A 69,850-nucleotide genomic window follows, 5' to 3' on the forward strand; every position below is an offset into this window, starting at 1 on the left:
ACCCACGCGGACGCGCACGCGAAACCCTAGCCGTGGGACTCGGGCTCGAGGCACGGCTCACGCGCATGCGCCTCAGGCTGGTCCTCCGGGCTCCGAATGTCCCTCCTCGGCGACGAACACGGCGTCTGCCCTTCATCTGCGATCTCCCACTAGGCGCACGGGTTCACCGCACCATCGTGCTGCCGCAGCAAGAGAAACATGCACGCGCTCGGGAGATGGCCTCCTCCACGCTGCGATTCCTCCTCCTGCCGCCGCCGATGATCAACGCCGCATCCGTCTTCCTTCCAGATCAGGCTAGGACATCAGCGTCTTCTTCCTATGATGAAGGTATGAATAAGTTCGCCCCCTTCAAATTGTCTGTTCGAAGCGTTTCCTGCTGAAACTCAGCGGATGAGGCCGGTGATTATCGGAATTTGCTTTACCAAATCATCAAAATACAGAGGGCAGTTGTTGTTGTGTGTGGTGTGGCTAGCCATCGCTATCCAAATCAATCAGATGTGAAGGAGAAGGAGTATTTGGCTAGATCAATTTCTATTTGGTTGATGACCTCGGAGTGGCATCAATGTCGATTTTGATTTGACATAGATGTGTTCCTCGGAGTGGCATCAATGTCAATGTTGTTGGAGCATTCATATTATTGTTATTATGGGTGGCATGTGGACTATAGTTTCAATTTTATGGGTGTATTTTTTGGTAGATGCGATAGAAGTTCATGTCTTAACTGTCAGTATCTGCAACCTAGAAGTTGTTGTGTATTTAGTTTCCACCAGTGCAGTTTGCTGGAAAAACTGTTTATTGGAGCACCATGCTTGTTTCTGTTTAAACATTCCATCTCATATTTCTTATAGCAAATGTACATATATCTTTCTAGATTTATGATCATTGCTATCTTGGATAGTTCAAACAGCTTCTTAGGTTGAAGCCTAACAAGTACAGTTGTGCTATAGAGATACTCTGAATTTATCTATGAAGTAGCATTATCTGTTCATATTATTGGTAGCTATACGATCGCCATTCATTATGTCATATTCTGACTGCGGCTATACTTGCTGTAAATGCTTTCTAGATTTATGATCATTGCTATCATGGATAGTTCACACAGCTTCTCAGGTTGAAGGTCGACAAGTATAGTTATGTTTTTAGAGATATTATGATTTTATGAACGAAGTAAAATCATGAGTTGGGATTATTTGTAGCTATGGTATGATCACCATTCAAGATATGTACTTTGATTGATAATAAATTTGTAGCAGAGTGCGAGAGAATAAATGATGATATTCTATACTTTTGCCACATTGCCTGATTGGGTTGAGAAAATTAGATGGTTCTTCACTGTTTTTCATCTGGGAAATGTTATCTAGCCTACACACTTATACACGCTCTTCTCACTGCCTCTCGATAGTGCTGTGCAGTTCACCATTTATATCATTTCGAAATGGTTTGTGGTGTTGTTCATCTATACCCCAGTAAAGATTGTTGTTCCAAAAAAGCTTAGTTTGTAGGCTTCCAGGCAACTCACCGTGGCAATTTATGGTGGTTTCCTCGGAGGCATAAAGTTATCGTTTCCAGGGACAGGTCTAGCTTTATTACTTCGTTTCTCGGTTTCTCTCTTTCGTGATTTTGTAGGGATTTGGATGGTGTTAATATGAGTTGTCTAGAGGAATTTTGTGTAATTCTTTAAATTTATATATCTTTCCTTCATGTATTAGACTGGATTTATTGCCTTCATAGTACAGTTTAAATTACTAGACATTAAATCATGCTGCTCCTCTCTGAGAGTAGCACATTTTGATCTGATATATGTAAATAATTAGTGGTAAGTTTAAATGAGATTACAAAAAGCATTGTGACCCCCTCTGAGATTAGCCCATTTTGATTATGTATCACCAAATCTTGATGAGAACCAGACTGATGTTGATTCAAACACTGCAGGGGAAGTTGCTTCAAGATTGTTAAACAGAGGAGAGTAAGCGGCCAGATGGGACGAGGATGATCTCCATCAGTAGTAGTCGTCAACAGCAGCAGGCCCAGATGCATGCATGTGTTGTGATCTTGCCTTTATATCGTTTTACTGCTGGACAATAGAATTCTCACATTATGCGTAGGTACATAAATATATCTCATTTCCACCAACTACTGTACACTGCCCTTTTATACACTTCAATGAATTTTACATGCAAATTCAGCCTGAGCTTCATCTTCGTCATCTGTCGGATCGTGTAATGATGAACTTTTTTGTTGTTGTTAAGAGCATGATCTCGGAAGGATCCCCATCTGGAGGTGGGAATGAAGCACAAGCTCCTCAAGGTACTCTGCTCACACTGTTTTAAATTACGCGTTCATACTAGATTAGAACTTAGTTTCATGCCAACATTTGGGGGTAATGTGTTTTGGATTTTCTGAATTTCATGCCAACATTTGGGGGTGATTCTTCCCGGTGATTTCCTAAAAAAAAGTACTTAATTAGAGAGTTCGGTCATGCCTGCTTGTTGACGGCTTCGGGGGGGGGGGATAGGCCGGTCGGTTGCTGCATGTTTTCTGTCTCCTCCACGGATTACCGAACATGTGGTATTCACATTTCCGGGTTGAAAATTCGGTGTGGAGTGCTAATGCGATCACTGGTGTTGTGATCTACAGCTATTCGGTGTGGAGTGATAATGCGATCACTGGTGTTGTGATCGACAACTTATCAATGAGCTATCTATTTGGACTTTCCGACGAGAATTGGTGCAGTTATATTAACCCAGGCTATACATTTGACTACTCTCCCTTTTCTTGTGTACAACAGGATGTTTCCAAACCTTATGGAAAGTTATATTAATAGGATGTTTCCAAACCTTATGAGATGGAGTTAAATAAATCTCCAGGACCTGATGGTTTTCCAGCTGAGTTCTACCAAACCTTTTGGGAAGTTATCAAGGGTGATTTAATGTCAATGTTCAATCAACTACATTCAGGGGAACTACAGTTGTTCAAATTGAACTTTGGTGTTATTACCCTATTGCCTAAGAAGGAGAATGCGGTTCAGATCCAGCAGTATAGACCAATCTGTCTGCTCAATGTTAGTTTTAAAATATTCACGAAAGTTGCTACTATTAGAGTTAATACTGTTGCTGAAACAGTTATTAGTCCTACACAGTCGGCATTCATGCCAGGACGACATATTCTTGAAGGAGTAGTTGTCTTACATGAAACCATTCATGAACTTCATCGGAAGAAATTGGATGTAGTGATATTTAAAATTGATTTTGAGAAAGCCTATGACAAAGTAAAATGGCCTTTCCTTCAACAAGTTATGCGAATGAAAGGTTTTGATCCCAAATGGTGTCAACTCATCGATAAATTTGTTAAGGGAGGAAGTGTAGGGATCAAGGTTAATGATGATATTGGTCATTATTTTCAAACTAGGAAAGGTCTTCGACAAGGTAACCCACTGTCACCTATGTTGTTTAACATTATTGCAGATATGTTGGCTATCCTAATAGCAAGAGCGAAGGAGGATGGTCAGATAGGAAGCCTTATCCCTCATTTAGTTGACGGAGGAATTTCTATATTGCAATATGCCGATGACACGATACTTTTCATGGAGCATGACTTTGAGAAGGCTGTAAACATGAAACTAATTTTGCGTTTCTTTGAAGAATTGTCAGGACTGAAAATTAACTTTCACAAGAGTGAGATTTTCTGTTTTGGTAAGGCCAAAGAGGAAGAGGAGCAGTATAAACAACTATTTGGTTGTGAATCTGGCTCTTTACCTTTCAGATATTTGGGTATCCCAATCCACTATAGAAAGTTAAAAAACTCTGAATGGAATCCTGTGGAAGGTAGATTTGAGAGAAAACTAGGGTGTTGGGCTGGAAAATTGTTATCATATGGGGATCGCCTTGTATTGATTAATTCTGTTCTTACTAGTTTACCGATGTTTATGCTATCTTTCTTTGATTTACCTAAAGAGGTAAGGAACAGATTAGATTTTTTCCGATCACGTTTCTTTTGGCAATGTGAGGAAAATAAAAAGAAATATAGGTTAACTAAGTGGAACCTGATTTGCAGACCTAAGGACTAAGGTGGTCTTGGAATTGAAGTCCTTGAGATTAAATTTTTTTGCCTACTAAGTAAATGGTTATTTAAACTTCTTTCTGAAGAAGGATTATGGCAACAACTATTAAAAAACAAATACCTTTCGCAGAAAACCTTGGCTGAATTCGAAAGCAAGCCTATTGATTCACCCTTCTGGAAGGGACTTATGAAGGTTAAAGGGGGTTTTATTAGTAGAGGAAAATTTAAAGTAGGCTCTGGGGAAGGAGTGCGTTTTTGGGAAGATAGATGGTTAGGTGATCAGACCCTTGCATCCCAGTATCCCCAGTTATATAACATAGTCAATCGCAAGCATGATACGGTGGCAAATGTTATGAGTTCAACTCCGCTAAATATTGGTTTTCGGAGAAGATTGATTGGTGATAAATGGGATCAATGGGTACATCTATGCCAAAGATTAATGGAGATAAATCTAAATGAAGATCAAGATAAGTTTGTTTAGGACTTAACATCTTCAGGGAAATTCTCTGTTAAATCTATGTATGGTGATATGTTAAATGGGCATACTAGATATCTTCGTAAATATCTTTGGAAAATAAAAATCCCACTGAAAATTAAAATCTTTATGTGGTTCCTTAGCAAGAGAGTCCTCTTAACCCGCGATAATCTAGCAAAAAGGAATTGGAATGGAAATACGAAATGCTCGTTCTGTGACGCTGAGGAATCAGTTGAATATTTGTTTATTTCTTGTCCTTTTGCTAGGCTTATTTGGTGAGTGATTTTTGCTGCATATAATATTACACCTCCATCCAATCTCACAAACATGTTTGGGAATTGGCTTAATGGAACTGACAAACCTGATAAAGCTAGGATTCGCATTGGTGTTTCGGCTTTATGTTGGTCAATTTGGAATTGCAGGAATGATATTGTTTTTAATAGAAAGGACTCTACTAATTTTTTGCAGGTTATCCACACTATGGTTCACTGGATCCAGCTTTAGCGTTTCTTGCTCCCGGAGGACCAGCGAGAGTGCATGGTTTCTGGATGCAACCGCCTTCGAATGGTTGCCCAGGATATTTTCTACCAGGCTATTTGGCGGCCTATTAAGAGATTACATGATGCCTAGTTTTCTTAGCAATATCCTCTTTTTTCGGTGATTGATTTTTGTATCGACCCTCGTTGATCCCTGAATTGTAAACTTTGAATATTCAGTTTATTAATAAAAGGCTGTGTGCATCAACCGATGCAGAGGCCGGGGCTCACCCCATTTCGAATAAAAAACAGGATGTTTCCAAAATAATAACTTCAGGATCAAGTGGCATTTCCGACGAGAATTGGTGCAGTTATGCATTTCCTTGAGCAGATTCATTGGAGTTTTAGTAAGTATCTGTATCCACATGTTTATCAATCCCTTTTCCGTAATAGGCTATATGTATAGTGGGATCATGAAGTGGTCCTGGGGTCATTTAGGTAGATTATGCACATTTGAGTTCATGGTGTGCACCATCATGTCTCCTGAATGCCATACAGTTCTATCATTTCACAAGGACATAGCATTTTCTGCATTGAGGCCAGGGTTAACACAACAAGGTAAAAAAGAATTGGTCAGAGACTTAACTAAACGTCAAAATTTGAAAACACTATAGAAAATAGTATGCAATTAGTAGTGTTACAGTTCAACAAACAATATTGGAGCACATGAAAATAGGTCGGCTTTGTCTGCCATTCACATCATAGCAGTTACCTTTTTTCCTTTGCTTAACTGGGGAGGATCATTTATTTTTCAAAAAGAATAATCAGGGAGATGCGATGTGATGACTACCTTTTATCATTCTTGTCTATGAAAAGAGTATTTCGGTTGCATTATTTTTTCGGTCCTCATATATCTGCATTGTCTTGAATTTATCATCTTTCAGGCAAAGAAACTGATTTTTTTAGAACCAGAGAGAGAGAGAGATGGGCTGACAGAGATAGAGAAATTGATAGCGAGAGAGAGATTCAGCCAGAGGGATGCTTCGCCAATACCTCCATCGACATCAGTCTCTACCCCGCATGCCTCCCCCAAGCTACGCGCTCCACCACCCAACGGGCAATGGCCAGCGCGTCTACCAGGCCAACGAGATCATCGCTGCCTCCAACAACAGCATCAACCGCAGATCAGCAGGTGCCTGTCTGCATGCAACCCTCGGGTGCTAAGTTTCCTAACTTTTCCTGTGTGCATTTTTACTGCAAAACCTTACCATTTTGAGCATCCATAAACCTTGTTATTGGTAGATAACATGGCCTTTCCAATTAAAAGTTCCTAGAGTGTGAGAGCCTGAGGGTCTAAGACAATATATTATAGTGGATGCAATACTATTTAAGTGCGCTGGTGTGTGGGATAGATTATATATGTGAAGGCAGATATTGCTAACTTCTTCAATTTCCTTCCTTGAAATCAGTTTTCTTTATACAAAAGATACTACAAAGATGTTATAACATTGTGCGTGGGATAGATTATATATGTCCATGAGCTCCACAGTTGATTGTGGCCTTTCCATCATACATGGCATTTCATATATCCTTGCAGTTACAGAGTTGAGGAATTAATTCAAGAAGGTTTCAACGAGCAAAATAAAGATAAAAAAGTTTGATGTGATCAGTAGTACTTACAAGAGTTCACAACATCTTTTCGAAGTTGTATCTTCGTATCCTCAAGGAGGCACAACCGCATGCGGGTTCATTTACTTAAGATGGTCTGGGTTTAGGATGACGAGTAAATTTAGAAATAGAATGAACGTCTTTTCATTATTTCAAGTAACTTGAAATGTATGCATAAAATCCGTTGGTGCAGAGGATGGATGATAACAAATGGGTGGACGCCCTGTCGAATTTCATACATGCATCCATCTCCAATCATGGCAGTCCATGGGTGTCGCCGCCGACGGTGCAACTTACCGGCGACGGTACAGCTGCCATCACATGCATCTCCATCTCCTCATCGATGATAGAGGTGAAAGGCTGGGATGCACCCATGTTGGTTCATTGATATAGCAGTCTTGTTTGTGAGCCATGTCTTGCTGATATTTTCCTAGGTTTCCACGAGTCAGAGAAATTTTTGTTTCCTGTAATACGAAGGTCCGCCTTGATTGCTGATCCCGAGGTGGAAGAAGATTTACCATAGGGGTGTCTTGTTCGGTTACATTTTCCGTGTTCATATTGGCTTGAACCATATAAGAGAGATTGGCACCTGGTTAGAAATCTAGCAAAGAGAGATGCCTCACAAAATTCCTGTACAATGGATGTATGTGAAAACATGCTTTCAGAATAGATTAGGACAAATGTCATGTTTCAGCTACTTCATTGGAATAAAAAGTAGCAGCTGGCAGTTCTCAAGTACCTTATGTTTTGAGCTTGACTTCCTCACAAAATTGAGGTTCCTTTCATAGGCTAAGCTTGCATTATTTGTTTTCTTTTCTACCTCTTGCGAAATCTTTCTTTGCTGCAAATATTGGCACTGTCCTCCCCATTTGCCAGGTACAGCTCTAGGCCAATTCTCCTATATTTTATTCACATGAGTGATTTCAACAATATTAAGATCTCATATGCATGTTTGATGGATCATAGCAGCCCCTTGCTTCTTTATTTCAGGATCAAGCTGAGTTATAGTATATGTTATGTTGGCTGAGTATAATGAAGTGCTTTCCACGAGAAAACTCAAGGGGTGGGAGGGCTAGCATACTAATAGCACAGCGTGTGGACTAATCTGTCGTTTCTTTGAACACAAATTAGCTAGAAAGATAAGAGTACTAATACATTTTCTAGCCTCTAAAATTCCAAGTGTCAGACCAAGTTTTATCATATCTGAAGATTTGCCAAAGAAGTGTCAGACCAAGTTTTATCATATATGAAGGTTTGCCAAAGAAGTGTCATACCCAGCTGTATACATGCAAGTGAGTTATTTACTGACCTTGTGCATTTCTCTTGATCATTCCGATATTCTTTAAATGGTAGAAAAGGTGTTACCACCTGTAGTGCCACATTTGGCACCAACAACCAATGTCTTGGGTGTCGTTTTGAATTCTTCAAAAAAAAAAAGAGTACATAACTTGGTGATCTAGCTGTGGACTGTGGTGATCTAGACGTGCTGGTGTACATTGTATACTATACAAGATCTGTAAAGTCTAGCATACAATCCTTTTTCTCCTACTGCTGATTTGATTGTTGTATTTCTATCGCTGTACCTTACTTAAACCTGAAACGGACCGTAACTTTCCATCTGCACAAGAAAAATGGCATTGTAATCATTTCGGTTTGCCAGGGGTTGAAAGTGATTCTAGATAATGCGGAAAGTGTAATAATTTTTCTTTTACTCATTGTTCTGAAATTTGGATTGTGATATGTAAGCTAATGCTGTTATTTTGGCAACATGTTAAAGTGATAAAATGGACATGGCATTAAAAATAGATGTCCGGGTACCAAACTATGATCCACGATCATTTAGTTTCCGAGATGCGCGGCACCTGGAGTTTTAGTTTATTAATTTTTAACACCCCTGTAGTTCTTCCTGGTCTCTCCTTTTGATCCAGTCAGCAGCGCAATGTCCCCCTGATGATCTCCCCTCCACGAAGAAGGGAAGCTAGCTATTAATGTGTTCCTTTTAAAAATAAAATAAAAACACTACTTTATTGAGGAGCACTATAATATGCATGTAGTATTTACTTCACTTGAAATTTTTTCTTTATGTCACAAGTCAGGACACGGTCTGATGCGATATGAAAAATTCCTTGTATGGTTTTTTTTATCTTGTTCTTTGGATTTATATTAATTGTTCAAATAAGTACTTCATTTGTGTGTGTATGGTTTAAAAATGCAATTGAAATAATTAGGTTGATGTTCCAAGAATATTTTTAAAAATGATGTACTTATTATCCTAGATAGTTCTTATTCGTTACAATTTGAATGTGCTCATATTTTTTTCCCTAAATGTTGACCGCTCACAACAGAATTACTCTTCGCATCCATGCTTCACTCGCACGTGATGAAGCTATGCATGTCTCAAGTGCAAATTCGAAAAAAAGGCTTGTGAGACAACACAATGGCTTTGTTTTCATCTGTTTGCCTACTATGGATGTCGCTACTCTGCTTTGTTGCTATGTATAATGACATAAATCAGCCTTGCTAGAAACAATATCATAGGTCAAGGACATAATCTTTGTATTTTTTTGTGTGAAGAATACTCGTGATTTTATTACTCTACCATAGAATTACAATCAGCTAGCATTAGGTGTGATATAGTATCTGGAGTGTGACGTACCCAACAGTCAGTACTTCCTCCAATTCTATCCAAATTTGCTAAACTATGAGCAACCCTATTTTGCTTTCGAGTAACCTTGACGCAACTTGCTTCACGAAGACTGATACGTCTCAAACGTATCTATAATTTCTTATGTTCCATGCTAGTTTTATGACAATACTCACATGTTTTATATACACTTTATATCATTTTTATGTATTTTCTGGCACTAACCTATTAACAAGATGCCGAAGTGCCAGTTCCCATTTTCTGCTATTTTTGGTTTCAGAAATCCTACACAGGAAATATTCTCGGAGTTGGACGAAATAAAAGCCCACGGTCTTATTTTCCACGGAGCCTTCCAGAAGACCGAAGGAGAGACGGAGAGGGGCCACGAGGTGGCCACCCCACCTGGCGGCGCGGCCAAGAGGGGGGGCGCGCCGCCCTATGGGGTGGGCCCCTCGGGCGCCCCCCGACTCGGCCCCTTCGCCTACTTAAACTCTCCGTCGCGAAAACCCTAGTACCGAGAGCCACGATACGAGAAAAGTTATGGAGACGCCGTCGCCGCCAATCTCATCTCGGGAGATTCAGGAGATCACCTCCGGCACCCTGCCGGAGAGGGGAATCATCACCGGAGGACTCTACATCATCATGCCCGCCTCCGGATTGATGCGTGAGTAGTTCATCCTTGGACTATGGGTCCATATCAGTAGCTAGATGGTTGTCTTCTCCTCTTGTGCTATCATGTTTAGATCTTGTGAGCTGCCTATCATGATCAAGATCATCTATTTGTAATGCTAATTGTTGTGTTTGTTGGGATCCGATGAATATGGAATACTATGTCAAGTTGATTATTGATCTATCATATATGTGTTGTTTATGATCTTGCATGCTCTCCGTTGCTAGTAGAGGCTCTGGCCAAGTTGATACTTGTAACTCCAAGAGGGAGTATTTATGCTCGATAGTGGGTTCATGCCTCCATTGAATCTGGGACGGTGACAGAAAGTTCTAAGGTTATGGATGTGCTGTTGCCACTAGGGATAAAACATCAATGCTTTGTCTAAGGATATTTTTATTGTTTACATTACGCACAGTACTTAATGCAATTGTCTGTTGTTTGCAACTTAATACTGGAAGGGGTGCGGATGCTAACCCGAAGGTGGACTTTTTAGGCATAGATGCATGCTGGATAGCGGTCTATGTTCTTTGTCGTAATGCCCTAAGTAAATCTCATATTAGTCATCATGATATGTATGTGCATTGTTATGCCCTCTCTATTTGTCAATTGCCCAACTGTAATCTGTTCACCCAACATGCTATTTATCTTGTTGGAGAGACACCACTAGTGAACTGTGGACCCCGGTCCATTCTTTTACATCTGAAATACAATCTACTGCAATCATTATTCTCTGCTGTTCTTTGCAAACAAACATCATTCTCCACACCATACATTTAATCCTTTGTTTTCAGCAAGCCGGTGAGATTGACAACCTCACTGTTAAGTTGGGGCAAAGTATTTTGATTGTGTTGTGCAGGTTCCACGTTGGCGCCGGAATCCCTGGTGTTGCGCCGCACTACACTCCTTCACCAACAACCTTCACGTGGCCTTCATCTCCTACTGGTTCGATAACCTTGGTTTCTTTCTGCGGGAAAACTTGCTGCTGTACGCATCACACCTTCCTCTTGGGGTTCCCAACGGACGTGTGCTTCACGCGTCATCAAGCTCCTTTTTCTGGCGCCGTTGCTGGGGAGATCAAGACACGCTGCAAGGGGAGTCTCTCATATCCAATCTCTTTACTTTGTTTATTGTCTTGCTTTACTTTATTTTATTTTCTTTTTTATTTGCTTTCTTTATATCAAAAAACTACAAAAAAATTAGTTACTCGTTTTACTTTACTTAATTTAGTTTGCTTTACCTACTTTTATTATTGCTAAAATGAGTAATCCTGAAGTTGAAGTTCGTTCGTTTAAGCAACAAGGGGGAGAGAGTTTTAAAGATGCTTGGTATAGGATTAGCGATGCTCATCATAGGTGCACTAAGAAACACTCCACTATTATCCTCCTTAGGAACTTTTATGTTGGTATCTCTAGCTGGAATAGATATGTTCTTGATACTCTTGCGGGAGGTAATTTTCTAGGCACTCCTGCTTTAGAAGCTAGTTGCATTATTGAGAGTCTAGTTGGAATACCACCTGTTAATGAAGCTAAAATTGAAATCTCTCTTGAAGATGTCATGAAAAAGTTGGAGGCCATAGAGAAAAATCTTCCAAGTGTTGAGACTAAATTGGGAATATTACTTGATAACACTGATAAACTTGATAAATCTCTAGGAGGAATTAATGAAAGAATTGCTGTCTTAGAAACTTGTGCTATCCATGATAATCAAACCCATAGGATTGGTGAACTTGAAGAAGCTATGGGAACCTTGGGTTCAACTTTTTCTTCTCTTAATTTTAAGGAGAAAGCTTATGTGGGTAAGGAGCAAAAGTTCATGTATGTCTCTAAGGTGCCTAAGCCAAAGAACTATTATAAGCCTAAAATTGATAAAACCCTTAGTACCACTATGGAAAATTTAGATAAGGGAGCATCTAAGATACCTATTGTGACAATTTGTGTTTTTAAGGAAAATTATGATGTTGATGCTTCTTCTCTTGATGTTACTTGATTTACACTTTCTGCGCCTAGCTGAAAGGCGTTAAAGAAAAGCGCTTATGGGAGACAACCCATTATTTTATTTCTGCAATTTTTGTTTTATATTTGTGTCTTGGAAGTTGTTACTACTGTAGAAACATCTCCTTATCTTTACTTTATTGCATTGTTGTGCCAAGTAAAGTCTTTGATAGAGAGTTGATACTAGATTTGGATTTCTGCGCAGAAACAGATTTTTAGCTGTCACGAATCTGAGCTGTTCTCTCTGTAGGAGAATCTAAAAATTCTGAAAAAATTCGTGAGTAATCCTCAGATATGTACGCAACTTTCATTCAATTTGAGCTTCTTCATCTGAGCATGTTAAGTGCCTCGAAAAAATTCGTTCTTTACGGACTGTTCTGTTTTGACAGATTCTGCCTTTTATTTCACATTGCCTCTTTTACTGTGTTGAATGGATTTTTTTGCTCCATTAACTTTCAGTAGCTTTGGGTAATGTCCAGAAGTGTTAGGAATGATTGTGTCCTCTCTGAACATATGAATTTTTGATTATGCACTAACCCTCTAATGAGATTGTTTTGAGTTTGGTGTGGATGAAGTTTTCAAGGATCAAGAGAGGAGGATGATATAATACGATCAAGAAGAGTGAAAAGTCTAAGCTTGGGGATGCCCCCGTGGTTTATCCCTGCATATTTCAAGAAGACTCAAGCATCTAAGCTTGAGGATGCCTTGGGCATCCCCTTCTTCATCAACAACTTATCAGGTCACCTCTAGTGAAACTATATTTTTATTCCGTCACATCTCATGTGCTTTACTTGGAGCGTCCGTATGCTTTTATTTTTGTTTTTGTTTGAATAAATTCGGATCCTAGCATTAATTGTGTGGGAGAAAGACACGCTCCGCTGTTTCATATGAACACTGGTGTTCTTATCTTTACTCTTAATGTTCATGGCGAAGGTTGAAAACCGCTTCATTTATTGCTATTTGGTTGGAAACAGAAAATGCTTCATGTGGTAATTGGTATATTATCTTGAATAATTTGATACTTGGCAATTGTTTTGAGCTCTCAAATAGATCATGTTTAAGCTCTTGCATCATGTAGTTTGAACATATTAGTGGAGAATTACTGTAGAGCTTGTTGAAATTTGGTTTGCATGATTGGTCTCTCTAAAGTCTAGATATTTTCTGGTAAAGGTGTTTGAACAACAAGGAAGACAGTGTAGAGTTTTATAATGCTTGCAATATGTTCTTATGTAAGTTTTGCTGTACCGTTTCATACTTGTGTTTGCTTCAAACAACCTTGCTAGCCCAAGCCTTGTACTGAGAGGGAATGCTTCTCGTGCATCCAAAACCTTGAGCCAAAACTTATGTCATTTGTGTCCACCATAACTACCTACTATGTGGTATTTCTCTGCCATTCCAAAGTAAATTGCTTTCGTGCTACCTTTAAAATTTCATTCCTTGTCTTTGCAATATATAGCTCATGGGAAAGTAGCTTAAAAACTATTGTGGTAAAGAATATGTCGCTTATGTATCTTATTTCTTAATAAGTTGCTTGTTGAGTGGTAACCATGTTTCTGGGGACGCCATCAACTTTTGTTGAATATCATGTGAGTTGCTATGCATGTTCGTCTTGTCTGAAGTAAGGGTGATTTTCCATGAGTTGTATGGTTTGAGTATGCATATTGTTAGAGAAGAACATTGGGCCGCTAACCAAAGCCATGTATCATGGTGGAAGTTTCAGTTTGGACATTAATCCTCAATCTCTTATGAGAATATTATCTCGTTGTTGAATGCTTATGCATTAAAGAGGAGTCCATTATCTGTTTTCTATGTTGTCCCGGTATGGATGTCCTCAAGTTGAGATCTATCAAAAACGAGAAATCAAATGCGATCTATCTCCTTGGACCTTTGTACAGAGTGACATAGAGGTACCCCTTTGTGACACTTGGTTGAAACATATGTAATGCAATGATAATCCATGGAAATCCGAGCTAATTAGGACAAGGTGCGAGCACTATTGGTATTCGATGCATGAGGCTTGCAACTTATAGGATGTCTTATGCATAACACATATGAATTATTACTACCGTTGACAAAATTGTTTCCATGTTTTCAAAATAAAAAGCTCTAGCACATGAGTAATCCCTGCTTCCTTCTGCGAAGGGCCTTTCTTTTACTTTATGTTGAGTCAGTTTACCTACTTCTTTCCATCTTAGAAGCAAACACTTGTGTCAACTCGTGTGCATTGATTCTTACATACTTGCTTATTTGCACTCATCATATTACTTTGTGTTGACAATTATTCATGAGATATACATGTTGAAGTTGAAAGCAACTGCTGAAACTTATATCTTCCTTTGTGTTGCTTCAAAACCTTCTATTAAGAATTTATTGCTTTATGACTTAACTCTTATGCAAGACTTATTGATGCTTGTCTTGAAAGTACTATTCATGAAAAGTCTTTGCTATATGATTCAGTTGTTTAGTCATTATCTTCACCATTGCTTTGAATCACTTCATTCATCTCATATGCTTTACAATAGTATTGATCAAGATTATGATAGTAGCATGTCACTTCAGAAATTATCCTTGTTATCGTTTACCTACTCGAGGGCGAGTAGGAACTAAGCTTGGGGATGCTTGATACGTCTCAAACGTATCTATAATTTCTTATGTTCCATGCTAGTTTTATGACAATACTCACATGTTTTATATACACTTTATATCATTTTTATGCATTTTCCGGCACTAACCTATTAACAAGATGCCGAAGTGCCAGTTCCTGTTTTCTGCTGTTTTTGGTTTCAGAAATACTACACAGGAAATATTCTCGGAATTGGACGAAACAAAAGCCCACGGTCTTATTTTCCACGGAGCCTTCTAGAAGACCGAAGGAGAGACGGAGAGGGGCCACGAGGTGGCCACCCCACCTGGCGGCGCGGCCAAGAGGGGGGCGCGCCGCCCTATGGGGTGGGCCCCTCGGGCGCCCCCCGACTCTGCCCCTTCGCCTACTTAAACTCTCCGTCGTGAAAACTCTAGTACCGAGAGCCACGATACGAGAAAAGTTACGGAGACGCCGTCGCCGCCAATCCCATCTCGGGGGATTCAGAGATCACCTCCGGCACTCTGCCGGAGAGGGGAATCATCACCGGAGGACTCTACATCATCATGCCCGCCTCCGGATTGATGCGTGAGTAGTTCATCCTTGGACTATGGGTCCATAGCAGTAGCTAGATGGTTGTCTTCTCCTCTTGTGCTATCATGTTTAGATCTTGTGAGCTGCCTATCATGATCAAGATCATCTATTTGTAATGCTACATGTTGTGTTTGTTGGGATCCGATGAATATGGAATACTATGTCAAGTTGATTATTGATCTATCATATATGTGTTGTTTATGATCTTGCATGCTCTCCGTTGCTAGTAGAGGCTCGGCCAAGTTGATACTTGTAACTCCAAGAGGGAGTATTTATGCTCGATAGTGGGTTCATGCCTCCATTGAATCTGGGACGAGTGACATAAAGTTCTAAGGTTATGGATGTGCTGTTGCCACTAGGGATAAAACAACAATGCTTTGTCTAAGGATATTTGTATTGTTTACATTACGCACAGTACTTAATGCAATTGTCTGTTGTTTGCAACTTAATACTGGAAGGGGTGCGGATGCTAACCTGAAGGTGGACTTTTTAGGCATAGATGCATGTTGGATAGCGGTCTATGTTCTTTGTCGTAATGCCCTAAGTAAATCTCATATTAGTCATCATGATATGTATGTGCATTGTTATGCCCTCTCTATTTGTCAATTGCCCAACTGTAATTTGTTCACCCAACATGCTATTTATCTTATTGGAGAGACACCACTAGTGAACCGTGGACCCCGGTCCATTCTTTTACATCTGAAATACAATCTACCGCAATCATTGTTCTCTCGCTGTTCTTTGCAAACAAACATCATTCTCCACACCATACGTTTAATCCTTTGGTTTCAGCAAGCCGGTGAGATTGACAACCTCACTGTTAAGTTGGGGCAAAGTATTTTGATTGTGTTGTGCAGGTTCCACGTTGGCGCCGGAATCCCTGGTGTTGCGCCGCACTACACTCCTTCACCAACAACCTTCACGTGGCCTTCATCTCCTACTGGTTCGATAACCTTGGTTTCTTTCCGAGGGAAAACTTGCTGTTGTACGCATCACACCTTCCTCTTGGGGTTCCCAACGGACGTGTGCTTCACGCGTCATCAAAGACTAATCAACCGCTTAACTTCCTCGAAAAGATGACCATACACCGATTTGTTGCGGTTATCCTCTCTCACAGCCGGCACCACCAATGCACAATCAGTTTGAATGATGATTGGTTCCTCCGACCACTTATGAGCTAGAATTAAACCCTCCATCACCGTACTTACTTCTGCTTCCATGGCATCATTGCAATGTTGCAGGCAACGGTGAGCTGAGAAGATAATTGATCCATTTGAGTCTCTCAGTACCATACCTGTACTAGCCCTTCCTTCCTCATCAAAAGAACCATAATCTTTGTATTTTAACCACACTTTTGATTTGTTTATGTGTGATGTCGCTCGTCCGTGGCAACGCACGGGCATTTTTACTAGTAGATATATATGTTAGATAGGACCGGTATGTTGCATCAATGATTCGTAAAAAAATGTGTAAAGATCCAAGGGCATCATTACCGATTATGTCTAAACTTCTCATGTCCATCTGTTCCATTGCTCATTGTCGTCCATGTATTTTTAGACCCTGGTGGCCACCCTCACACCTTGCCTAATGGATACGCATCAGAAAATGAGGGCCCAAAGCTTCTAAATGGGGGTATGCTAGACGAATTTCAACTTCACGGGGTAATTAGTGTCACAAATACATAACTAGGGGTTAAAATGTGGAATTCACTCACTTAAAATATACTCAGTAAGTGTTTACACCCCACTCAGTATAGTCAATATAGAACACAGATGTACTATACAAAAAGAAGATGCATGTGTGCCCTTGGGATTTGCAAGAGATGTTTTGTCCTTTTTCCAACTTGGGACAAACATGGTAGCTGGATAAAACCATTACCACGATCAGGTTTTGATAAATCTTCAATTCTGGACACCATGCGGATGCGCTAATCTCTTCCCTTTTTCTCGCGAGCTGCTTCTGCATTATTATCACTAGCCACTTCTGTCTTCCTTTTCTGCCTTGATGTTGTGTGTTATTTTGCAGCCAATGCCTTTTGCGCGAGCTTATGGTGGATTTCACGTAATATTGTAGCTTTCAAATAAGAAGCGGACAGGCCTACCCGGGTGTATAAGACCTGGCCTGTTGTGTGTGTGGCTTGCCGTGAATGGTGCATACATCCTCCACGCTGTATGTACGTGATTGGTATGTTGCATAATCCCTAAACAGGCCCTGGGAAGCTAAAAATCGAACAATTGAATGCGTGGGTTTTCTTAAAATCTTGACTCGCGTGCACGTCAAAGCGGTCTGGGGCCAGACCGTCCGTTTTCACGGGTGCAGACCCGGTGAAGCGCAAAGTGAGGCTTTCTCTACAGAAAAGAAAAAGGCACAAAAGCAGAGCAGGATATATACTTTGCTTCGTGATCATGCTTTGCCAAAGAGGAAAAGAAAAAGAGAACAGCTGGAAGCAAAAGGTATAGAGGCAACAAGCAACGAATCACGCCACTTTTTTTTACTTGCTGAGAGGAGGAGCCAATTTGATGTGCTCTGCAGTTTCCGAGGGCAAGCTGCACACCTCATACTCCTGCATGCATATCTCGCATTTCTGCTGTGAGATAGAGGTTGATTGGCAGTAGTGGTAGAAGAACAGGAATATCATACTACTTCGGACATTGGTCGTAAATCTCCTCTTCTATATCTGTTAGTACGTTATAAATCACAATCAAAAGAAATGCCTTTTAGACTAACTTCTAATGAGAGCGACTAGGGTGCGAGCGCTGCCTTCCACGCCAGCGCGCAGGATGGCGCGCCAGGCCACGTCGGGTCGCTCCATGCTTGACAGGTGACCGCGCTGCAGTAGTCTGTCCCCGCGTCTACCTACCCCAGATTTAAACGGTCTGCACGTCTACCTACCATCGTGTCATTAAAAAAAGAGAAAAAACAGTGCACCGCGATAAAGCACTGTATGAACACCGCGCAACGTGATAAAAAAGGCAACGCGCGATCAATGCACTGCCAGGACACCACGCGGTGCAAAAGCAATCCAAGACAGTACAACGTGATACAAAAAAGATAAGAGCCCAGACAATCCTGTAAGGATCCCGCGCGGTGCAAAAAGAGAACAAAGGCAGTGCAAAGCTATACAAAAAAGCAATGCACGGGCGGTGCACTGTCAGGACCCCGCGCGGTGCAAAAAGAGAACAAAGGTAGTGCAAAGCCGTACAAAAAAGCAGTGCATGGGCGGTGCACTGCTAGGACCCAGCGCAGTGCAAAAAGGGAACAAAGGAAGTGCAAAGCCTTACAAAAAGGCATGGGTGGTGCACTCCGAGGACCTTGCGCGGTGCAAAGCGATCCAATGCAGTGCAACGCCGTAGAAAATGGTAGTGCACGGACGGTGCACTGCCAAGAGCCCGCGCTGTGCAAAAGGAGAACAAAGACAGTGCAGCGCCGTACAAAAATGCAGTGAACGGGCGGTGCACTCTGAGGATCCTATACGGTGTAAAGCAATCTAAGGCAGTGCAACGCCATACAAAAAGGCAGTGCACGGGTGGTGCACTGCCATGACACCGCGTCGTGTAAAGGTGACTTAATGCAGTGCAACGTGGTACAAAAAAAGCATGTGCATGAGCGGTGCACTGTCAGGACACCGCGGGATGCAAAAGGGCCCAAGGCAGTGCAACATGGTACACACTGCGCGGTGCAAAGCGATCTAAGGCAGTGCAACCGAGACATGAAAGATAGTGCAAAAAAAAGTTTATCCAAACCTATCAAGATGGGATCTAGTTTTGTAGATCTCGACGCGACTAGCACGGACATGAAAACGAAACTTTATTTGGATACTCGGTTTACAAGATATTTCATTTTCCGTATTTGAATCTACGAAAAAAGGGAAAAGCCACGCAGCTACCTACTCCACGCCTGCCACGTGTCGAGCTGCAGGTGATTCGTAGGGAGCTTCAAACGCACCAGGCCGCGCCACTTGTTAGCGCGCGAAGTGAAGCAGAACGCCTCCCTTAAAGGGCGCCCTTTTTCTAGTAAAAACAACTTTTAATTTTATTCAAAGTATGAACTTGAATATTCAAAATATGCCACTAACGCAGATGCATTTTTTTTTGGCAGTCTGCTCTTCCATTATAGAGTTCTCTTTTGTTGTTTGATTTTAATTTATTTTTTCCACGAAACACTACTATGCGGGGCTCCAACCAAGCACAGTCATGAACGTAGTTCTTACACAAAGGAGACAGGAATTGCCACACCTTGCCGTGCCATGTAGCAGCACAAACTGCCACGGAAATCTGCACAGATAAGAACCATCTTTGGTAAAAGGAAAGAAAAACTAAAGCAGCAATAATTTGCTTGATGCTTTCGCAAAGAGGAAAGGAAAAGGGGCAGCGATAAGTAAAGAGCCCTGAAAGTAGTACAAGGAGAGGGCAAGCAAAGAATCAAATGCACTTCTCGGCTATAGAGAGGGGCCAAGTAGTGAGGCGCCTGTTCAGTTTCCGAGGGCTCCTGCTTGCTTGCATATCTTGCATATCTTGCATCTCTGCTCTGATTTGGGGTCGAATTAGCAGTGGGAAGAAGCAGATCATCAGAGCACCTGCGGAATTTCACTCGATACTTATGTTTTCTCAAGATGATTTTCAAAAGAAAATAAAGAAAAAATGTCAAGCTGTTGTCAAGCTAGGTACGTACTTACTTACCAGCTAGTAACAAATGGTAGCACTTTTTTTTTCGTACCATGCAACTATTCTGGCAAATTAATCTTCGCATGTAACTTAGAAGTACTACCGGTTGATTGCTTCGGCAATAAAGATTATATTCTTTATTTGCTATCAACAATAGTTTAGCTCCGTATATTCTCGATGTCTCAATTCGCTCTTCACATTATGTTGCTGAAGAGACTTTTTTTTTTTTTTTGAAAAGAGGGCAAAAGCTTTGCCCTATTCCATTAATTAAGGAGACATGATATACCTAAGTTGATATTTATATTTTCCTTTTATATAAAAAACGAAGGATGGAGCACAAACAGACGTAACATGTTGTCATTCCTTGTGTGGTGTATGCAGGCGGTGTGGCAAGGGATCTTCAGGTGATCTGTTAGACTGTTGGAATCAATTTGCTACTGCTTTTCTAGCTAGTCATCGCCGGAGTTCATCATTACAAGTCCTCTTCTGCTGAAGATCGATTAAGTTCGCTGCTGCTTTTCTCTCCTGGTCTTGGACAGCGTGTGTATTAACCATGAGTGGTCGACCACAGAGCATTAAGGTAATCCTCTTGTGCATTTTACGTTGAGACTGTTGAACTATAAATGCAATGTCTAGTCTCTTCTATTACATCGATTTTTTGATTGCATTGGGTAGAGCATGTAGTTCTATATGGTATCAGAGTCAAAAGGTCTTAAGTTAAGACCTGACTGACGCAATATAAAATAAAAATATTGCAGCCCACTTTTGGCCCACGTTTAGGCCTGAGGCAGCCACACGTGAGGGGAAATGTTGAAGAATATAAATGCATTGCCTAGTCTTTTCCATCAGATCGGTCTTTTGGTTGCATTGGCTAGAGCATACAGTTCTACATTGATGAACGAGAGAGACGAGATAGATTAGCGTAATGTGATGTATATTATTGAGCCTCTCCGGGCGATTATAGATAGGAGTACATGGCAATTTCTTGGAATACAAGTCAAGTTTAGGATTGTATGGAAACAAATCCTAACTCTATCCTAGACTACCATAACAATTGTATATGCCATACTCTAACATCCCCTGCAGTCGTAGCGGTAGCATCGTGAACAAGAGAAACGTCGCAGTAGTAGCGGGAACGTCGTGGACGGTGTCATGGTGCGGTGGCTTGAACTGTAGAGAATGCTGGTGAGGTGCTCAGGCATGGTGGTAGGGCTTTGTGCCGATGTCGAGGTGGCCGAGAGCGTTGGACGCTGCAACCTTGGTCGAGGTAGCCGTGTGAGGAGTTGCCATGGTCGATGTTGTGGTCGGGTGCCAGTCCGAGGTAGCCGCCACATGAAGCTACAGGTGCATAGTACGCGTGGAGAGTGACGAGGACGCGTCGAGGCAGTCTTTGAAGAGGGGCGTTGATGCCAGAGTCGATGCAGTTCGAGCCGACAAGGATGAGGTGCGGCCTTAGTTTTGCTAGAACCAAGCGCACGTCGGGGACGAAGGCATACTCCGGTTTTGCCAGAACTGAGTACGCATAGAAGAAGTTGATGACGTGGTCGAGGCAATCGTAGAAGGAATCGATGCCGAGGAAGACGTCGTCGAAGCCGATGAACACGAGTCGCTGACCCAAGCTTACCAGACTCGGGGACGCGTCGGGGACGAAGGCACGTCCCGGTGTTGCCAATACCACACGTGCGATGGCAGGGATCATCATGGGTTGTGCGTCATTGTCGTAAGGACCAGCAGAGGAGGCCTCTAGGATGGTTGCGAGTCGCAGAGCGGCGAAGAGGGAGAGGTGTTGATGCAGTCTGCGATTGTCGGAGTAGACGAAGTACTCATGGACGAGACAATGATGCTGGCGATGAGGTCGTGGTGGATTAAGACGTAGAAGGCCGTGAAACCAGTGGCGGCTTGGAGTAGTCATGCTAGATGCCTATACGGGCATAGGGGTAGTTGGTGGGACCTGCAATGACCAAAAGTAGCCACGCAGGTTACCTGTGGAAGTGCAGAGGTGGCACTCGAAGTAGGCGAGGAAGAACCCGGCGGCGTGACGAAGACCATGCGTGGACGATGGTGACCCACACCAAGAGAGGTGGCGCAGTGATAGCCTGGGACGTCGGTGCGCAGGGACTGCGAAAGTGACCGCGTGCAGCAACGCTACATCCCGAAGGGTGGCATAGCTGCAGGGTGCGATTCGGTGTAGCGGCTAAAGACCACCAACGACGTACATGCCTCAGAAGACGTGTCAGAAGCTGGTAACGCGGAAAATAGGCGGCGGTGCTGTGGCGCAAAGGGGCGATGCAACCGCAGCCCATTGCTCGATCGATGGTAGGCGCGTGCTCGGGGACATGTGATAACCCTCAAGGGCAGGGGATCACTGTAGCACTTCTCAATGTGGAAGTATAGGTATCGAACCGCAGGATCAAGAAGGAAAAGCTATTTACTCTCTCCAACTAGGGTGTCACAATTCTAGTTGTCTCTGCACCAAACAAAACAAAGTAACGAAGGGGTTCAACTTGATGCTTAAAAGTAAAAAAGAAAACATAAAATGTAAAAGTGTGCCAATCCTCTAAATGCAAGAGGACAAGACGGATGTTTACTCTTATAGGAACAATGGACCCGGGTTCATGGTTTCACTTGATCTCTCTCTAAAACAATGGTGGCTATCATGTTACATGATAATAAAATTACACACAATTTTCATGCTTTAATGGTTAACGTTTATAGCGGCTACATGTCCTAAAACACATAGTTGAAAAGAAATACACATATGTGTGTTGTGTCACGCAGCGTGAGATTATTGTAACATTTCCACGTCATACTTCTCCTCTTTTTACCCCTAGACAAAGGATGTTGGTGGTACCGTTTCTATCACTCGGCTATGCCATTGTTATCATTTGGCTACACCCCGCATCTACATACATCATACTCCTTTATATAAAACACACTACAACACTATGGCAAAGATTTTGTTTGTTGTGCACATACCGCGTCTCTCTCATCTACCTACACTCAATGTTGTCAAATACCTCGTGATACGGGTAGGCAAGGCATTCACCACTAACATTACCCCGATGCTTCCGTGACGTATAATAACAAACCAATGCATAGATATCATAAATATGCTTCAAAATTATGACAAGCTATAAAGTCTCAATACAACGGTAAATGTATCACAATATCCACCAAATGAATTACATAGATAGCACCTTAATCATGTAGGGAGGCTCATATGGGCTAGAACAATGATCATACATAGAAAGATTGGATCAAGTTACTACCATAAACCCCAAGTCCAGGGGGTGGACTACTTCCCTCTCATGGTGGAGAGCGATGAGGAGGCGTTGGTGAAGGAGGAGAGGCGGCCGGAGGCAATTCCGGCAGTGGTTCCCCCTCCAATCTTCCGCCGACGACAGACTGCAGACTCTCTGTTTCATGGTTTTCGATCTCCGCCACCGCCCGTCGCGAGATCGCCATCAGGGCCCCTTTATAGATGATTTTAGGTCAAGACGAAGATATCAACGCGAAGACGAACGGCAGGGGGGCTTGAGGCCCAGATAGGCCTAGTGGCGCGGCCAGGGTATCTGGCCGGGCCATGAGCCCCTATTTTCATCTCATTGACCTCCTGCTGGCCCACTTTAGCTCTTTGGATCCGTGACAAAAATTCCGAAGTGTGTTCACTGACCTTGCCTTTTTTGGAGTACCGAAGCTCCTGAAAAGTGAAAATTCTAAGAGAAGGTTTTTCTGACAGACAGATTTAGAACCAAAATAAAGCGGATCTTTTGAAAAATCCCAAAAATCAATGTAAATCAAGGTAATAAATCATGATATGATGCAAATATAATAGAATATAACGCAATAAACTACAAAGAACATAAATGCATTTTACATGCATCAACGTACGTGCCCGGTGTGGACACGCGCGATATCGGATGATTGGACCGACGTGTGCGTGTACGGTCCATGGCATGGACGACGGTGTACAGATCGGAAGCGACGGCAATGTTGTCGATGAAGTCCTGGCCGATTATGGCGAAGACGGACTGGCAATGGACACCGCGCGGAAGGTTGCGACGCATGAAGGCGTCCCTTGTGAGATACAGTCGGGCGTGCCGCATTGTGTTGTTGATAGCAGGCCGATGCGGAGTCGATGCCATTGCCAAGTAGAGGCGCGCGGAGACAATGGGCGGTGGGCAACTCAATCCGATCTATGATCAGCGAACAAAAAATAAGAACCAGCCAAGCGACCGACGGAGAGAAAAACCGATCAAGAGATCAGAGAAAAAACTCACCAAGGCAGCCGATCATGGATCGGCGGGCGAACCCTGACATGGGTCGCGCGATCCCGACGGAGATCATCGAGATCGACATCCCCCGGGGCGGCGAAGTACGGAAACATGTGCGGCGGGTAGTTCAAGGATCTCGCCACTCGGATACCATGAAGAACGAGGGAGATGAGAGAGATTGGTGTAATGTGATGTATATTATTGAGCCTCTCTCAGTTCCACCTCTTCCAAGCCTTGCTCTTAAACCTGGAACCATCTGAGAATGTGGACTATTGGACTATTCTGGGAAAATCTGATAGTACCAAGATTTCATCTATCTATAAATCTCTTATGCATTCTGGAGGCACATTCCCAGTTCTCAAAGGGATGTGGAAAGGTTGTTGTCAGCAGAAACATAAGGTGTTCTTTTGGCTCCTGGTGCATAAGACTGAACACAAAAGCAATGCTTCAGAGAAAGAATTTCTTCATGGATGATTATTCATGTATAATGTGTGGCACAAATGGGTTGGAAACAAGGAACCATCTCTTCTTCCTCTGCCCTTTTGCACACACCCACATCAAATTGATATTCAGAGCATCATGGATAGTCTGAAATTTTCTCTTATGGAGCCTTTTTTCATGGAGCTAATTATGCTGACTGCTTGGTCTATATGGACTACAAGAAATGATTTCGTCTTCAAAGGAATTCCCCCAAGCCTATACAGATGCAGGAAAAAGTTTAAGGATGAGTTATCTCTCCTTTTGCATAAGGCCACCAGAAAGTCTTATGGTGACCTCAGAAATTGCGTTGAGAGATTTGGATAGCTTTTGCTCCAATTCTTTTTCTTTTTGGGCTTAGGGCCTGTAGATAGCTGCATGTTGCTAATCTCTAGCAACTGTTTTTATTGTATTTTATGCACTTTATGAAAATTAATAAAAATAACTCAGTGGGGAAACCCACTGAGCAAGCCTCAAAAAAACTAAGTTCACGAATCGTTGCTCAATCACATAAGAAAACATATCCATCAGCATATATGGAGAAACATAATATGCCCCAACCGAGGACAAGCTCTAGGTGCTCTTAACACACATGTAGTACAATTACTCCGCAAGTAGGTAGCAGAAGTTCTGTTTGTTCTCGCACGGAAGCCAATCTTTTTTACGTGGAAAATCTCTCAACATGAGAGGAAAAATGTTAGCGTGTATATAGTAGGCATGTAACATATTGTAACCTAACCCTAATTGGCCTTGAGCCCAATATATAAACCCCAAAACCCCACACGTGTGAGGCTTCTCCCAAACATCTCTCTCTCCCTCCAGTTTACATGGTATCAGCCTAACCTCACTGTTACGATCTAGCCTAAACCCAAGCCGCCAAAACATTCTTCCGCTGCCACGATGTCTTCCTCCGCCGCCGCCTCTCTCGACAGCACTAGCGGCGCCCTCGTCTTCGCGACCATCGGTGTGGTACCTCACATGGGCGCGCCCCGCCAGGTCATCCATGTCGTCCTCTCGTTCGACGTAGGCATCCACATGAAGTGGGACATCTACATGTGCACCACCCTTGGACGGGCGGGTCTCCTCAGCCATGTTGATGGCACCGTCGCCACCAACACGACTAACACCATCTGGGCCACCGATGATTACGCGGTGCTCAATGTCCTCCGTGCCGCCATCGACAAAGACGTCACCGAAAGGGACCTTGCTCGTGATCAAACCATCCGCGAACTTTGGCTCGCGGCCCTGGAGCTCTTCTCCAGCAACAATGCCAGAAAGGCCATCTACCTAGACAACGACTTCCGTCATCTTGTGTAGGGCACCCTCTCCATCACCGAGTATTGTTGCCACCAAGAGCAACTTGTTGACACCCTCGCTGACAATGACTCGCCCGTGTCGGTGTGCGCTCTCGTCCTCAACAGTTTGCATGGCCTCGGGTTGTGGTTTGCCTCCACCGCCACCGGCATATCCATGACGGATCCCCTACCCTCCTTCCTCCATGTTCGAAGCATGCTCCTCATGGAAGACATGCAGCAGGCCAACCCTGCCTCCAACGCGGCGTCCACTACGCTCATCGCCCAGGCTCGCCCCCCTACTCCAACCTGCACCGGCTTGGGCTGTCGCGGTGACTCAACCACCGGCAAGCCCAAACTGGCCCACAAACCGAACCCCAAGTCGGGCAGCTGCGGTGGTCCTCCTGCTCCAAACTGTGCGGCACCACCTGCTCCTGTCGGCCACTAGGTTTGCTTTTCCCCGGGCCTTGGGCAGTGGCTTGCTCTATACAGTGCTCCCTATGGTGCCGGCATATTTGGGACACGTCCCCAATCCTACAACACCGTGTCCGCGCCCCTGTACCAGTCCTCCCCATCAACATGCCGCCCTCATCACTGTCATCAACAACCTCGGCATGCATCAAGGTGGCTGGGCCATGGATTCCGGTGCATCTTCAGGCATGACCAACAGTGATGGTAATGTCTCCTCTCCTATTCCCCCGTATAGTCCTCACTTTGTCACCATTGGAAATGGCCACTCTGTGCGCATCTCATCCTTCGGTCACACCATCTTTCGGTCTCCTTCTAGCCATGTGTTAAACTCAACCATGTCCTTCTAGTTCCTCACTTAATTCATAATTTGTTTTCTATTCGCAAGTTCACTCGTCATAACTTTTGTTCGGTTGAGTTTGATGGCTTTCGTTTCTCTATGAAGCATCTGAAGACCCATCGCACGACTACCGTTTAGTTTGTCTACTTCAGCGTCTAGTGCTATTTTTGATTTGATACACTGCGATTTGTGGACCTCACCAACTGTAAGAAATTATCGTTTTCGATACTATCGTGTAATCATTGATGATTTCTCACACTATTATTGGTGTTTTCCTCTTAAACAAAAATCTTGTGCTCCGCCTGCACTCAAAACTTTTTTCTCATACCCACACACACACACAATTTGCTACCACTATACTCTCCCTACAGACAGACAATGGCACAAAGTTCTTTAACTCCGCCATTGGCACTCTCCTCTCCACCCACGGTACGACCTTGCATCTATCGTGTCCATATACCTCCCAGCAAAACAGCAAGGCTGAGCACGCTATTTGCACAATAAATGACACTATGCGCACACTTTTGTTCCATGCACACCTATCTGCGTCCTTTTGGGCTGAAGCACTTGCCACCGCCACTTTCCTCCTAAACCGACGTCCTTGCAAAGCGACCAATTCACTTGTGCCCTACACACATCTCCATGGTCGACCTCCTTCTTATGATGCACTTCGGTTATTCAGTTGTCTCTGTTATCCCAACGTTGCGTCCCTCACCAAACAAAAACTCAGCCCTCAATCAGTGCCTTGTGTTTTTCTTGGTTATCCTTCTAAATGTCACGGTTACCGCTGCTACGACCCATCCTCGGGAAAGATTCTAATCGCACGACATGTTATTTTCGATGAGATAGTTTTTCTGTTTCAGCTTGCTGCGCCATAGGTTACCTCCTCGACGGCATGACCACGACGCTTGGACATCCTTTTCACCAACGTGCCGGCACCTAGTCCGGCCTCTCACATTGGCACGGATGGCTCGCAGCAGAGTTCCCCTGCCGCGGAAGGTGAATCGGCTGCTAGGGCTTCATGGCTGGCTGTCGCGGCCCATCTCCCTCTCCTACCTCCGGGGAGGACCGTACCCGCCGCCGCCGACCTGTGGAGGTGCTGGCTCAACCTCGACATGCGCCCCCAAGGCGGAGGTTCTCCCCTCGATCTTGTCATCGTGCACCCCAATGGTGGAGGTGCTACTGCTCCCGTGGAAGAGGACGGCGATGCTCCTATCGGCAACCGAAGATGCTCCCATTGGCAGCTGAAGATGATGCCGTCAGCAACCGACGGTGCTGCCAGCGTTGTTGCCAATCTGGGAGTTGCCGGCGATGCTACCGGCGGTCGTTAGCAATGCTACCAGCGGCGAGCGGAGTTGCTGCAAGGGTATGTCAGCGTTAGTACAACGGCCGGCGGAGTTGCCGCAAGGCTATGGAGGCGTTGCTACCGACGGTCGGCGGAGTTGCTGCAAGGGCATGGCGCCCTTGCTGCAAGGGTAAGGCAGCGGCGGTGCCGAGTGCCGACGGCCGGGGGAGTTGTTGGAAGGCTATGGCGGCGTTGCTACCGGAGGCGAGCAGCGGTGCTACCGACGGCCGGTGAAGTTGCTACAAGGCTATGGCGGCGGTGGTGCCTCTGGACTCAAGTCGGCTGTGGTGCTGCAAGGCGTCTCACCGGAGCAATCGTTGCCCAAGCCCTTCCCGCGCAGAGTGTGAGGTCGAGAGGACGAAACTTGGTTTCGGGTTTATTCTTTCTTTTTTCTACCGCGGACTGTTTGACTTTGGGATCTACTAACAGCTTACGACGCGCCCATCATACGGCTGTCCACCCGGGAGATTGGGGGATTTGATTCCCCGGGAATGCTCAACCCTTCCCTCAAAAGAAAGCCACACAATAGTGGAAAAGTACGTGCACCAAACGCAGTGACCAAGTCGGTGGCTATGGCATCCGCCACAGAGCCGCTATGCTGGAAGGCCACTCCTTCCGCGTTGTGCTCTATCCCACCAAGATATGAAACCTCGTTGGCCATGGTTCCCGTGAGCGTTTGCCGTCGGTCTCAGCAGCATGCCCAGATAAATTTGCGGAACCAATAATGATAACCTCGTTGGGCAGAACTAGAACCAATAATGATAACACTAAATTTTGCGGAATATAATTTTATTAACAAAATTAGTCATTAAATAAAATCATCATACTCAAAAAATAACTTTCATTTCCTAATTCAATTTTCCCGTTGGTTCCAATTAAATTAGGAAAATTAAAAGATGAGTTCAACTTAACTAGCACAGCGGAAACTTAACTTAATTTTCGAATTTTAACCCACATGAAAATATTCATAACTTCCTTTTGTTCTTGTTACTAAACTATTTCCAGAAAATAAAACAGAAAACTATTACTAGAAAAAAGGTCATACAGCCCAGATGGGCCCTTTTCTTATCTCTCTATTAAAAGGAAAATGCGCAGGGGCCGAAATGGAACCGCATCGCTATATGGGCCGCGCCCAGCATTGGCCCATGGCCTCTGCTTCTCCCCTAGGCCCGGGAGTAGCTCCTGGCACCTCCTGGCCGTCGGATGGGATCAGAAGGCCGCGCGCCGCACTTGGTCAAACAAAACCGGCCAGGGAGCCAGCCGAAACCCTAGCCCCTCTCATTCTCCTCCCTCTTTCTCTCTCTCACTCAACGGGGCGATAAAAAAAGAGGACGGTGACCGCCGAAGCAGGCCACCATGGAGGGAGATGGCGGCGCCGTAGCCGACCCTCGCGCCGGTGTGCGCGTTCCCCTTGCGGGTGGGCGCACCGCCATCGAGCGGACTTGCCGCGGTGCCCTAGCACGGCGCCTCTGCGGAGGCGGAGGCCACTGCCCGGTGTTCGCTGGTAGGTGGAGGCCGGCAAGGATGCCGCCTCCCACTCTCTTCCCCTTCCCCTTGTCAATTTGTGTTCTTCCCGGAATATTTCCGATCTAGGGTTAGGGTTTGCGAAAAAAAAACTTCTCTATTTTTTATTCTGTCCCGGTTTAGTTTCTACCTCAACTAGATCAATGAAACAAGGCTAGTTCTGATACCATTGTTAGACCTATTAGGATCTCTAGCTGTTGCATCTAGTGAGTAGGATCTCTAGGCTAACCGGGAACGTAAACGAGAGGGGGAAAACAGCGTTGCATACCGTTGGGCTTGTTCGACGAGGATCTCTCCATGGCGGCAATGGAGGAGTGGCGGCGATGTCGGTGGTGCTTCCCGCCGTTACATCGCCACACCAGATTGGTTGGTTGATACCTTCGATCTAGAATACAGATTGTAGTATGATAAGCTTTTTGCCTAGAAGACCTAGGTTTAATCGAACCTTGGGAAGCACTGCTAAATGGTGTAAAGGAAACGTCTACAAGACTTGCTAGTGTAGTTTATCTTTAGTTTACCGGACCTATCTAGTTTAATTTTAAGGGGGTTGTGTTCAATGATGGAAATAGGCCAGGGTTAAGGTTTCACCTGCAGCTATGCATACATATATATAATTGAAGCACATATGAGTAACAAATAAAACAGAGATAAGAGATTGTGAGTATACTCTTGCCCCTAAAGCCAGAGGTGAAAAGAGCCTAATGGTCCAACCACTATTCTTACAGCCGCAAGCAACAATAGTTATTAAGTAAATGAATACATACCAAAGTCTTAAGCTAGATGATTGTGTCATGATCCCGAATGAATCACTAAACATGTACTGTTACTTTCCCCTTTCTGTCAGTGAGGTTTCGCGGTAGCACGCCGTTCTCCACTCATCCGACCTGTTCCCTTGATCGACTCGAATGATATGGGTACATGCAGATCATCAAGACGAGACAAAGAGAAAAGGATACAAGATTGTAAAATTCCTATTCATTCCTTACACATTTAATAAGATTAGATGCACATGAACGCTGCGAGGATTCACCCCAACCCGTAGCCCGTGAGGACTACTCACACATAATATCAAATACAAATATACAAATCATTGTGCAAAATACTTAGATTGAAATCACAATATTCTTACAATGGTCGCCAATTTTCAAGGAAATCTCTATTACAATGGTGATGGCTATAGCTATGGAAGAGATAGGAGATGGGATGGATGAAGTATGGTGATGGATCTCCTTCGGTGTGGTGCAGATGGATCTGGTGGATGGCGGCTCTGTTTGGCGACGAATGACTCTCTTTTCAGCGTCGGTCCCTTCATGAAATTTATAAGGTTTGACCTCGTGAATGCGGCGGCACATGGTACAGGCGGACGGTACAGGCGGGGCTTGCCCGTACCGATGCCCGTTAAAGCCCCTGGAACCGCCTTTTCGAGAATAGTTAACTTTGCCATGCTCCTGACGCGATTTTCTTCAGTAATTTCAAGTCCATTTGTCATTATGACGTGATTTCCTGCACAACATCCAAAACTAGAAGAGATTGCACATCTTTGCATTGAATAGTCATTAATGGCAAGTTGAGAGGTAACTTAGTTAATTTCTTGACTTAGCTAAAGGTTTAAACGCGAGAAAATATGGCGTATTTCACAACCATCAACTTCCCCAAGCTTAAACTTGATCATCCTCAAGCAAGAAACAAAGAACCATAAGGAACTTGGCATTTAAACCAAAACAACATCAAAGCAAAGTCACTTACAAGTGGTAGCCTTATGAGTCCATCACTTCTTCCATTTGAAAGCTTAGCATAGTTAGAAAAGTGGCAAGAATATAATAGAAGCATTGGTAACTCGAGACAATCACAATAAAGATTATAAGTATGAATAGCTAGTTGTGTAAACAATTACTCTAGCTTAAGTAGTTAACTCTCAGTTTGCCAAGGAACACTGGAAGTTTATGATCATCAAATTAAGTATGAGCATTCATGTCAAAAGAGGTATAAGCAATGTAGTATCTTAATTACGCCCACATCAATTGATCAAGGCTATCAAAACACTTTACTATCCATTCATTGCCTTTCAAGAATATATTCATCTAATAGTAGCGACTCCATGCCAAGACTTGAGAAGTGATATCTTTCGGATTCCTTTGACAGTTTCCAAGCAAAAGTCATGAACGATCTTTTAGTAGTGATTGTGACAATCATGGGGCCAGTGGTGCTAATATCCCAAGAGTGTGCGCAACAGTCATGTTGACACGCATAAAGCAATATCATACATTAATGCATATGTTAACACGCGTAAAGCAATATCTAATATTTATATACAACCTTACATCTTGGCATGTGTCTCAGCTACCACTAGATTTTAATTCCATCAAACAACTCCTATTAAGAGTGCTATCAAGTCTATCACAACATCTATGGAGTTAAGTATCTTCAAAGTTAAAACCTTAAGACAATTGGTCATCATACAATTCATAATTTTAGACTTCTTATTGTTGTACTTGTTTGGCAATATTATTTCCAAGGGAAGACTCGATTAACTAAATGAACTAGAGTAAGAACTTTCACAATAAACTAAACATACAAATAAAAGATCTGCTCCAATTGCTTCAAATCACTCCCACTGGTACAATATCTTAACAATTCTACTGACTAGCATAAACAATTCCAACTTCAAAAGTGGGATACATAAGACATACCTCTTGTAGGTGGCTTCATATTTACTTCCTTATGATGTGTTCCTTCAAAACTCTTGGTAGATCTCTCTCATTAATAATATCAAGCAAAGAGGCATTAGAAAATTTAGCTCTTTCAATAACAAGGATAAAAGGGGAAAAATTGTATTTTTGTGAATTGGGATAGAGAAGAAAAAAGAAAAGAGATCGGCGACAAAGTAAAGAACTAAAACAAAACAAATATAAAAAAAGGAAAACGAACTAAAACAAAAGGAAAATAAAAAGCAAAGTGGTGGAGGATAATTTTCATAGTTCCATTGGCTTCTCCAATGAGTGAACTGGGAATTGAGTTCGGTGGCGTTGTCTCGAAGGTTGATGGTGAGGTTGCTCGGGTTCTCAATGCTTCATTCGAGCGCGTGCATGTCTTGGTAGGTGGTGAAGTCATGAAGTGGCTGCTGCTCCTGTTCTGGTCCTTGAGATTCTTGTTCAACCTCCTCTTCTCCTTCGAGTTCATCTTGTTGTTGGGGTAGATTTGCCTCAACCCGCACATCATAATGCAAACGCCTATCCTCGAGAAAGAATAAACCATTAGGCAGAGGGGCAACGATCAAGTGATCAGCTCCCGGTATATTGAAGTAATATCTACCTTCTATTTTTCTAACCATACCACATGCATTCAGAGTAGTAAAACCAATACGGTGAGGGCCTTCCAATGCTCGTAAGTTACTTATATTGATATTAAGACTTCTTGCCAAGATGGTGATGACTCCACCTCCGCATTTGGGGCCCCGTGCTTCAAGTGCTTGGTGGTTCAAGTAGAGAACGAGAATTGTGCCCAAGTTTGGGTGGAGGTTGCTTTCTGGGAACACAGCCTTTGCGAGGATCATCATGTCCTCTTCATTATGTCTTGTGAAATCACCTCGTGCCTGCAAGGTGTTAGAAATAACATAGTACAAATAGCAAATAGCAGGGCACTCAATAGAATTTCCTCGGGGGAGTGTGCTAGATACTCTCAGCCTAGAAAAATATATGCTAGGTGAGGGGTTCAAAGTAAAGCATGCATAGAGGTTGGTGGTGGCATTGTTCTCATAGCCAAAGTGGTTGCACCACTCATCTAAAGTCAAATCATAGTCACGGTTCATCAAACGGAAAGATATCTGGTCGACTCCGGGTTGATTCTCCTCAGTGTTGTAGTAGTGGTTCACCGTGTGCTTCAGGACGCTGAGGAACTCGAGTGTCAAGCGGCGATAGGTGGCGGCCTCCTAAAAACAAAAGTCAAGCAAACCAACATTGTTGCAAAGAGTATTGAAATCATCGCTTAGGCCTAGTTGGTTAAGAATATGGGAGCATGCCCATTTTGTCGACTTGATCTCGCGGTCCTTGAGACGGTTGAAATGGTTGAGATGACGACGGTCTTCGAACTCGATACCGAGCTAAGCGGGTGAGTCTTCAACCGGTAGTGCAGCCTGTGTAGCCACAACGCGCGAGCAACTCTCTGTGTTCATCTAAAAAGATTAATTGGCGGTTTAGTATCTTAAGCACAACTTAAAAACTTTAACAAAAGGAAAAATCTGATCCGGTAGAAATAGACATATGATTATCCTCTAGACATATTATAAAAGAATCTCCTCTAAAATCTAAATCTAACATGCTCATTAAGGTGATGAAGTTCATAATATGACCTAAGTCTAGATTGATAATGGCAAAAGCTAGAGCATGCATTCGTGGATAAAAAGTCGGGGATCGAAGGAGAAACGTACCATACTTCAATGGAGTGCGAGGAATCGAATAAAAAACGAACGAAATTAAAGATCCAATGGAGTGGGTTTTGAGTTTGGAGGTGGAAAGAGAGAGAGAGGATATGAAATTTTTGAGTTGGTTACCTCTTCTCTGCCTGTTTATGGCTCCCGATACGTGGTACGGGGCGCATCCCGCCCGTACCAGGTGCAGCCGCCTTAGGACTAAGGCGGTCGATGCGGTACGGCCGGACGGTACGGATGTATCCCCCGTACCGATGGTCGTTAAACTTACAGTATCTTTCTCGAATTTTTTTAGTTTCCATCGTCGAAACGGTACGGGCGCATGGTACGGTCTGGTCTGCCCGTACCGATGGTCGCCAAAGTTACAGATGGTTTCGACAAATTTTTTAACTTTTCTTCCTCGAAGCTGCGGATGCGGTACGGGCGCGTGGTACGGGCGGCTCCGGCCGTACCGATGGTCACGAAAGTTACAGTAACCTGCGAACATTAAAAATTTCTGTGCAATATTCATGTGCCCTTGTGCACCAACATTACCTCGAAAATGACTAAGGAAAAACATCAGTATATATTATCAAAAATGCGCAACCGTTAGTATATAAAATCAAAAGCCATTGTTTCTTATTTTATTCTCCTCTTTCCTAAAGGATCTCATGAACACTCTTTACTAAAAGCGAAAACAAACGAAACAAACAAATAAAACTATGAGGACGCGGGTGCGCCGCCACCACCATCTTTCAGCACCGGGCACATCGACGACGATTACCATGGTGGCGACAAACACGAGGTTCAAGGCGGTTGCGCTCGGAAGGTTAGAGGCTCGATAGCTCAGACCGAGTATGAGTCCGCTGAGTGATGCCGAAGACAGGCAACAACATCGACGCAATTAAGTGAAAGAAGAATATGCTTCACTGTTTGTCGCGAAATACGGTTTTTCTTGCGTGGCTAAGTCCATGTCAAAACCGTGTGGGTCATGGTTGTGAGCCTGGTAATCGATATATTATGCAGCGGTGTTCTCAACAGGTGGAGGCGGCAGCACATGTTGACTTTGTTTTTGGCAGTGTTCTTCGAGTACCGGGTCTCGATTTCCAGGAGGTACACTCTAGGTCTGACCATTATTGATTGTACCAGGCAATGGCGGTCTTCTTGCCATTCCCTTGTTGAAGGCATTGTATGGACTTTGATCAGACTGTTCCTGGGTAAAAAAACACATGATTTGACTTTGGTGGTTAGATCAGGCGACGGCATCGTCTATGCATAGTTCCGTTTCTGGAGACATCGCTGTTGGAAAACCTAATTCGTAGTCAAGTGTTGCCAATGATGGTGGTTGTTTACTGCTGTTGCGAGTCATTGATCATTTTGGCGGGGATTTGTTCTTTTTTTGTTGTCTTTTTGGCGGTGTGCATGCTTAATGTTCCCCCTGACATTACGTTGGTGCAGAGACTGGGTGTAATTGGTATCTTTTTGATATTAATATCTTCCCTTTATCGAGAAAAATACTATTGTTTTCAGATGCACCGTACTTTTTCACATGTGATTTACTATGCTTGTTTAGTTAATCAATAAAAACAATCTATAGTAAAGTTAGCAAACATGTTCTGACTTGCATTTTTGCTTTAGTTCACATACTCCAGTGTACAGGATGCCGGGGAAAGTATTTATAGAATGATTAAATCCAATAGTCGTGAAAAGGTAATCTATTTTGGTGGTTGTGATGGATTTGGGGCCTCTGCCGTTTTTCGATACACAGCAACATTGCTCCGATCCAGGAGAACCTCTCCGGAACTATGCCTTGACAGGACAATTTTCATAGATTGTTCAAAGTGGAAAAATGGAAGAGCAGTGCAGAGGGCAATTATAAGAGAACTGAAACTTGACCACACTGTAATGGCTATTCTAGATAAGCAAGATGAAGAGGATGATTTTAAGGGAGTTGATGAAAGCTCACGGAATGAGATAGACAGTGTTGCCCAAGTGATTTATCAAACCCTCAGTGCCACCAAATTTATTATGTTTTTTCTCAATGGAAGTGACAACGAGATTGATGTGAGTCTCTATGGTATTCCTTGGCCTACAAGATATGGCAACAGCATAATGCTATGGACCTTCACAAGAAGATCCCTTACCACACATCATTACGGTCACAAAGCTAGCGAGCCAAGATATACTCACACTTATTTTCATTACTATAAGTCAATAAGTGATTTAGGAAGTTCAGAGTTTCGTGGACTACTGCACCAGCATGCTGCCACCATTGTTGATCACGTTCTTGGTATGCAAGACATCAACCCGACAATGGTCGTAGAATGTTTGCTCTATGGGTTATTTCTGTGTTATAATTTTCACATCGCCACGAAACTTGATTGGCTTTCTCATGCTTCCAACTATTGGATATGCGATGCAATCATAAAAGGTGACAGAGCCAGGGATATTAGTAACACATTGCATGGAGAGATAAGTTGGGACTGTGATGCTTCTTTGATTGACTGGGTGCTTAATAATTACATGCAATATATGGAGCCTCGTTTTCTGGTAGTTAAAGATGCTGATGTATACAAGGAAGGGCCATATCGTTGGATTTCAGTCACATCGAGAAATATGGAAATAAGTGGCTTCCAGACTATACCTGCAACGACGTCATCTGTATTTTTGGCATTTGAAAGATTCAATCACTCATCAATTTTACCAAATGGCATGTTTGAAAATGCCAGCAACCTTGGTGTGTTAGTTCTCTGTTCTTGTGCCTTCAACTTTGCATCACCTCCTTTCCGAAGGTGTCAAAGCCTCAGATTCCTTGGATTGGACCACTGCACAACTAGCAAAATAGGTGAAGAAGAAAATCATAATCATACAGAATGGGCATGCTTGTATAACCTTTTGGTGCTGGACCTCCGCTACACAGACTGGGATGAAATCTTACATGTGGAGAAAATGAGTCTGATGACAAATATTACAGAACTAAATATAGAAGGAGTCAGATGTTGGCAGTATACAGCTCAGCTACAAGGACGGCTACCTAACCTTCAGAGGCTCCGAATAACCAGACCAACATGTCCATGGGTGACGTCAAATGATGTTGATGACTCATTTATAGACAAGACATGCATGGAAATACTTGATTTGTCGGGGAACAGTGACATGAAAAATCTTCCAGCAAGCCTATCAAAAGCGAGCAGCCTTCAGATGCTCGTACTTGATGGCTGTGATGGACTGGAAAATGTTGGTGTCCCTAGCCGGCTACCGGCTTCCCTCAGGTGCTTCAGCTTTGATGGATATGGCCCTGCTTCCCAGCGTACACTAACTATTGAGCTACCTCCGAAACACTTTCGCCCGTCTACTGCAGAAGATGAGAAGGATATCAGGACCTCCAAGATCTCCCTAGAAGGATGCACTGAATTGGATAATCTGTTTGTGCGTGGGCTAAACAACCTCGTGGAACTGGACCTCTCAGGAACAGCAATCAAGATACTTGACTTCAAGACCATGGTGGTGCAAGTCCCAAGGCTGAAGCGGCTCTTTCTAATAGGATGCAAGCACCTTCGTGCAATCATTTCTTTGCACGAGACCAGTCTGGAGTTGATGTGCATAGATACACGGGCTGGAATCATGCGTCCTCGACCCTCCATCGACACAAATAAATGCTTCCGGTTGAAGGTGCATGCTATTGTTGTGGATGCTAGGATTGCTTACTCTTTTAATAAATTATTATATCCTTATTCAGGTCTAGTTGAGGATATTTATTATAATATCCATATCACTTCCTCACCCCGCGTGTATGATGGGGTTGTTCAATTTGAAGAAACCAACAACGAGAAGTTTGACCTCTATGATCAAGGGAGCTTGCAACAGCTTATTCCAGCATGCAAGTACAGTGATATCCTTAGCATGGTTGAAGATCCCCCGATGCTAGCTTTCCCGCAACCTCCGGCTACAAAGCTAGACCGACATATGGAGATTGCTGAAGGGAGCTGCTACTTGGAAAGAGAACCGGAGGGAGCACTAGGTCAGCTGATGCGGACTGCCGAATCCTTGTATTTGCACGATGTCTCGATACATGCTATTATTCCCGATGATCAGCGGCTGTGGAAGCACCTTAGGTGGTGCCGCGTGGAAAGGTGCCCCAAGTTGGATACCGTCTTCCCTTCAAGGAGCTATGGATTTTCTACATTGCAGACCTTGTGGGCATCAGATCTCCTAATGGCCCGCTGCATTTGGAGTAAAGTTCCACGCCTTTTCTCCGGAAGTTTCTTCGAAAATTTACATCACCTCCACCTGCAATCATGTCCCAGGCTCCAATTCGTGTGCCCTGTGTGGTACTCCTCCGTCCCCTGCTTGGAGACGCTCCACATCATCCACTGCGGCGATCTCGTGCACCTCTTTGAGGTGGATGGACGCAACCGCAAGAAAATAATCTCCGTCGGCGTGACGACCCGCAAGAAAATAATCTCCGTCGGCGTACTATTCCCAAAGCTGACGACCATCCACCTGCATGACCTCCCGAAGCTCCAGAAGATATGCGACGTCAAGATGGTGGCTCCTGCGCTCGAGAGCATCAAGATCAGGGGATGCTGGGGCCTGCGCAGGCTTCCATCCGTGGGGGCCCGTGCCCACGGCGAGAAGAAGCCGACCGTAGAGATCGAGAAGGACGTGTGGGACGCTCTGGAGTTTGACGCCGGCCACCGCCGGGACCACTTCGAGGCGCCCGTCCACTCGTGCTACTACAAGAATAAAAAATTGCCCAGGGTCTCCTTCCTCAGGTACGATGCTACTGAATCCACCTTTGCTGTTTTAGTTCTGCACTGCTCCTGTTCATTCAGTTAGCGACTGACCGACCGTTTTCTGTCTCATCTCTCGCATCGCCTAGGTGATCATCCAACTCTGCACTGCGGTGTTTCTTCCATCGCTACGTGAAAGTGATGGACACTGCTGCTACTGGATGATCATGCGTTTGGTTTGCTGGTGTGCCTCCTTGGCTTGCCAGCATTCAGGGGAGTGCGGTTGTCATCGATGGATACATCGCCTCTCCCAGTGGTGTGGTGGGAGCTTATGGTGGCTCTCACCTTATATTTGTGTGTGGCTTTCAAATAAGAAGAGGACAGATCTGTGCCTGCCTGCACAGACCTGGCCCTGTTGCGATTGCAGCGGCTTCATGTGTGTTCTACGAGGCTGCGTTTGTGTTTGTGTGTGCGCGTTTGTGTTTGTGTGTGCGCGCCTTTCTTGAGTGCTTCGCTATGTGTTCGGAACTGTAACAATATGACTGTGAGTGCCTTTGCTATTTGTTCGGAACTGTAACAGATGCCTATGTGTGCCTGCGGGCGTTTAAGCGTGATTTGGTTGGGAGTGCTTGCATGCATCGATATTGCTCAACTCTGTGCTTTGCCTGTTATGATTTTTTTTTGAAAAAAAAGAAGAAGGTAGCAGCTATGTGTGCTCTCTCTCATGATAGTGATACATCATGCAAAATGTCAACAGAAAGAACGAGCACAGTTGAGCAATATGACAACAATTTGATATCAGATATTACGCTGGACACGCGTCACCACAGCTCATCAGCAAAACAATAAACAAAGGTTAACTACCAGAATTAAACAAAGTTGGCAACACATTGCTGCAAATGGCACAGCAAATTCAGGACTGGTCCAGAATGCTCAGCTTCTGCAGCCAGCTCCCTAACAATCAATTCTCATCATAATGGTACCCGCAGGAGAACCAATTTAATCTCACTCTCATGCAGTACTCAATTTTTGATAAACGGCTGAAGAAGCTTCTCATTGATTAAGCTTGATCACCTTAGATGCATCAAGCAAAGTGACATAATTATTACCTATATAAAAGTTGAACTTGTTGAAATCTTAGAGCTTTGGAATTTGGATATTGTTCACGATTTCCTTTTATCCAATTAAATCTTGACGCGTGCGTCAGCGATTTGGGTTACTATTCAGTTGCATGTACAGTAAAAGGAATTAACACTATTTCTCGGTTCCTCTATTCCTGGACTGATCAAAGCGGTGAGGACTCCGGCATAGAACAGTCCAGAGGCAGCCCACGTCTCATTTTTTTTTATTTCCCCACCCCAGCAACCCATGCCGCCGCCAGGCCGCCATCCGCGCTGAGGTCGTCGGCTCGTCGCCGTCTGCTAGGCCGCCGCCGCCACCCGCCTCAACACCGTCACGTCGACCACCCCTGACTCCTCTTTTCTTCCGCATCGCCCCCTCGCCTCCACTCCCGCCTGCCGGCGACAGTGTTAACCGTTGGCGCCCTCTCGTGCTTCATCGGGTCAAGAAGAAGGAGCCCCCGCGGAGCTGCAGCCCTGCCCCCATCCGCCCTCCCGTGCTCTTGTGTCGTCCTCGAGGCAAAACGCCCGCACCTCCCTGGACTCTCTCCGTCGCCGGGAGATGGGAGTGGTGGTGCACCATGGCATGCAGATGACGCCCTCTCAGACCTGGGCATGGAGCCCCAAATCCGAGCTCCACCTCACTGTCCCATCTCCAGGACGAGACCGAGACACGCAGGTGAGGGATTTTTGTTGTCTAGATCTAGCGGAGAAGGCGAAAGGCCGGTGGAGCAGTACGTAGAAGATGCACGGGTCTAAGCTTCATGTACTTTGTTTCAAGATTTATTTCATCTACTTTTCATGAACAAAAACCGGTGGATTTTACACTTGACGCATGGCTAAATTAGTTTTCTTGATGGTGCATAGAATTTCTAAGTTTGGTGATCTGATGATGCAGATATTGCGGATGTTTTCCTTAACAAGATGTGATGCTGCTCCCATCTGTGCATTATTCAATGTGGTTGAATCCTTGAACTGTTATTTTCGCGCTTTGTTCTTAGTCAGTCAAAGGTGGAGAGCTGACTCATGATGAAACTACTATCGTTACCACAGCTTTGTATATGATCATTCATTGTATAACTGGACTGAAGTTTTAGAGACAGAAACTTTTACACCTTCTTGATTGCAGTTAGATTGAATATTTGTAGGTTTTTAGGCTATGCAATCAACTTTTAGTATGCGCGTGTCTTATGCAAACAGAGAAGGGCTTAAACATGGTAAACTTTCACAATGAACAAAATCATATTAATTCATCTCATTTGTGGACATCTTACGGTAGTGATTTGCAACCTCATAGCCTGCTCGCATAGTTCTTTCTTCTTGAGTTAGTTAGTTAGTTTATCAGATTATAAATAATATAATGTGCATCCCAATGTTCTCGATGCAATTAATTCTGTTCTACCCCAATTCATGAACGTATTCTACACGATACATGGGAGATGCACGAAGTCATTACAAGTTATTTTTTCTTTTGCTCAGACACCTTATTAATGGATTAACCTTTTTTTGCTATGCTAGAATTACTAATATTCATTACTCAAAAAAAAAATCATTACTCCGCAACTTCTGATAAATAACTCCCTATACGATTTAGAGGTGCAGCGGTTGCCCAGATGGTGTCCTATTTTCTTCAGAAAGACAGAACACGACTGACCTGCAAGGTATCTCAGATTTCCTTGGCCTGTTCATTCCACCTTCTGGTGCAACGTATTTTTTGTGTCAGTCCTATATACCCCTTTGTATTCTAGGTACCATATGTTTTTCTTTTGCTCAGACACCTTATTAATGGATTAACATTTTTTTACTATGCTAGACTTACTAATATTCATTACTCAAAAAAAAATCATTACTCAAAAAAAAAATCATTACTCCACAACTTCTGATAGATAATTCCCTATACGATTCAGAGGTGCAGCGGTTGCCCAGATGGTGTCCTATTTTCTTCAGAAAGACAGAACACGACTGACCTGCAAGGTATCTCAGATTTCCTTTGCCTGTTCATTCCACCTTCTGGTGCAACGTATTTTTTGTGTCAGTCCTATATACCCCTTTGTATTCTTGGTACCATATGTTTGGAGCTGAATGTTAGCATTCAGGGTACATCACTAACTTTGTTCCGAATTATGTTACTGACAATATGCATTGTCCACTCACTTTGTATGCCTTTTGTTGATCCTTATCAGCCTGCTGTAGTACATTTATGTTTTTTTTCTTTTAAAACAGAGTAATCTTTTACTCATTCATCCTAATTGTTGGTGCATGTTTCTTAACAGATGTCTGCAGATCTTTAAGTGTACCAGAGCGTGCAATCTTTATATATTTTACTGGGAGAACTGATATAGATGGTGACAAACAAATAAATTCCCATTTGAGGTATCTTCACTTCATTTTTTCCCTGTGCCAATTTGTATATATATATTTACTTTAAGTTTCCATAAAATTTGGTGTTTTGCTTACATCGATTCATTAATATATGGTTCCAGACAATGGTGCACTCTTGCGTACATTTTTTCCCTGTGCCAATTTGTATATATATATATTTACTTTAAGTTTCCATAAAATTTGGTGTTTTGCTTAGATTGATTCATTAATATATGGTTCCAGACAATGGTGCACTCTTGCGTAGACTAACTGTTGTAGCTTATGATATCAAGAGGAAGTATCATTTCCCCACATTTCTACTGCATCCATATGATGACTACAGTATATAGACACTTCATCTTGAGTGTCAACCTGTTCTTATGTGGTTATGCATGTACTCTTTTTTTATACATTTTATTTGTTGGAAAGTATTACTTCTTGCAGGACCTCTTCAGAATTTATTGACATGTTTTTCCGCACATTTTCTGATGTGAGCTTTGCGTCCAAGTTCTAATGCTGGGTGTCACTCCTGTTGGTATTTATGTTTTTGACAGACGTCAACATACTGTCTTTGTTCTTTAATTTATAAGCTAATTTCCATTCAAACTTTGGAAGTCATATCATTAGAAACATCGGTGTAATAAGCTAATTTCCATTGGAACTTTGGAAGTCATATCATTAGAAACATCGGTGTATATTCTGACATATCGATGAAATAAACTTGATCACTTCATATTTGTATCTATGATATGCGTCCTTGCTGTTTTAGTTCCCTGACGATTCCACGGCATGTATCAAATAGAAGGCATGAGGGGTAATAAATTGCCGACACATACCTTGCAAATAGTAATGTGTTGTTGTACAATTAATTGATTGACGCGTTTTGATTCCTGCCTGTTGCCTAGCACTTTCCTTTGTTTTGTTTGTGAAACCTAATTATCCTTTCACAATCTTTAACTCTCTTACTTTATTTTGAAGAAGTTTGCAAAAGTCCCCACTCTCCGGCTGGAGGAACTGAACAACAATCAGATTTTCGTAGCCACAACAAGATGTAAGTGTCCTTTTTTGGGAATTATTGTTCTTACTGTACCTACAAAGCTTGCATACACTAAGTGGATCATTCTCTTTATATGAGATCCATTTTATTCTCTACGTGTGCTTCTCTTCCAGTCTATGGAAAATGGGCTTCTTATGGCTGAACAAATGAACCTGACCTATCCCTATATGAATATATATTTTAAATTTGATGTGCATTTTGTCAAGCCTTATACCGTGTTATTAAAAAAAAATTACCTCAAGGTTTCCTTTTCTTTGCACTATAATGGCATCAAGGTTTGTGTGTCATCAGAAGATTCAGCAAAAAAAGTCGTGTGAAACGGCCAAAGCATGTATACGTGTTTTTCTTGCATCTAAGGATAAACTGTCCCAGCTGGAGGGTTTAGGAGAATAGTTTTTGGACTATTAAGGAACAGGAACACGGAGCAAAGGTTATAAGTAGTCCACATTTCAGCCAATGAGTTATAGCATATTTATCTTTTTTAAAATGCTATGGATGTATGTCATATGCATAGGGACTATAATTTTTAATTGTTGTGCCTTGAAAGCATATAGTTGTGCAGGGCAGCCTTATGTTATCTCTCATGGTTGATTGATTAGCTATATTTCCTTTCACTCCTTGATATATACTATTCAAAATTCTCATAACTGAATCGGATGAATACACACTTAAATCTGAATTGTGCATCTCTTAGCAGATACATCAAGCGCACCACCGATGAGTCACTTCGGTCGGAGCGTGACATCTATGTCGCCCTTGAGAAACAGAACCAGACGGACACCGACATCTCCATTGTAACCAAGCAGGACCTCTATCAACAAGGAAGTAGCCACTTCACTGATTCGTGCATCAACTCTCCACCAAGGGCAAAAAAGTAATCATCATTCTTCCTTCCGAATGCTGATCAATATTCTATGATGTCACTTGGAGTTCTTTTGCATCGAAAGAACTTTATTGTACCTTCTTTAGGATAAGCTATTGTATGAACTATGTAACTGAATTTGAATACTCAAGTTTAATATTCACTTTTGCCTACGGGCATACTCTCAAATGACATGGCTTAATAGTGATGCTACATAGTTCTTGTGAACATCAATTGTCTACCCACGGGCGCGGCGTGTCACGCCGCGCTAAAACTTCCTAGTAAGATTGATACAAGCATAAGACAGGTGCACAGAGTAAATTTTTGACATCTCTACCAGGCTAACTGCTACAGGACATAATTTGATTTGGATATGGAAACTATTGACTCTAAATTTGTTTAACTAGTAGTAACAGAACATGTAAAATGCCAACAGAAACAACACTACAATTTAGCAAACATGGCAACAATTTTCTAGAGCACATAATTCATCATCACGGCAACCAAAGTTTCCAGACAAAAATATCAGAACTAGCAAGAACTCAAATCTCTCACACAGCTTGCTGCATACGGTGCAGCAAGTCGAGGATCGGACCGGAAGATTCGGCCTCGACAGCCAGCTCTTTCACCATCACCTCCGCGGCACACAACTCCTTCCGCAGTTCCGCGTTGAGCACAAGGTGGGAGAAATGCTGGTCCAGCACCAACCCCATGGCCCTGGTGACAGCCCCGAGCGACGGCACACTCTCACACTGCTCCAGCCCCGGCATCTCCGTCGGGCAAGCCCGCGCCACCGGGAACCTCCAGTACTTGCCTACCCACTTGGAGAGGTAGCTCAACAGGGCGGCCACCTCGGCGCCGTCCAGCTCGGACACGGCCGCGGCGAGGACCACAGAGTCGACGGAGTCGGCAGCCCTCGACGCGAGCAGGTAGTGCAGGCAGACCTCGGGGGAGGTGAACCCGTCGTGGCCCATCATGAGCAGCAAGGCGGCCTGGCGCGCGGCAGCGGTTTCCTTCTTCCCCGCGTTCTTGCCCTTGCACTTGCTGACGGCGAGCAGCGCGGCGTCCTTCCAGCGGCCCTTGACGGCCGCCATGGCGTCGTAGGCGGCGTCGGAGGCCGGGGAGAGGAGGCAGCGGAGCGCGGCGAGGAGCTCGGAGGCGCGGAGGTCGGCGGCCTGGCGGAGGACCGCGCAGAGGAGGTCGGGGCGGCCGGCGTCGGCGAGGGTGGCGAGGAGGTCGGACTGCGGGTGCGGGATGGCGCGGGCGTCCGCGAGGGCGAGGACGACGTCGTGGTCGGAGAGGTGGGATGCAGTGGAGGCGATGAGGGCGGCGAGGGTGGCGGGGAGGTAGGTGGCGGCGGCGCGGACCGCGAGGGGGAGGTTGGGGGAGGGGGGCGGGAGGGAGAGGGAGTGGGAGAGGGCGGCGAGGAAGGTGGCGAGGAGGGCGCGGAAGCGCGGGGCGGTGAGGGAGGAGGCGGAGAGGGAGGCGGCCAGGGAGGAGGCGGCGGTGGCGAGGGTTGGGTCGGCGGGGGAGAGCGACCAGACGGTGGGTGGGATCGGGGTGGGGAGCGCGGAGGAGGTCGGCGGCGGCTGCGACGGCGGCGGCGCGGGGGTGAGCACGAGGTGGGCGGCGGTGGTGGCCGGGGTGGGGTTGGTGATGGCGGCGAGGAGCGTCATGGCGCCGCCGAGGGACAGAGCAAGGGGATTAGGGTTTAACGGGAGTTGGATCGAAAATGGGGAGGGACGGCTGGGTTTGAGGTCTACTATGTGTTGGCGCGCGTGTGGTATTTCCGGCCCGTCGGCCTACCTCCATTCGGCTAGTGGGCTTAAACTGGCCAGATGGATGGATGCTGCTCAACGTGCATGGCAGATGGGGCAAATCCTATTTGACGCCACCAACGCTAACAGAGGGAGTGGGATGGGCCTCGGCCTGCTAGGGAGATGATGCTCATCGGAGAAGAAGTTGAACTCACCGGAGACAGAGAGGGCGGGGCTGGCCGCGGCGTGCCTAGCGGAGGCGAGGCCGGGATGTCATCGGAGACGGGGACGACGCGGCTGGCCGCGACGTCGCCGGTAGAGGTGAGGCCAAGAACTTAGGGTAGAGGGTCCAGGATCTTAGGGTTCCGGAAATCAGCGGCGACGGACTTAGGGTTTCGGTGGTGTGGGGGCTTCACCGAAGTTGGGGGAGGTGGGTAGGTTTTGAGGGAGGTCCGAGGTGGCGACGGACCGATGGAGGGTGGCGGATGGAGGAGGTGGTGCGGCAAGGCACCGTGGGAGCTTCATTGCCACCCTCGCTCAGTATCCGGAGCTAGCCAAGATGGCCTAGAGAATCTCCTGGCTGGTCCATGACGGTTTAACCGGAATGGACCTGACCTTAAGCTGGTTCACCTGTCGGATTCAACCGCTGAAATACAACAAGCGGTTGATCAGCGAATACTCCGGGGTCGACGATCAACTGCGGGCGACCAAGGACAACCTGCCGACGGATTCTCTGAAGAAGAGGATCCGAACACTTGTGAAGCCTACCCAGGGCCAGGAGGTCCCGGAGATCAACAAAGATATATACACCAACAACGGATGCCCTCCGATGCGTTTTCTCACTTTGTCATTTTGCTCTTCACATTTGAAATGTTCTAACTTCTTCAACGCTTCCTCTTTCAGCTCAACACTTTGGCGGAGGATGGCTTCAGGGATATTTTCCGCACTCCCGCCGATGCTTGAATGGCGGAGGAGGATCCGGAGGACGAAGACGAGGATGAGGAAAAAGTTCCCAAGAAGAAACCCACTCCTCGCGCTACCAAACGTCCCCGCGCCAAGGTTTCCGGTACCGATACCGGAGTCAGCGGCGAGGCCTCCGCCAAGAAGGCGAAAACCACAGCTCCATCTGACCCTCCATGCCTTGACCTCCAGGAAGGCGGAGCATGTTCGGATCAAGCTGCTGGCAACAGCTGGAAAAGGGACGCGACCGATACTTCCCGGAGCCACATAAGTGTTTCAGAAAATAAACTCTTGGTTGTGAAGTTAAAACTTATCGCTTATGTCTTTTCTTTACTTGGTTCAGGAACCAGAAGAATCTCCGCTTCACGGGTTACTACCTAGAAGCCAATCACAAGTTTTCTCCGGACATCTCCGGATGTTGGCCCCGCCACTCCAGTTCCTCCAAGTACCTCCAACACCGCTCCCCAACCTACTCCGCCTGAAGCTCACCCCACTCCGGATCCCGCCGCCAAAACTCAAGTGGAAATAATTCCAGTGAGCAACGGGAGAAAGGATGGAAGAACCTCCTCCACAAAGCAAGTTGCCCCTGAGGAAGCTCAAGGAAAGGGTCCAGAGGAGGCGGAAGTCACTTCTGCAGATAAGGCTGAAGCTCCGGCTAATGATGCCATCGTATTTCCGGCCAACTTTGGCGATCCTTCTGACCTCTATGCTACGCCCAAGGCGTACTCCACGGTGGGCGGCAACTGTCGTTGCCTATTCAACGGTAACTCGGCGGAGGGATCCTCACGAGGGGGAGAAGAAGTAGGGGCCATCGGGCGGAGAGTCCTCGGGACGATGGTACGCGATTTACCAGCTTCGGAACACCTACACGATGACAGGGTCTACTGCTGCTTGTCTGGAATTATCTGGGCGCTTTCGTGTTGTTACAATGAGTTGTGGTTGTGCCTCTAGGGCTCCTAGGATCCAGCTTGTAAAGGCGTCTGGATCTAGGGTTTACACGGAGAGTTCTAGCCGGAATACAAGATGCCTAACTACGGGATATTACATTGCCGTGCACGTCAAGGATCCACCTTTCCTTATATGTCGTAATGGATCCGGATACTTCATGGGTCTCCATGGATCCGACTACCTGCATAGGTCGGTTGAGATTCGACTCCTGTTCTTGGGCTGGACTTCATCCATCTTCTATCAACAGCAACTGGGCCGCCCGATGGGCCATATGCCACCATCACCATTTGTGGACCACACGGGTTTGCCGGACTAGACCATGTCGTTATAAAGTATACCCACAACAGTAGCGCCAATAGGCGGTCTGGCCGGCGTTGGAGGCGGGGGGGTCGAGGAGGTAAGTGGAGAAGGAGGCTTGCGGGAGAAAGACGACAACCTAGGGTGAGGAAGAAGAAGCTTCCTGCGTGTCGGCCGACCTTGCTAACCACGCGGGCGTCGGTGGCATCTTAGACGCTAAGAGTGTCATATAGGGGCATCCGCTAGATGGACTAGGACAAGGAAATAAGCCCACATATAGGAGGGGTCAATCCAATACACCGACCAGGTCGATGCCTAACAGGAAACGCACACTGTTGTCGGGTATTGGGCCTGGCCCATTTACTTTTTCCCGTCTTTTCAATTTTTTGTTTCTGATTTTTTCTTTCATTTTTTGTTTGTTTGTTTGTTTTATTTTTTTTACTTTACTTTTCTGTTTATTTTTCTTTTTTGTTCAATTTCAAAAAGTTCAGATTCGAAATTATTTCAAATTAAAATATGTTCAGATTCGAAATTAGTTCAAATTAAAATATGTTCAAATCTGAAAATAGTTCAAATTTAAAATGTTCAAGTCTCAAAAATGTTCAAACTGAAAAGTGTTCAAATCGTAAAATATTGAACTTAAAAAATTATCCTTATTCGAAAAAATGTTCATATTCAAAAATGTTCGAATTCGAAAAATGTCCAAATTTAGAAAAAAAACCAAAAGTCCAAAAAAATGTTCAAGTTTCAAAAATATTAAATTCTAAAAATATTTAGATTTCATAAAAAACTAAAATTTTAAAATTCCTGATTTTAAAAATTGGATCTAAAAGGAATCAGCCTTTTGAAAACGTAAAAAGAAAAATAGAACAGAAAAAAATGCAGAAAATAAAACAAAATAAAAGGCGGGGGAATGTTGGGCCGGCCTAACAACCCACCTAGGGGGTGTGCGGCGACTGGTCCGTGCCGACCAGGTCGGCATACAACACCCCCACTACTAGGAATTAGCTTATAGACGCACTTCTTACCGCCGGCACGCTCGGTTCGAAGATGCCAGCAGTAAGTTACCGCCGGCGAGTTGGTTTGGGGTTGCCGGGGATAGTCCCCTTACCGCCGGCGAGTTGGGGCTGAAACAGCCGGGGGTAAGTTGGGCCGAGAGCACCCAGATGGGCCTCCCATTACCGCCGGCGATTTGGCCCGAAAACGCCGGGGATAACTTTAATTCCACCGGCGAGAAGGGTTTTATTTCCGCCGGAGGTAAACTTGGCCGGTGTGAGTGAGTTGGGCCGAATTTACCGCCGGCATTTCCAGTTGAAACTCGCTGGGGTATTTCGCACGCACTTATCCCCTTCCATCCCCACCTACCACCCACGACCCACACATCACACACCTCCTCCATCTATCCCCTTCCCCCGCCTGCCCGCCCGCATGGCTGCTCTCCTCCGCACGGCTGCCGCCCTCGCGCCCCCGCCTTCGCCCGCCCGTGACTCCCCACGACGGCCATGCGCCGCGTCCCTCGCCTGCTCCCGCGGGCACCGACGCGGCCGCTCCACGGGCCGTTGCTTAATTACGGCCAGACGCGCTCCCGACTGCGGAGATTGGGGGCCACCAACGCCGATGAGGCCGCGCAGGCGGCGACGCAGGTGAGGTTTCGCGCAAGTGGTAAGCCACCCCACTCTCTCCCTCCCGATCCGTCCGTCCCCAACCTCGCCGATCTGCGCCCGACTCGACCCGCGCCGCCCGCGCGCGCCGTACGTACGGTCTCCCTCACCTCCTCCCTCTTCTCCTTCCAGGTCAGCAACGCCTTCGTGATGCAGTACTACAACATCCTCCACCAGCCCCCGGAGCTCGTCTTCCGCTTCTACCAGGAGGCCAGCCACATCGGCTGCCCCGCCACCGCTGGCGCCGACCTCGACACCGTCACCACCTTGGAGGTAACCCCGTCCGCCCTCCTCCCACTCCCCTCGGCCCGGATCTGGCCCTCCGCGTCCGATATTTCCCAAAGAACCATGGCGAAATGTAGTGCTCGCAAGGAGATGGCCCCAGCCCGGCCGCCACTACGTATTTTATTCCAGTTTGCAGCACTTGATAATTGCATGTATACCCGATGGTACAAGTAGAGTTCAGCTAGCCATAGTCTGATTCACTTTGCCCAAATCTGAAACTAGCTACACTAGCAGTACTGCAGTCTAGCAAAACTGAGATATCAATGGATTAAAAAGCACTCCTAATGAGTACTTTTTTTGTGTAAGATAATTTAGGACTAGACCGTTGTCTTGATTTAATCTTTAGAAAGAATGAGTATTTCTCAATTACAAACTTATTAGCTATGGAGTACTTGAAAAATGCAGCCTCCAATAGATTAGGTAGCTGGTCGTAATTGAAGAACAAATGCAAGGCTTGCTGTTATCTTATTGTCAGATGTTGACCAAGTGATTTTTGTCCAATCTTTATGATATGTACTGTACTCCATTCCAGCAGAGTTGTAATATGCTCGTGAATTCTGCTATTTGTAATAGGAGGCCAATGTATACCCCTGCAACCGATGGCTTGCTAAGTTTTGGGCAGTTGCTGCCAACGCATCCTTATAATTTCCGATCTCTGCCTATCCACCATCTTGAAGGACACCCAAATATGGAAAATTTGCACTTTGTTGGTGCTTCTCCACATGTTTAATTTATGTGTTTATCCATGATTTGATTGAGCATATTTGGAAAGAATATAGGCCACTATAGATCATTTTCATGTGTTTATCCATGTAATGCTAAATATTATTTATATATTTTAATAACATTACATTTGCAGGGCTAGAGGAGAAGAGCAGAAGCAGTGATCTAGGCCGTGCCATGCGGGAGAAGAGGAGAATCACAGCGAGATGCAGGACCTGCCGGCTAGGTGCCGTGCCGGAGGTGTTGGCTAGGTGCTGGGCCGGAGGTGCCATGCTGGAGGTGCCCACTAGTAGACGATGTCGTTGGCGAGCTGAGACGGGCAACGTCTTCGGCACGCTGAGACGGAGCTGGCGACGAGAAGGCGACGTCGCTGGCGAGCTGAGAAGGACGACGTAACAGTCTTTGTGTTTTCTAAACATACTGTTGGTCTATGCGTTGTAGTATAGTACCTGTTCTGTTTAAATAAAATAAAAAAGACAAATTGGCCTTTCCGTGAATGTGTGGACCTGCGGTTTTTTTTTAAAATTCTATACAAACTTATCGCTGGCGAACTGGGCTGTGCGCTGGGGGTAGTTTAAATTAGCGCTGGCAAATCGGCATGTGCCAGCGGTAGCAAATACCGCCGGCGAATACACGAAAACGCCGGGGATAATGGCATGTTACCGCTGGCGAAACGAAAGGTGCCGGCGGTAACCACTTACCACCGGCGAGGTGATCGCCGGCGAACACGAAAACGCCGGCGGTAGCCCAATTCTGTGCGTCGGCGGTAAGCAAAATCCTAGTAGTGCCCTATAGGAGGTGCGCAAGCCCTATGTCAAGAGTTGTACCTTCCGAACACCATCCCCGGGGGTCCATCGAACTCTTCAACACTAGGCCGGTCGCACATGGCCATCGCGGGAACTAGATATATGTACAATGAGTATTCAAATTTAGGCACAAGAAAATCAATCGCAGGCTCAGCCTCGTTGTGCCGCTGAATCGAACTTTGAGTTGGCGGGAGACATGAAGGTTTATTGTAGATGTTATGAGCAAGGAGTATGTAATTTTTCTTGGCCGAATATAATGGGTATTCACCTGAATACCTATGATTATGCTTGTGTCCGCCACTGACATTACGTCTTGATTGGCATTTTGGCAATTCAATCATTGTATGGTGTGGTTGCTATATTAACTAGTTGAATGTTGCCACGAGCTATAGATGGATCATTCAAAACATGTATAATTCGGTATGTGCAGAACATATAAAGCTAACACAAATGGATCTCTTCTCCTAGGGCTAGCCAATGTTTGCCATGCTGCTGTCAACTCCCAATCAACCAGTAAATCAAAATTGACAGGGAAATTGTTTTTTCACTACAGATAATCTATTTGGAGGAACATCTTGTCAACGCCACCGGTCCACGAGTTAGTCGTTACCGTTGTTACCTAGCGGTGAGTTATATACTAATTAAGTTGGTTTATGTACGTGACGTAGATGCAGAGCACATGCATATCTGAGGTACGAATTGGCCAAAGGCGAGCGGCGGCACATAGCCACGGGCCACGGCGATCCTCTTGCCCGTTGACCACCGCCGTGTTCGTCTTGTCAGGATCCATCGATCCATGCATCGATCGCGGCTTCAGTTCGGTTGATCAGGAGCTAGCTCCCTTCTCCTCTGTGCTCCCGCTGTTGTGTAGGCTGGCGCACACGCTCTGCGTGCCAACACAAACTGAAAGAGAGGCGTGTGAACTGGGAGCTGGAGCTGATGACACAAGAAACGCGTTGGCGAACACGTAAACAGGCAGGGCACCGTCGATGTACCGAATGTGGTCGACGGTGCGGTCTGACGTGTGCACTTTGTAGGGGTGAAAATCCGGTTCATGTAAACACCTGCCTAAATACAGCGCAAGATTTATCAAATTGATTGACTGATAAATTTTCCAAAATTTCGTTCAGTATTACTCCAAAATCAGAGGGTCATGTCTGATTTTAGAAAAAAATTATTTGGGTTCTTTAGCAATAAAATTGTTCTTCTTGCTAGAAATTGCTTTCAAGTATATTTTATGGGTATGACTAATTTAGACGAGCTTAATTCGCAGTCAAGTGATGTCATCCAATAACTTAGTAGGGCGTGAACCATTTTTTACAACTCACTTGCGATTTAGAAAACTAAATTCCAACCCAACTTATAACAAGAAAAATCTCAGTTGCAGTGGGACTGGCAACTAAAAAATCTTGACTGTCAGTAAAAAAAAATCTGAGTTGCAACCTCATTTCCAAATAAAACCTTAGTTTCAACTCCGCTTGCAGTTCATGATGCGCATGAATTGCAATGCACATCTACTAGTTGTGAACTTCACTGATCAGAAAGCTAGTTTCGAGTTAGCTGAAAATTGGTAATTCCTGTATTTTATAAAATATTTTTTGACTCAAGATTCTGAAAAATACTCCATGTTTGTGTGAGTGTGTGCGTGTGCGGGTGCATGCGTGTGTGTTTGAATCAACCAAGTTTTGACGCAACTAATCATGTAGACTACATGACATTACATTCTTGTTCTTTTCCTTTATACTCCTTCTTTTTTACCTTTATACTCCTTCGATATACAAACGGCAACACTACATGGCAGTGGTGGATCTATATTTTTTTTAGGGTGGGGCAACTAAGATAATGTCAATATGTATATGAGCTATATTTTTAAACTTTTCTTTTCTCTCACTAAAAAAATGAGGTACGATGAAATGCTAGCTCCGACACTACTACAGGGGGCGGACGCGCGCCTAGCTAGCTAAGGAATTGCATGCTGGGCTTAATGCCAAAAATACCTTATGCTGATTGTAACAATATATGTTTTACGTTGAAAATGTAAATATTGTACTCTAAATATTATCAAAGCTGACAAAGTTTAATTTCAATTATACTATGAACGCAAACTGATTTACAAAGGTTAACAGAGGGAATGTCATTCTGCACGTCCGTAAGCAAACTCCGTAAAAGTAAGGAGTGGTGTTTTGGCACATGTAAGCATATGATTTCTATATTTTGAAATGCATCTTAGACATACTTTAAAATGTAAAAAATAGAATAAAAAATTCACACATACATCTTCACGTGCTACGTGCCAATAAAGTTGTTTCATGAAAAATCGACTCGTCGTATGGCGTGTATAAAAAGGACGAAATCCAGTGCTAAAATAAGGCTTTTGACAAGATTTATTTTATCTTTTTTACATAGATCACAAAAAATATCGTTTTTTAGGAAACTTGACAGACACATATATTATGGAGATGTATATGTAAAAAAAAAATTGACACATCGAAATAAGTTTTTGTGGCAGGAGCTGCATATACACCCGGGAGCCGAATTAAATTTCTGGCAGAAGTAGTGTTACCTAAGGAAAAATATACATGTAGTACCTAGAACTAGCTAGGTACTCAGTACAAGTCGAGTACAGCAGTCGGTACATGCATACGTGCGCGCTAGTACGTGCCTACGTCGAAGGCTAGCTAGTTCGACCCAGCTGTTGCACCGACGGGGCGAGCGATGACGACGACTCTGCTTGACGTTCCTCTGCCGCCACAAAGGAAACCAACGATCGCATCGGACTGCCGGACGGCTAAGTTTAAGAGCGCGCCGAGCAGCATGCCGGCGACGGGGGCGACGACGTAGATCCAGATGTGGGTGTACCTCCCGAAGACGATCGCGGGGCCCAGGCTCCTCACCGGGTTCATCGACCCTCCCGACACCGGCCCGATCACCAGCCCCAGCGTCCCCACCGCCGCTCCAATGGCCATCCCTCCCACCGCCTTGCTCTGCATGCAGTGCAACAATGGACGATTCTGTTAGTTAGCGTTGTAGCGGCGAGTGAGTGAGTATGTAAATTTGTGTACGCACGGCCGAGCTCCTGGCGACGGTGGCGATGACGATCATGAGCACGGCGGAGGCGAGGAGCTCCAGGAGGAACGGCAGCCGCGCGCCCGCGCCCGGCGGCCTGGGCACGGTGCCGTAGAAGTCCTCCTCGCGCGTCCGCATGACGGCGTTGACGGAGAGGCAGGCGAGCACGGAGGCGCCGAGCTGGGCCGCGGCGTAGAGCGGGAGCTTGCGCCAGGGGAAGTAGCGGAAGGCGGCGAAGGTGACGGTGACGGCTGGGTTGAGGTGCGCCGGGCCCATCCAGCCCAGCACGAAGGCGACGGTGAGGCCGACGACGAGGCACACCGTCGGGAAACTGAGCGCGTGGCGCGTCTCCTGCATCACCGCCGCCGTGCACGACCAGAACACCACCAGGAACGTCGCCACGCCCTCCAGGCTCCAGCACCAGCTTCAGTCACACGATCGATCGAATCGATCACAAGTTAACTAAAGCATGTCACTTGACAGTGTCAGTTCTTAGCTCGTTTCTCTGTACCTCCCGTATGAGATTGCCAATGGCGAGACGGTTGGTGCCATGGCCGGCGGACGGCGGCAGCTCCAGGCCACGGCGAGCCTGCTCAAGGTCCTGCCCGGTCGCCGCGGCGACGCGCTCGCCGTCGGTCATCTTGTCAAGATCCATGGAGGTGAATTTCACCGTTCGCTCGTGTGCTCCATTGCTGCCGCCAATATAAACGTCTCGGCCACACACCGCGCATATGTAACGGGCTGGAGCAGATCAAGCCGCGGTGGCTGGAGCACACGCTCTTGGCGTCTCAGAAACTCAAGGGTAAAACGGGCGAATTGGTGCTGCTAGTTCTGCTGCTTGCTGTTACGGGAGAGTGTGCACGTACTACGTACCGGATCAACTGAATTAACCATACTGCTGTTGCACTTGCTTTGTGTGCTGCTTCAGCTGGCCAGATAAAGATCCTCATCGTTCCTCCATCACCTTATCTTAAAATCGCAAACTTAAAAAAAAAACTGAGACGAAATGAAGAAAACCAAACGTTCCTCCTTTAGAATTTCATATGTTGTGAGAATGACCGGAGGGTCAGATGGTTAGCTCGAGTTGGTGGCTACCCCGCAACCCGGGTTCGAATCTCCTCGAACACGGATTTGTGGCTCACTTAGCTTCTTCTATAAGAATATGCCCTGGGTGCTAGTGCCCATGGGTCTCTTTTTTTTTTTTTTTTTTTTTTTTTTTTTTTTTAGAATTTCACATGTTGCTGATAATGAGCACGGGAGCCACAGGTTCCATCGTCGCCGCCTTCTCCCCATCGTAAACCACCTCCCGGGTTGCCTCTGCCCAGAGCAAACCCGGAGGCCTCCCGTCGTCGCCACCTAACCTCCCCCGCTCCCAGCCCCGCCAATCCGCTGATGTCAGCAATGGTGGGGGCGCCCATCTTGCCAAAGGGGGAGGGTTGGTGAGGGCACGTACAACCGATCTCCTCGGGCGGTGGGGTACTGCACGGTGGACCATGGGCATCTCGCGGAGGACATGATGGAGAGGAGGGGCGGACAGCGACGACAACGCTGGCTAGCGGTGGCGTGGCAACCTATGATGGTGGCTGGGTAGGCCGATCTTGGGCCCAGTGGTGTCTACCCCGGTAGCCTATGGTGTCGCATGATGTCTGCTGGCCATGCGCCCGGATGTTACCTGTTTGACTGTCTGAGTTCGTCTTCTTATCCGCCGTAGGCCCGTGACGTGGGGGATGCTGGCGTGGCTTTGAATAAAGGTGGCGGTCCTTGGATTCCTCTCTCTTCGTGATCAAGAACTGTCTGTCGCCAATCGCCATTGATTTTGGGTGGACTACCGAGTTCCGAAGACTCCGTCGGCGAATTCCAAATGGGCTACATGCATGGAGTTTGCTCGTGAAGATTGTGTTTCGATCACGCGCAACCATGTTTATTTTTGACCGTTTGGTTTTAGATGGGGCGTTGTGAAGCTCTGTGGTCTGATGTCATGATGGGACATGCCTTAGTTCCATGGTGATGTCAGATGCGGAGAATGGCATGGAATCCATGAACAAGTTTAAATATTGGGGGTGTAGGAATTCTGGCTTGGTGATTTGTCACTTGGAGAGGAGGAATCAAGTGTCTAAACTTATAGGGTGAAAACCCAAGGCCTGGCCTTAATTGGTTGTGGCTCGCGATGACCTTGTTCAAGGCATTGTTTTGTGAGTGCGGACTTTCTCTGGGGCGAAAATCTATGGTCTTTGATTAGGACGATGACGGTGCTTGTGCATTGTTCCTTTCCTGGAGGCATTGTTTTTGGAGTTGATGGATTTCTGGTAGTGTTTTGGTGGTGTTTGATCCGCTGTTATAAGGAACTGGTCACTGTAGCGGTTTTTTTTATGTAATTCTTCTGTTCATTTTTTGGATGTGTGTATTCGTATTTTCAATACGGCACTACATTGTTGTGGAGAGGCTAGGTATAATTAGTATCTTGCGATATTAATATATTTCCTTTATCGAAAAAAAATGTTGATGATAATACAAACTGCTTACAAAAGCTTATATTTTTTTTAGTAGATTAAACTAATCTATAATGGATAAAAATCAAGTGAAAGCCCAACTTTGACGCCACATAATCATCAACTATTGCAATTTCCAAAGACATTTACGAGTCTGATGCAGCCGTCAGCGGAAACATATCAATGGATGCACATCTTTTGATTCTTGTATCAAACATGACCGACCAACTTCCTCCCTGAAATAGGTTTTCACCGTTTTATATTAATAAAGGAATACGGCTGAACGATACAAAGTGTTGAGAAGGTCCCCAAACACCGAAAATACAAAGATACACGACAAAACTCGCTGAAAACGCTAAAACACCACTGAACGCCTCTAGCGAATGTCGAGAAGAAGCTCAGGAAACGCCACCGCGCTAGGGAGACACCCTCATTCAACAACGACACCCTCAAGAGGGTCATGACGTCAAGTGTCGCCATCGCCGCGCCAGCCCAAGGCAGATTATATTTCAAATAAATTCTGCCCCTTTGTGGCCTTGCCGTGATATATTAAGCTGCTTGCTCGAGAGCGCCACCCAACGATAGAGAAAAGATTCAGGATCACTAACTTGCCCGTCAAGACGGAGAGGATGCATGCGCTCGAGGTGGAGGCCTCAGAGAAGATTATATTTCGAATAAATTGTGCCCCTTTGTGGTCTTGCCGTCATATGTTTAGCTACCTTCTCGAGAGCGCCACCCCAACGATGGAGAAAAGATTCAGGATCACTAACTTGCCCGTTCTTGTGTCTGGAAGTGTAATATCAGTAGTGTCTGGAAGTGGAGTTTGAGATATGAATAGAGAATTTGAACAAGGAGGAGGAGGAAAGACTAGAATTAGGCGGGACAATTTGATACTACTATAATTGTTTGATGCATTTCTCTTCACTCATGTTTCCAATATCTATGAGACCATAAACTCATCTCATTAACTCACTAGACACGTTAAAACATAATTCCCTGGTAGAAAGGAAAAAAACACATGATGACTTTGCAATAAAACTTGTTTGATTAATTGCAACAAACACCAAAAAATGTATCTGCCAAAGAATCTAACGTTAATTGTCACAAAATATACTTCCAAGGATTTTTTAGCAAGAATAACAATGCCATCACTAAACGATCAATGTAAATTTGTTTAATCGCCGCAGCAAAATAAAACCTTATGAATAAAACTTGACTTAGAAGTCGGGAGGGAAGCACCACATTGGACAACCTGTGTGACTTGTAGTGTAGTATCTCACCGAGGGGAAATGCTCCTTGCCATGGCCGTCGCCATCAGTTATTGCGTCTTTTCGGCAATAGATATCGTCACCATATCCCGATCTTGCCAAGTGCACTTCCTCGTTGAACTCTTGGTACTCTTTACTTTCCGTATTGCGATAGTTTGAGTAGTAGATGTGGTTTTTCTGTACAACAGCGCGCCAGCCCTCCTGCACATGTACCACCCGAGAGGAGCATGTTTGCCCCAAGAACAAGGCGCAATCGCCCAAGGTGCACACCTCTTTCCACTCATAGTCGCGTGCACCATCTGTTGTCACCGCAAGTTCAAACACCTTGAAGAAAGGGTTGTGATTTTCAAACCATCGGGTCATCATGGCCATTGCCAACTTACCATGTAAACCAAAGATGTAGGTGGTGAAGTAAATGTAACTGCCATCAATTGGTACGCCACACGATTGGACGTCCAACAAGTGGGCGGCGGTGACCACCGGTGCCCCATCTTGGTTAACACCAATGTCAAACTTGAACAATTTCTCGCCACGCCGTGTGAGGCCATAGAGCTCCCCATGGTGGAATACAATATCACAAAACTCCTCCCTATCACATCCATCCTCCATCGGGGCAACCAACTCTGCACAGCGCCACCTTGTCGTGGTCGGTGGTTAAGGCGGCAAGGATGCAGGCGCTCGAGGTGGGGGCCTCGGAGAAGATTATTCTCCGGATCAACTGTCGTCCATTGCGGCCTTGCCATGCCACGTCCATCTGCTTTGTGGAGACTACCACTTCGACGCTGGAGAAGAGGTTGACGATCCCTAACGTGCTCGGTCTCGTAATCGCAGTGATCCAGCCGCCATCGTAGGTACCGCAGAACCGCGTGTTGTGCAGTTTGCTCGGGAGCGGAACGTGGAAAACCCTGCCTTCATCGTGGCAGTAGAGGTCATTCTTCTTGCCCCACGCGTTGAGGGAGAGGACCAGCAGCGGGAGCGCCGGCGTCACCATGTGCTGAGACGCGGCGGCGCGCCAGGATCTGCAGACGGCGGCGAAGCAGACGCGGCCGCGCGGGGAAGCGACCCGCGCGCGGATCATGCCCAGGAGGTCGTCCAGGAGGTTGGACCATCCATCTCCGTCGACGATTCGTCGGCGGCCATCTGCGCGTGTCAATGTTCCGTGCAGATCGACAAATTGGTACGAACAGATATCGCCGAATCGATCACGAGTTTTAACGTCACGAACCTGTCCAATGCTACCAACGTTTCCAGCCGAATCTCTTGCAGCAAATCAAACAATTACGGAAGCCCTATCCATGGGTATTGGAACCAAAGACCATCTTGGATTCTCTGCTGAGTAAATGCCGAAATTAACGTAGAGATTAGGACTCTGCTGGAACGCAGATTTTCTTAAAGCTGCCAAATTAGAGAAGACTTAACTATTACACCGTCCATTAATTTTTATCGGAGGGTCCAGATTAATAGGTCATCATGCATGCAAAAACTGAAGAAAAAACGAGTGTGCTGCTGCGATGGAAGTTTACGTACCTTCGGCATAGCTCTTTTACCCTTTTCCCAAATTAATATTTGATAGCATATGTCGCTATGCCGACGGCAATGTTGTCGGCGTACCTCTTTTACATTTTCCACAATAATGCTTTTATTTCCTATGTATGATTTTGTTGTGTTTGTATTTTTTTTGTTGCATGATAGTTTTAGTTTCAATAAATATATCACATGCGCTTAGGAAGGTTTTGGACGGATACGGGGAGCTCCCGCATCAGGTCAACCGGAGGGAATTTTGAGATAAAATGTGTTCATCCTTGTTGCTACATATTACTAAGACCTAACCAAACACAAAGAAAGACAAAAGTCCATTGGGACATCGCCGTTAGGATCCGGTCAAAGGTGTAGACTGCTTAGGGTTTCGCTGGATCCTGTTCTTAGAAGGGTCGGAATCCCTCAAAACTTGCATGTGTCCTTATGGTATGTATGAAAGTGTAGTGGGAGCTTGGTAGATCCAATATTTATCCCCTGATGTGATCCGCTTCACAGATGTGCGCTGATGATACTCACGAAGGTTCTGGGCGTATATAGGGGAACTCCCGCATCGGGTCAACCGGAGAGAACCTTGAGATAAAATGGGATCATCCTTGTTAATTACTACATGTTCATGTGACTAACAATCACAAAGGAAGTAGAAGTCCATTGAGACACCGCCACTGGGATCTGGTCAAAGGTCTAGACCGCGCGATCAATGGTTTAGTTTTTTGCTTGATTCCAATCTCGGAGGGTCGGAATCCCCCCCCCCCCCCCCCCCCAACTCGTATATGTCCCTATGGTATGTATAAAAGTGTGGTGGGAGGTTGATTTCACGGACGTGTGCTAACGACATTCAGGAAAGGTTCTAGACATATTAGGGGAACTCTCGCATCGGATCAACTAGAGGGAATCTTGAGATAAAATGGGATTAGCCTTGCTACTACATGTTCCTATGACCTAAGATAATAAAAATAAAGGTAAAACTCCGTTGGTCAACCATCGCTGGAGGCCGATCAAAGGGGCAGATATGCGGGGGCCCGGTTTAGGGTTTCACCGGAAACCGAGCATCGGAGCGCTGAAATCACCCTAAAACTTGCATGTGGACCTATAGTATTATATTTTAGTATAATATAGTCGAAAATCCTTTTTTTGCTAGATGGGCCGACTGCAGTGGCGTTGGCGTAGACTCGTTTTTCGGTGGGCCAATCGTCCCATGCCCGTGCCCGAGTCGGCTGCGTGCCCCAAATCTAACTGCACCCGACCAGTCGACCACGGGCTCGCAGCCGCCCGCCTCACGCGCCGCCTGCCGTCAAATCACGTTGCCACCTCCCTTTCCCTATCCCACGTCACGACCCTCACCCCGAGCCACCGCCTCACCAACGAGCCCTCACCTCGAGCCACGCGCCAACTCGCCCGCCTGCTTCAGATCCAATGAGGAGCTCGCCCTCCTCGGTTTCCAACGAGGATCCTAACAAGGAGAAGCACCACCCCTCTCAGCACACCCCCAACCCCATGGAAGCTTCTGGCACATCCCTGGTAAGAATTATTTCATTTTTTATTCAATTTGGTAATATATTTTTGTTGATTGTTGCAAACTTGTGAATTTGTAATTTTAGTAGAAATGGAAATAGAATGTGGTAATAGAATCTGCATGAAATAGAAAAGGAAATCAAATTTAATTTGTTAATTGTCGCACGCTTGTGAATTTGTGCTTGTCTAAGAATAGTAATTGACTCTGCTAAAGTTTGTTCAGTATATATGTACACTAGGCCACGTTGTGACCCCGTCCTGGAGGTCGTCATCCAGGATCCACCACTGCATGACTACTTCTCTACGGCTGTATAGCTGAGCGTAATGGTCTCCCACTCGAACTAATCGTAAAAGAGAGCTAAACACTATGAAAGGATGCAAAGCAAGAACACCAAAGGTTGTCAAATCCTTCACACTGAAATCCCATCAAAGAAACAAGTGCTAGGGAGAAATTTTAGAAGAAAAACAAAGGTGAAAATCAAGAAATGAATCCAAAATCTAGATATAATGGATTCCCCTCATATATAGGAGGAATTTAATGGGTGGGAATTGTAGATCTAGATAGATCCCATCTTCCAGAACCCTCAAGAAGATGCAATAATCATAGGAGAGAAGGGAGATGAAGGAAGTTTTTAAGGGTCAACGATGGAATATGAGAGAGAGCAAATAGAATGGTTGACCTTAATTTCTCAAGGAGAAAGAATGGATATTTATAGTCCAATGAATAAAACTAGGCGGCTGATCCAAACGGGAGGCAATTTCAGCGGAGCCTGTCCTCCCGCCGGAATGATCCGGCGAGCAAACTCGGGACTGAAACCCTTGCCGGTTTTCTACATCGCACAAGGCTAGGCCCGGCCGAGATCGGCGGGCCGATTTTCTCACCTGTTTCAACCGGTGCGCTGGAACGATTCCGGCTTCACCGGAATTTCTCTCTGATAAGCCTCTCGGCACATACGAGAGCAATCCGGCAATGTTGTTTTCTCGAAATAACTAAACTTTTAGTAAGAACTAAGGTGAAAGAGTTGATCTGTAAGAAAAGGAGAACGGGTCTACAACAATCAAACAAGAGAGACTGTTCCGCTACATACCCCACGGGCGGAGGCGGGTGGCCCATCAACCCTAGTGCCGCCAGACTTCCTCACTCCTTCTCCTGCCACCGCCGACGGAATTCCTCCCGCCCGCAAGGCGTGTAACGCGCAGTGCTCCCGTGCTAGCGGTGGTTCTTCTTGGCTTGTGGCGGCTTGGCGGCGCCTAGACGGTGGCGACCCGGCGGCGTGGCCAGGGTGATGCGGGGCGACGCAGGATGGCTAGTGGCAGCGGGACAGCCCTAACGGGTCCGTTCGGCCCAGATATGGGCCCCTTTGGGCCCAATCTAGGTTGGGGGCGCCGGGAACTCTCCTTTTTCTATTTGCTCTGCAGCCGAAGGTGAAGTACCTAGTGATGGGGTTTGCGGCTCCGGTGGCCGGTCTGTTGCAGTGTGGTTGCGGTCTTTACGGACCCGATCTTTGCCTGGCCGAACTCTCTTGGGACTAGTTTGATCCCACGAGGGCCTTACTAATCTACCGGGCTCGGCTGTACCTAACTTAGTCTGGTGTTACGGCCGCGGCGTTCGGTCGACAACCTCCTCGGCGGTGAATGTAGTTCCCTCCTACGCGGCCATGGTCCCACTTGCCCCGATTCGAGCTACTTTCCGCCTCTTCCTTGTAGGCCTCATGAAACTATCCACGGTAAGACGATGATGGAATATTTTTGACCGTAGTTGTGCATGTTTGTGGGCGGCGAGTTTGGTGGTGGCGAGGCCGTGTTCTAGCCGGGCATGATCGCCTGGGGGTGGTGGATAGGGTTTTTCGGGAGAAATCCTTGTCTGCTCGCCTAACACAAAACAGTGCCGCCCGCGCGCGGGTGGCACCGTTCCTTCTTGGAGCACATCGTGGCTACCCTTCTTTCACTTCCCTCTATGTGCCGACCGAAACCTGTTGGAGATATGCCCAAGAGGCAATAATAAAAGTGGTTATTATATATCTTTATGTTTATGATAAATGTTTATATACCATGCTATAATTGTATTAACCGAAACATTGATACATGTGTGATATGTAAACAACAAAGAGTCCCTAGTATGCCTCTTATCTAGCTTGTTGATTAATGGATGATTAGTTTCATAATCATGAACATTGGATGTTATTAATAACAAGGTTATATCATTGTATGAATGATGTAATGGACACACCCAATTAAGCGTAGCATAAGATCACGTCATTAAGTTATTTGCTATAAGCTTTCGATACATAGTTACCTAGTCCTTATGACCATGAGATCATGTAAATCACTTATACCGGAAAGGTACTTTGATTACATCAAACGCCACTGCGTAAATGGGTGGTTATAAAGGTGGGATTAAGTATCCGAAAAGTATGAGTTGAGGCATATGGATCAACGAGTGGGATTTGTCCATCCCGATGACGGATAGATATACTCTGGGCCCTCTCGGTGGAATGTCGTCTAATGTCTTGCAAGCATATGAATAAGTTCATAAGAGACCACATACCACGGTACGAGTAAAGAGTACTTGTCGGGAGACGAGGTTGAACAAGGTATAGAGTGATACCGATGATCAAACCTCGGACAAGTAAAATATCGCGTGACAAAGGGAATTGGTATCGTATGTGAATGGTTCATTCGATCACTAAAGTCATCGTTGAATATGTGGGAGCCATTATGGATCTCCGGATCCCGCTATTGGTTATTGGTCGGAGTGAGTACTCAACCATGTCCGCATAGTTCGCGAACCGTAGGGTGACACAGCTTAAAGTTGGATGTTGAAATGGTAGAACTTGAATATGGAATGGAGTTCGAATATTTGTTCGGAGTCCCGGATGAGATCCCGGACATCACGAGGAGTTCCGGAATTGTCCGGAGAATAAGATTCATATATAGGAAGTCATTTTATAAGATTTAAAATGATCCGGAAGGTTCTATGGAAGGTTCTAGAAGGTTCTAGAAAAGTCCGGAAGAAACCACTAAGGAAGGCGGAGTCCCGGAGGGACTCCACCTCCCATGGCCGGCCAACCCTAAGGGGGAGGAGTCCCAAGTGGACTCCCCTAAGGGGGCCGGCCACCCCCACATGGAAGGGGGGAATCCCACCCCAAGTGGGATTCCCACCTTGGGTAGGTTTCCCTATCACATGGAAGGTTTTGGGCTCGGGTCTTATTCGGAGACTTGTAGTCCAACACTTGGGACTTCCACCTATATAATGAGGGGCCAAGGGGAGGGGGCCGGAAAACCCCAAAAAGACCACAAGGTGGCCGCACCCCTAGTGGCCGGCGCACCCCCTCTCGCAAACCCTAGCGGCCCTCTCTCCTCCACCACATCCCGCACGCTTAGCGAAGCTCCGCCGGGTTTCTCCACCACCACCGACACCACGCCGTCGTGCTGTCGGATTCAAGAGGAGCTACTACTTCCGCTGCCCGCTGGAACGGGGAGGTGGACGTCGTTGATGCGTGTAATTGACACGTCCGTTGGGAACCCCAAGAGGAAGGTGTGATGCGCACAGCGGCAAGTTTCCCTCAGTTAGAAACCAAGGTTTAATCGAACCAGTAGGAGTCAAGAAGCACGTTGAAGGTTGATGGCGGCGGGATGTAGTGCGGCGCAACACCAGAGATTCCGGCGCCAACGTGGAACTCGCACAACACAACCAAAGTACTTTGCCCCAACGAAACAGTGAGGTTGTCAATCTCACCGACTTGCTGTAACAAAGGGTTAACCGTATTGTGTGGAAGATGATTGTTTGCAAGAAAACAGTAAAGAACAAGTATTGCAGCAGATTTGTATTTCAGTATAAAAGAATGGACCGGGGTCCACAGTTCACTAGAGGTGTCTCTCCCATAAGATAAAAGCATGTTGGGTGAACAAATTACGGTCGGGCAATTGACAAATAGAGAGGGCATAACAATGCACATACATGTCATGATAAGTACGGTGAGATTTAATTGGGCATTACGACAAAGTACATAGACCGCCATCCAACTGCATCTATGCCTAAAAAGTCCACCTTCGAGGATATCATCCGAACCCCCTCCGAGTATTAAGTTGCAAAGCAACAGACAATTGCATTAAGTATGGTGCGTAATGTAATCAACAACTACATCCTTAGACATAGCATCAATGTTTTATCCCTAGTGGCAATAGCACAACACAACCTTAGGGGTTTCTGTCACTCCCCAGATATCAATGGAGGCATGAACCCACTATCGAGCATAAATACTCCCTCTTGGAGTTACTAGCATCAACTTGGCCAGAGCCTCTACTAATAACGGAGAGCATGCAAGATCATAAACAACACATAGGTAATAACTTGATAATTAACATAACATGGTATTCTCTATCCATCGGATCCCGACAAACACAACATATAGCATTACAGATAGATGATCTTGATCATGTTAGGCAGCTCACAAGATCCAACAATGAAGCATAATGAGGAGAAGACAACCATCTAGCTACTGCTATGGACCCATAGTCCGGGGGTGAACTACTCACTCATCACTCCGGAGGCGACCATGGCGGTGAAGAGTCCTCCGGGAGATGAATCCCCTCTCCGGCGGGGTGCGGAGGAGATCTCCGAATCCCCCGAGATGGGATTGGCGGCGGCGGCGTCTCGGAAGGTTTTCCGTATCGTGGTTCTTCGTACTCGGGGTTTTCGGGACGGAGGCTTTAAGTAGGCGGAAGGGCAACGTGGGGGCCACACGAGTGCCCCACACCACAGGTCGGCGCGGCCGGGGCCGGGCCGCGCCGCCCTATGGTGGCGGCGCCTCGTGGCCCTACTTCGACTCCTCTTCGGTCTTCCGGAAGCTTCGTGGCAAAATAGGACCCCGGGCGTTGATTTCGTCCAATTCCGAGAATATTTCGTTACTAGGATTTCGAAACCAAAAACAGCAGAAAACGACAGCGGCTCTTCGGCATCTTGTTAATAGGTTAGTTCCAGAAAATGCACGAATATGACATAAAGTGTGCATAAAACATGTAGATATCATCAATAATGTGGCATGGAACATAAGAAATTATAGATACGTCGGAGACGTATCAGTCGTCTTCATCAACAACCGAACGTGTGACCAAGTACGGAGGTGCTGCCCGTTTGTGGCGCCGTGAACAAGATCTTCTACGCGCTTTTGCAAGCGGCAAGTGAACGTCTACCGCAGCAACAAGAGCCTCATCTTGTAGGCTTTGGAATCTCTTCAAGGGTGAGACTCGATAATCCCCTCGTTGCTACCGTCTTCTAGATTGCATCTTGGCTTGGATTGCGTGTTCACGGTAGGAATTTTTTTGTTTTCTATGCAACGTATCCCAACAGTGGTATTAGAGCCGTGTCTATGCATAGATGGTTGCACGAGTAGAACACAATTGTTTTGTGGGCGTTGATGCTTATGTTGTCTTTAGTTTGAGTACTTTGCATCTTTGTGGCATAGTGGGATGAAGCGGCTCAGGCTAACTTTACATGATCGCGTTCATGAGATTTGCTCCACGCTCGACATGCAACTTGTATTGCATAAGTGGCTTTGCGGGTGTCTGTCTCTCCTACTATAGTGAAGATTCAGTTTACTCTTCTATTGACAACACTAGTATTACCGTTGTGGTTCATGTTCGTAGGTAGATTAGATCTCACTCGAAAACCCTAAACCACGTAAAATATGCAAACCAAATTAGAGACTTCTAACTTGTTTTTGCAGGGTTTGGTGATGTGATATGGCCATAATGTGATGATGAATATGTATGAGATGATCATTATTGTATTGTGGCAACCGGCAGGAGCCTTATGGTTGTCTTTAAATTTCATGTTGAGTAGTATTTCAAAGTAGTTGTAATAGTTGCTACATGAGGTGAACAACCATGAAGACGGCGCCATGGACCTTGACGCTACACCGACGATGATGGAGATCATGCCCGTTGATGATGGAGATCATGTCCGTGCTTTGGAGATGAAGATCGAAGGCGCAAAGACTAAAGGGCCATATCATATCACATATGAATTGCATGTGATGTTAATCCTTTATGCATCTTATTTTGCTTAGAACGCGACAATAGCATTATAAGATGATCCCTCACATTAATATCAAGATAATAAAGTGTTCTCCCCTCGTATGCACCGTTGTACAGTTCGTCGTTTCGAAGCATCTCGTGATGATCGGATGTGATAGACTCAACGTTCACATACAACGGGTGTAAGCCATGTTGCACACGCGGAATACTTGGGTTTGCTTGACGAGCCTAGCATGTACAGACATGGCCTTGGGACAACGGAAACCGAAAGGTTGAACACGAGTCATATGGATGATATGATCAACATGTTGATGTTCACCATTGAAGCTACATCATCTCACGTGATGATCGGTTTTGGTGTAGTGGATTTGGATCGTGTACCACTTAACAACTATGAGGGATGTTGTATTAAGTGGGAGTTCATTAGTAATTAGATTAAAACATGAACTAATTAGAATGAACATAGTCTGAGTAGTATTTTGAATTAATTTTGTAGTATTGGCATCCGTTTTTCTATCATGCGCTAGTCTTGTAATTGAGATTGAAATACTGTTAAAATCTGACAATAAACTTTACGGACTGGTACCGTATTGTTAAAGAATCAAGAAATAATTAAATCCTATTGCAATCTTTTAGTAAACCTCACATTGTTGATTCAAAGAAGTATGATTTCAATTAGTACCTAAAGTTATCTTGTCTCCGTGAAACTTGAAGTTCAAATCTGTTTGAAAAGTAAGGAGCTGAAAATTTAGTTTTCAGAAATAATCAAGGAATGAGATATATGTGATATTGATACGCATACAGCACGCGTCCGTTGGGAACCCCAAGAGGAAGGTGTGATGCGCACAGCGGCAAGTTTTCCCTCAGAAAGAAACCAAGGTTTATCGAACCAGGAGGAGCCAAGAAGCACATTGAAGGTTGATGGCGGCGGGATGTAGTGCGGCGCAACTCCAGTGATTCCGGCGCCAACGTGGAACCTGCACAACACAACCAAAGTACTTTGCCCCAACGAAACAGCGAGGTTGTCAATCTCACCGGCTTGCTGTAACAAAGGATTAGATGTATAGTGTGGATGATGATTGTTTGCAGAAAAACTGTAGAACAAGTATTGCAGTAGATTGTATTCAATGTAAAAGAATGGACCGGGGTCCACAGTTCACTAGAGGTGTCTCTCCCATAAGATAAATAGCATGTTGGGTGAACAAATTACAGTCGGGCAATTGACAAATAAAGAGAGCATGACAATGCACATACATGATATGATGAGTATTGTGATATTTAATTGGGCATTACGACAAAGTACATAGACCGCTATCCGGCATGCATCTATGCCTAAAAAGTCCACCTTCGAGGTTATCATCCGAACCCCTTCCAGTATTAAGTTGCAAAACAACGAGACAATTGCATTAAGTATGGTGCGTAATGTAATCAATAACTACATCCTCGGACATAGCATCAATGTTTTATCCCTAGTGGCAACGAGCACATCCACAACCTTAGAACTTTACGTCATCGTCCCAGTTTAATGGAGGCATGAACCCACTATCGAGCATAAATACTCCCTCTTGGAGTTAAGAGTAAAAACTTGGCCAGAGCCTCTACTAATAACGGAGAGCATGCAAGATCATATACAACACATAGGTAATAGATTGATAATCAACATAACATAGTATTCTCTATCCATCGGATCCCGACAAACACAACATATAGAATTACAGATAGATGATCTTGATCATGTTAGGCAGCTCACAAGATCCGACAATGAAGCACATGAGGAGAAGACAACCATCTAGCTACTGCTATGGACCCATAGTCCAGGGGTGAACTACTCACTCATCACTCCGGAGGCGACCATGGAGGTGAAGAGTCCTCCGGGAGATGATTCCCCTCTCCGGCAGGGTGCCGGAGGTGATCTCAGAATCCCACGAGATGGGATTGGCGGCGGCGGCGTCTCGGTGAGGTTTTCCGTATCGTGGCTCTCGGTACTGGGGGTTTCGCGGCGAAGGCTTTAAGTAGGCGGAAGGGCAACGCGGGGGCCACACGAGGGCCCCACACGCCGGGGCCACGCGGCCAAGGGCCGGGCCGCGCCGCCTCTGTTGTGTCGGCGCCTCGTGGCCCCACTTCCTTCCCCTTCGGTCTTCCGGAAGCTTCGTGCAAAAATAGGACCCCGGGCGTTGATTTCGTCCAATTCCGAGAATATTTCCTTTGTAGGATTTCTGAAACAAAAAACAGACGAAAACAAGCAACTGGCTCTTCGGCATCTCGTTAATAGGTTAGTGCCGGAAAATGCATAAATACGACATATAATGTGTATAAAACATGTAGATATCATCAACAATGTGGCATGGAACATAAGAAATTATTGATACGTCGGAGACGTATCAGATATCTAAAACCTTATTACAAGATGATAGAATATAAT

At 45.4% G+C, this 69,850-nt stretch overlaps 4 protein-coding genes across 8 annotated transcripts; 2 read left to right on the forward strand and 2 right to left on the reverse strand.

Moving 5' to 3' along the window:
* The first annotated feature begins 36,260 nt into the window (after window positions 1-36,260).
* On the forward strand, window positions 36,261-38,786 carry LOC124664561. Its single transcript, XM_047202049.1, has one exon. The coding sequence runs from the start codon at window positions 36,261-36,263 to the stop codon at window positions 38,784-38,786; it is 2,526 nt and encodes an 841-aa protein (XP_047058005.1).
* Window positions 38,787-40,119: 1,333 nt separating this feature from the next.
* On the forward strand, window positions 40,120-44,306 carry LOC124667669. Of its 5 annotated transcripts, none has more exons than XM_047204930.1 (7): window positions 40,120-40,477; window positions 40,697-40,809; window positions 41,393-41,459; window positions 41,706-41,772; window positions 42,072-42,171; window positions 43,138-43,210; window positions 43,911-44,306. In XM_047204930.1, the coding sequence occupies exons 1-6, from the start codon at window positions 40,361-40,363 to the stop codon at window positions 43,175-43,177; spliced, it is 504 nt and encodes a 167-aa protein (XP_047060886.1). In that variant the 5' UTR covers window positions 40,120-40,360; the 3' UTR covers window positions 43,178-43,210; window positions 43,911-44,306. The 5 variants fall into 5 exon arrangements, with proteins under 5 accessions (XP_047060886.1, XP_047060884.1, XP_047060888.1 ...); XM_047204928.1 differs by having other exon boundaries at window positions 43,914-44,306; XM_047204932.1 differs by having other exon boundaries at window positions 43,141-43,210.
* A 131-nt stretch (window positions 44,307-44,437) lies between these two features.
* Window positions 44,438-45,754, reverse strand: LOC124659026. The gene has a single exon (XM_047196992.1). It carries the CDS (start codon window positions 45,752-45,754, stop codon window positions 44,630-44,632), a length of 1,125 nt encoding a protein of 374 aa, XP_047052948.1. The 3' UTR covers window positions 44,438-44,629.
* A 6,587-nt stretch (window positions 45,755-52,341) lies between these two features.
* LOC124664562 (aquaporin NIP4-1-like) lies at window positions 52,342-55,236 on the reverse strand. Its single transcript, XM_047202050.1, has 4 exons — window positions 55,079-55,236; window positions 54,582-54,993; window positions 54,204-54,499; window positions 52,342-52,579 (listed from the first exon to the last, which is right to left on the reverse strand). The coding sequence occupies exons 1-4, from the start codon at window positions 55,234-55,236 to the stop codon at window positions 52,342-52,344; spliced, it is 1,104 nt and encodes a 367-aa protein (XP_047058006.1).
* Between the last annotated feature and the right edge of the window lie 14,614 nt (window positions 55,237-69,850).

The sequence above is a fragment of the Lolium rigidum genome, chromosome 6, assembly GCF_022539505.1.
Source record: "Lolium rigidum isolate FL_2022 chromosome 6, APGP_CSIRO_Lrig_0.1, whole genome shotgun sequence".
NCBI lineage: Eukaryota > Viridiplantae > Streptophyta > Magnoliopsida > Poales > Poaceae > Lolium > Lolium rigidum.

What these genes read in the sequence shown, in the direction of transcription:
- LOC124664562 (XM_047202050.1), bottom strand. Translation starts at nt 55,236, where the DNA reads ATGGATCTTGACAAGATGACCGACGGCGAGCGCGTCGCCGCGGCGACC. An exon ending in CGGGAGGTACAGAGAAACGA is followed by an intron (nt 54,994 to 55,078) that starts GCTAAGAACTGA and finishes CTGGTGCTGGAG; the next exon opens with CCTGGAGGGCGTGGCGACGT. An exon ending in CCGTCGCCAGGAGCTCGGCC is followed by an intron (nt 54,500 to 54,581) that starts GTGCGTACACAA and finishes CACTGCATGCAG; the next exon opens with AGCAAGGCGGTGGGAGGGAT.
- LOC124664561 (XM_047202049.1), top strand. Translation starts at nt 36,261, where the DNA reads ATGGTCGTAGAATGTTTGCTCTATGGGTTATTTCTGTGTTATAATTTT.
- LOC124659026 (XM_047196992.1), bottom strand. Translation starts at nt 45,754, where the DNA reads ATGACGCTCCTCGCCGCCATCACCAACCCCACCCCGGCCACCACCGCC.
- LOC124667669 (XM_047204927.1), top strand. Translation starts at nt 40,361, where the DNA reads ATGGGAGTGGTGGTGCACCATGGCATGCAGATGACGCCCTCTCAGACC. An exon ending in GACGAGACCGAGACACGCAG is followed by an intron (nt 40,478 to 40,696) that starts GTGAGGGATTTT and finishes CTGATGATGCAG; the next exon opens with ATATTGCGGATGTTTTCCTT. An exon ending in GAACACGACTGACCTGCAAG is followed by an intron (nt 41,773 to 42,071) that starts GTATCTCAGATT and finishes GTTTCTTAACAG; the next exon opens with ATGTCTGCAGATCTTTAAGT.